Source organism: Rhododendron vialii, chromosome 10a (assembly GCF_030253575.1).
Source record: "Rhododendron vialii isolate Sample 1 chromosome 10a, ASM3025357v1".
NCBI lineage: Eukaryota > Viridiplantae > Streptophyta > Magnoliopsida > Ericales > Ericaceae > Rhododendron > Rhododendron vialii.
The window spans coordinates 6,633,743-6,689,728 of NC_080566.1; the positions used below are offsets into that span (position 1 = coordinate 6,633,743).

Here is a 55,986-nt window from a genome sequence, read left to right on the forward strand (position 1 = left end):
TGGACTCTTGTAAATGTTAAAGTACCTGTCACACACTTGACACTTGAGTAAGGGTGTGGGAGATGCGTCAAAGTTTTTAGATGGACATTCGCACAAATACCATACTTTAGTTATTCTCACTTCATCGTGGCCCATGCATAAAACTCAAATACTAGGCTTAAAATGATCAATGGCACCTTGTAAACAACTTAATAAATCAAGGAAAGATAAAGGAGTATGAATATTTGCAGTACCTCCAGTCCTTGACATGGAATTAGATGAATCTGACACTTAAGTTACATATTCGCACACGATATGAGTAGACGAGTCCATGTAACATATGATTGCAAAATAGATAAAAGGAGACAGATATTGACCTGTTTAATATCTTAGTCGCAAGTTCTTGCACCTCCTGTCGGAATGTTAAGGCGTGAAAAGCGACTCTACATCTCAGCCTCTGGTACTCTTCAAGATTGGGGGGAAGAAGAGTCTAGTAAAATCAAGTAAACAAGAGTATTAGTCATATTGTAAACTCAAGCTTTCAGAAGTCAACCACAGGTATGACTATGCTTTAAATGCATTTTCAACATAATCATGGTGATGTACAACAAATCACTTGGAAAATCACAGTTGCACGCTTGGAAGTTGGAACTTTTTATTATTGTTTTATGGAAAACACATATAAACGCTGACACTACCTGCAAGCATCCACCATCAGAGATCACTAACTCAACCACCGAATGTTTGTTTAATACTGGAAGAACATTGTGCAGATAAAAATAAGGAGAAGCAGACCAAGACACTCTAAACATAGGGATTTTCTTAGTTCTTCTAGCCCCTTTGAGGTTCTTCGGGAGGGTTTTCACTATTGTGACGTCCTTTGCCAAAGCTGCAATGAATTGATCCTCGTTATAGAGGTAGGCAAAACTCTTGAACTCAGAGCTGCATTGAACGCACCATAAAATAGATTAGTCATAATGATTACCTAAAACAAGACTTAGACATTGATGGAACGTTGATAATGCTTCGTAATTTAAGAAAAAGAGAAAATAAAAAGTTGAAGAAACCTAATTCCCTTGCTGCTTGTGGTTGATAGGATCTCAGGAATGACCAAGGTAGCATTAAGAAGCCGAGCGATTACAACAACATCACATATCTGCAAGGTGAAAAGTTTTTTCAGTAGATCCCTTACTTATATTCAAATACTGAGATAGCTGGCAATTCAAGCATAGTGACCTCACCGAGTTTCTGATCTCATGAAACCCTCCTCTTATCCTTACAAAAACAAAGCCAGTTGTCTGCAAAATGGGAGCTGTGGACAGCAAATTAAGTTAGCGAGTCAATACTGCTGATTCAAAAAGAACTAAGTAAACCACTTCAATAAGAATAGGTAGCTGTGTCAATCTTTCTTACCATATATCAAATCATGAATCTCCGTCTTAAATTTAACAAAGATAAAACATAAACTCAAGCTAACATTGGCTTTCACAAGGGCATATGCATCGGGGGATGTGGTATCGGTAACACAGAATTATTATTCTCGCAGGATTACATGCACTCATTATCAGTCCACCCAACCAAACAGGGCCAAAGGGAACTAGTTCAGGATGATACAAATGGAGTACATATCCTTGCAAAGAACGAAAATAATATCAGTTTCTGGAAGCTATATAGAACCACACCAAAACCTCTTGCAATAAGCTTTGATAAGGACCCATAATCTAGTTCCTATAGAAGTACACCAACTATTCTAGTGTCACAAGATGCCTAATTCACAACATAATTCTAAAAGAGACCATCCCAGCAGTGGCGGAGCCACCTTATTCCCACTGGGGGCACCTGCCCCCCACTGCACCTCTTTTTTTTCTTTTTTTTTTTTTGAAATTGGTAGTTTGAGTTTACCAAATATTTAAAGCAAGACACATGTTATTAGATTAAATACTTGTTAAAATACGAATGACTTGTTTGAATTGTTACACAAATAAGCTCCACAAAATCAATGTCTACAATCATATCAAAGTAAAGATTCGGTGAATTTATTGAAGAGTAATACGCACATGTTCACCTAGTGTTTAAGTGCATGGGTGAACAAAATAGTACTACAAAACTTGAAAACTCTCCTTTGTAACATGATGTAACAATCAACACGAAAATCACGCCGCATCACTAACGACCATCAAGTCATGGGTCAGTGGGATGTTGTCGGGAGTTGGCTATCGTCGGAGATTTTGTTTTTATAATGCCCCCACTGATGTATATTCCTGGCTACGCCACTGCATCCCAGTATTATTAGATCAGAAAATAACAGCAATCTGAGAATTACATGACAGAGCCATGGAAGTCATGCAAGGTACCACTTAGCCTCACTTCGTGGTTCCTAATATAATGTCAACCATTTGCATGAATTTTGTATGGCTCACGAAAGCACAACTTGAACTCTGGGCAATTCTGTCAAAGTTAAGCTTCATCCGAAAAGAATACACCTAAATCAATCAATAATCTCCAATGTTCTAAAAATCAGCTAGTTGGGCAGAAAAGGACCGCCTAGCACCTAGGATGGGACTAGGTGCCGAGTCTGCCGACTAGTCGGCTTCCAAATCTAGGCGTTGAACCACCACCTAGCGCCTAGGCAGGGACTAGTTGGCCTAGGCGGCCGACTTTTAGAACACTGATAATCTTCAACAGAGAAATCTGTAAGTGTAGATCTATCTCTCATCAATTTGTTGTCCAATACCAAAAGGGGACCAAAGAGAAAGGCTTTCATTCCCTTTCAGTTGTCCAATAGAAAAGGGTTAAATAAATCAAAATACTCCAAAGAAGATGAACATTGACACTTCAGAGCATCACCAGCCTTTACCCTTTTTCTTGACTCAAAATAAAAAAATTTGAATAAAAAACACCTAAATTCATCTCCAATTCTTTTGCTGAAACTAATACCGAAATGAGTTATTTTAACCATTTCCTCACCCAATCAAGAAAGAACCTTTTTATTCACTCAAATCCTATCCAAACCAAACATGACGTGTATCGTCCTCTATCCAAATTTGCTACTTCTACCATTTATCTTCCACATAAAAGTCGACACATGTCAATTCAACACAAATTTAAGTTTGTCCACTGGAATGACTTGTTCAAATGGATATTTTAGTAAAATAGCTCACTGGCTGAACATGTTATGGCAGTTAGGAGCCCCTCTTCCCTGAGGGGTTGCAACTCTGGTCTCTCCCTCCCAACCTTTCTCACTTAGCAAAAAAAAATCCAAAATTGGGGATAAATATACCCAATCAAGAGGACAGAGATTGTCGTACAAGTAACAACTACCAGTATAAAAGAATAATCAGTTGAGCTACCAACTGAGCTTAACATAGGTGTAACTTGCACGAGAATCTAACCTGCATAATCTCCCCCAGGGTTTGCCTGTGGGTGTAGAAACTGAAGCTGCCTAACAGGACCCCATAGTCTTCTATATAGTGGACTCTGAAATAAGGAAACCACAGAGTCAATAGTCCTACATTTTGCACAAAAATTAAGGGAAGAATGAACAAATTCTGAGTTTTGTTAACATGACGATAAAAATGGCTGCACTTTCATAAAAATGTAGGTAATAAAAAAATATACAGATTTCTTAAGCTTTGCTAACCAATTAACAAGATCCAATAAACATTATTCACAACCAAAAGTGCTTCAAAAATGCATATGTTTCAGAAAACACATTCACCAAAGCACAAAGCAAAAACAGCTTCAAAAGTTTATTTTGGGTAAAGAAACAAAGAAACCCATCTGGGTCTCATCCAAAGAAAGAAAACAGAAAACAAAACCACAAAGAAACAAATAAGAAAGAAAATAAGCATAGAAAGAAAACAAATAGAAATCTGGAGTCATAATTGAATCTTAAAGCACATGAATTGCAAAACCCAAAACCTTGTTGGAAAGGGGGAACCCAGATTTCCAATGTACTACTTAATAAAACTGTAAAAATCAAGCAATTAAAAGAAAAAGTGCAAGAAGTGCATGAGATGAGTTCGAGGAGGGTTACATTTGGGGAAAGATCTGAATTTTCAAAGATGGGTCTCCAGGAGAAGATTGTGATTGAAGCCTGGTACTGAGAAACACCTCCCTCGGTGTATCTGGCCAAGAGAAAGTGAATGAAGAGAGAGAAAACAGAGAGGAAAATCCCAAGCAATCCAACCCACTTCATCTTAGACTTGAAAAACACCATTTTTCCTTCCCCCTTCATTGCCACCCACCTCTCCCACCCCCTCTCTCTTTCTCAAAACAACCCCACAAACAGACTCTCTCGCTCTCTCTATCTCTCTATCTAGATAAACATTTAATCTGGGGTAGAGAAGCAGAGAGAAGGTGAGCGGTCAGGTCCAGTGGGTAGTCAAGGCACAACAGAGGTCGTGACACGTACACGTCATGTTCTGTGCAGAGATTATACGGTGGAGTCCTTCTACTACCACACTCATTCACACACCCAATCACACACCCACACTCACAACAAGGGTGGAGCCCGCACACACTACACATTCAGTGTGTGTGGGCCCCACCATTATTGTGAGTGTGGGTGTGTGATTGAGTGTGTAAATGGATGTGGTGTTAGAATTATTGTACACGGTGCTCGAGGAGCATTGCTTTGTTGGTTTGTTTTTTCCAAGACTGTTCTTACTATCGGGCGGAATGGGCGGGTCGGAATCAATTGGTTTTATAGTCCCCATCGTCGCCCCGTTACAGGTTGTAACTTTCTCTTACTTTTTTTTTATTACAAGTTATTAATTAATTATTCTAATCAGGGCACATTCAAGTAAAATAAGGCGGGAACGTAAATACTATCCGTGCTCCATTTTCTTATTGAACCGGGGACTGATCGGAGGCAGGGATAGACCAGAGTAAATTGTCATTCCTACATTATACAACTAATTTGAACACATAATCGCATGCACATAAGTTGCTAAACATTAACAAGTCTAGGATCACCATACCGTTTCTGTTGCTCTCTTTCACCGCTCATTGTGGAGCCCAGAGTTGGCCTCATAAAAATACAAAAAAATATCCATAAATTTTAAAATACTTTTTATGGGATTCTGTAAAAAAATCAGCTCAATCGCATATCAGTAGGTATATTTTTTGAATTCGTATAAGGGAAACTGCTCAATTTTCCCTATACAAATTCAGAAAACATACCTACCGATATGCGATTGAGCTGATTTTTTATAGAATTCCATAAAAATATTTTAAATTTTATGGGTAATTTTGTGGAGTCCGAAGGAAGCAATGGAAAAGAGCCATGTAAATGATGCGGTGATGTTGACTCTCTCTCTCTCTCTCTCTCTCTCTCTCTCTCTCTCTCTCTCTCTCTCTCTCTCTCTCTCTCTCTCTCTCTCTCTCTCTCTCTCTATATATATATATATATATATATATATATATAAACTTTTCTCCGCCACTCCTCACCTTCACCTCCCGGCCCCCTTCCTCCAATCTCCCTCTTCTTCACCTCCTAGCATTGTCATGCTCCATTTGCGCCTCCCCTCCCCCTCCACCCTCCGTCTCCTTCCTCTGTTTGCTTATTCGACCTTGCTAGGGCTGATCTGGTGAAGATTTGAAGATGAGATGACTTGGTTTTGCTCATCGGCGAATAAGCCAATGGATCCAATCCGGCGACTTCTGGCGACAACATTCTCGATCGGGTTTTTCTTGTCTCTTTTTGGTTTCGTTTGTTTTAGGTTTTGTTAGTTTGGTTATCTTCCTATAATGGGAGTTTTCTCTCCTCATGTGTGGGGTTTCTGGTGTTCTTTTGGTTATCTTTATCGCAGTCGAGGATTTGTGTTATTTTCTCTATTTGAAGGTCTGTCATGGCAGATTAGCTGGCAAAGTCTGATTGCGAGGGTCTAGTGGGTGATCTTGGATAATTAGGCATTTTGTTTGATTATTTACTCCCCTTGGAACGACATTCAACTTCAATGTATTCAACTATTTTATGATATAAAATACAACTCCTACCATTTTGACAAAAGAATAAAAATAATGCGGTGATCTAGCACTTCTTATTTCCTACAGTATTTCTAAAACAGTAATGCTATCCACACAGATTTTGTGCACAGATTTTTTGTGAGGCCCACTACGGGTCCCACACAAATAATCCGAGCCGTTCATTAAATGTAAAACATTTTTTCAAGGGCCCCCGCAAAAAATCAACTCAATCCGATACTCATAGATGTTTGATTCAATCATTTAACTTTTCATTCGAATTTCAGGATAATGAAAAGTTAAATGATTGAATCAAACACTTATAGATATCGGATTGAGCTGATTTTTTGCGGAGGCCCTTGAAAAAATGTTTTACATTTAATGAACGGCTCGAATTATTTGTGTGGGACCCGTAGTGGGCCCCACAAAAAATCTGTGCACAAAATCTATGTGGGTAGCATTACTGTTTCTAAAAGATACTCCAGTAGCTAGGTTCCAAACCGTCCTCTCTAGGACCCAGAAGCACTGAATCTAATCTCCCTTTCTGTACACTGATGAGTTGGGAGCAGAAAGTCTGAGCATCCCGACCGAATACCCGACGCCGCGTCGGACCCACTCCGGCTACTGGTCGGCTGATCGGAGCCGACCAAAAATTCTAAAAAAAAATTGAGCGGGTCCTCGCGAGAATCAACGGCATCCGATGTGTGTAGGTGGCCGATCCACCAAAAAAATGGAGTGTTTGGATCGGCCACCTACACACATCGGATGCGGTTGATTCTCGCGAGGATCTTCTCCAATTTTTTTTTTAAGAATTTTTGGTCGGCTTTGATTAGCCATCCGGTGGCCGGAGTGGGCCCAACGCGGCATCGGGAATTCGATCGGTAATCCCCTGTCGGAAACCGTAGTCTCACTCGGTTGGGAGCTACAGAGTGGTGGCGGACATGCGACTATTTTATACGGAGTATAACTAAACTATAACGTGGTCATTCCAGCGCGTGATATACACTTCCACTTCAAAAGGGGAAAGTTAAGTCCTTAAAGAAATGGCGCGTGCATATTTGCTTATAAAAATGATACTCACACAACAATTCAAACACAATAACTTATACAACTCTCATATACATGTAGAGTCCACACATAATAGTATGTGTAGAGCCCACATATATGTAAGAAATTGTGTAAATTATTGTGTTTGAATTATTGCATAAGTAGCATTTTGATTTGCTTACAGCATATAATTACAGGGACTAGTCACGTGAGGTTGTACTTTTTGTCATGTGATGTTGACCAATTTGGGCCAATAGACTTGTAGCCCAACAGAACTTCTTCACTTCTTCCACGAGGAGTGCTAGGTGCAAAGAAAATTAGCAAAGAAATGACCCTTAAAGTGTACATGCACGGCTCAGATTCATTGCACATTGACCCTTAAAGTGTACATGCACGGCTCAGATTCACTGCACACTGTGTAGTGAATCTGAGCCGTGTATGTACACTTTAAGGGTCATTTCTTTGTCAATCTTCTTTGCACCTAGCATTTCTCCTTCTTCCACATGAAAGGTGACACGAGTGCTTTTTTTTTGGGTCAAGCGAAAAATCAAACACGAGTTCTTCGTGTGGTGATTAATGCCACTTGAATTTGGCCCCCCCTTATGCTGTTTAGTGGTACCCCTTCGTCATCTCCTTGGGAGTACGCTAGAGACATCTATCAGAGGTGTAAAAAGAATGTTGACCAATTTGGGTCTCTATCTTCTTCTGGATCCTAACTAATGGGTATGGGTTTGGGAAAATAACCCATAATGGAAAAAGATGTGTAGTGGGCCAAATAATTGAATATTCAGTTTTTAATGCTCCATAAAGAGTAGCAGAAAATCAGAAATGGCAAAATATTTTTTGGACTGTTGTTTGTTTTTGGCAAGGCAGGTGTGAATGAAAAGTAAATGCATTTAATTAAGAGTTGGTGGAACATTAATTAACATATTGCATGGTTTGGGGGATTACAGGCCACAGGGAGGACTTATTAGAAGCCGTTCCACTAACTTAAAAAAAAAACTTTAAGAAAAAGGAGGTAATTTTAAGGTCAAAAATTATGTGTTTACACAAATAATTTTTTTATCAATATGGATCTTATTTGATAGATCTCATTGAGATCTTTTAAACGGTGCAAAAAAAAATTAAAAAATTATTTTTCATTTTTGTTATATTTGAGTTTGAAATTACTTGTTTTTGAAAAAGAAGGTTTTGAAATAGAGCGGAACGGGGCCTAAAGTAAAGGTTATCACTTGGACCGCGAATCCGAACCCCCCCCACAAAATTCGCCCGGCCCAAGCCCGTCAAGTGGGCGGGTTAGCCCAACCCGAATAGTTTATTGGCCCTACTTGACCTTAGTGATTGAAGTCCGGTCCACCCGTAAGAGCATCCTCATCTCTCTCTTTATTCGACTTCTGCCACTACAGTAGCGAGCAAACTACTCAAATTTGAGATGCACCAGTCTCGTGGAATTCTTTGTTACTTTGCAAATTCTGTAGTTTTGCTACAGTTGCTTGTTATATGGAGCGAGGAACTTTTCGCAAACTACTATCTTCAATCATTACTCTATTTCTTTCTCCACCCACTACCAAAACTAAACTAAACTAAACTCTCAACCAAACACAACCTTAATATTTTATTGATTTATTTGTGAACTTTTGCTCACTTTTTTTTTTCTCTCTCTTTCCATCTTTGAATAAATGTCTGGCCCCCAAACCTAAATCTTTAAAAAGTTGCATTTTTTCGTTAAAAAATTCAACTTTTTTCACAACTTGAAAAAACTCATTAATATCTATTACTTTGTGAAAAAAATTAATTTTTAAACAAAAAAAGCATCTTTTTATAAACCTAGGTTTGCGGTGCAGACATTTATTTTGGGACTGATGGAGTATTATTCTTTTATTTGAAGAAGAAGGAAATAATATATTATTAGACCATAAGTTAGAATAGAGAGTCTGATACAATAAACATTATAAAAATGTGACTTGTTAAAGTAAAAAAAGTGATTTTTAGGGACTAATTTGTCCTAAAATTTAGAGAGTTTGGTGCAGATGCTCTAAATTCGGCCCACAAGCTCGCTAAATTACCCGGCTCACAATGCTACATATGTCAGTAATGGAAAAAAGAGGATGTAGTAGTGGGCCAGTAAATTGAAATTAACTGATATAAAGAGAGCCCTAAAGCTAAAAATTAATTACGACCATTTAGGATGAAATAATCAGAAAAATAAGATCTTTGCACCAATTCAAACATATTGAAAATTGAAATAATTAATTTTTTAATTATATTTTTAAATATATAAACCACTAAGAGAACCATAAAACAAAAGAAAAATTAAGTATTTCAATTCGTTTAAATCAGTGCAAAGATCTTATTTTTCTGATCATTTTATCCTAAAGGGTCATAATTAATTTTTAGCTCTAGAACTCTCTTTGAAGAGCCCTAAAAGAACCATAAAACCAAATGAAAAAAATTAAGTGTTCCAATTTTCAATCTGTTTGAACCAGTGAAAAGATTTTATTTTTTTGATCATTTTATCCTAAAGAGTCATAATTAATTTTTAGCTCACGAGAGCCCTAATAAAAATCATAAAACCAAATGTTTCAACACAAAAAAAAACCACCCAAACGTCGTCATATGCTGTTCGGTTGGAGTTCACCGACTCCCAAGGTCGGTGGGCGTAATGTTTTCGATAAAGAGAAGCGGAAAATCAGGAATGGAAAAATATTCTTTGGATTAGGTTTTCTTTTTTTTGGCAAGACAGAGATGTGAATGAAAAGTAAATGCATTTATTTAAGAGTTGGTGGATCATTTAATGCATTGCTTGGTTCGGGGATTACAGGAAACATTTAATAAATGACTAAATTTTAAAAAATAATTTTTGCAATCTACTTTTTTATGCACTCTAATTTCGTCTTCTAAATTTCTAAGAGATAGAAATTAAGAACTTAAACCATGCCAAGTTTTTTTTTTTTTGTCATTTGTTAATCCCAATCTATTCTAGGGAACTTAGGGAGGGAGATGGGTGCTTACGGGAATCAAACTCTGCCTATGTCCATGGGAGCATAAGGGAGGCAACAACTGCACCCTACTCCACTTACCATACCAAGGTTAATTAGCCGAAGTCATATGGGAAAACGATTAAGGCAACATTAATTTTGGTTCATTTAATTTTTTGGTGCAAATAGGGTATGGCTAACGTGATACCCGGCACGCACATTCGGGCCATTCAAAAATACAACCGACAGTCCGAATTGAAAGACACTTTTTCTTTTCTTTTTTAAAATCCGTTCGGTACTTTCAATCTAGACCGTTGGTTGCATGTTTGGACAGTCCGGACGTGTGTGTCGGGTACCAATAAATTTTTTTATTTAAAAATCTCTCCACTCATCATCTTTTAATTATCCATTTAAGAAATTGCTAAGGTTAACAATGTCTATGTCCAGAATGACATAATCAAAATTAAATAATCAAAACTTGTCACATCACCTTTTCAATCTATAAAAATTTAAAATTGTCACCACATAAAATAATTATTTTAAAACAGTTTTTAAACTAATAAAAATAGGTTATTAGAAATTAAAAATAATTTTTTAAAAACTGTTTTTTGGAAAAAAAAAAAAACACTTTCGGGAAAAAGGTTAAAAGATAGTTTTTTGAAAAAAAGACATTTTTTTAAATAACAATTTTTGAAAAACAGTTTTACTGTTTTTGCATAAAAACAAAAACTTCTTTTAAAAATATGAGAGAGAGAGGGGGGAGGAATGGAAGAGAGAGAGAAGGTTTGGTTATTGGCAAAAAATTGCTAGTTTTGATTATCCAATGATCAAAATTTGATGAGTTGCTAAGAGATTGTTAAGTTTAATTATGCCACTGTGAACACTTTTTTGAGAAAATATTGTTAACTTTAACAACCGTGTGGTTTTGGTCATTTCACTATAGATGCTCTATAAGAGCATCCATAGTGGACTAATCAAAATTGGATAATCAAAAGTTGCCACATCACCTTTTGATTATCCATTTAAGGGTTGCTAAGGTTAGCAACGTAAATGATAGTAGCATAATCAACATTGAATAATCAAAATTTGTCACATCAACTTTTCAACTTGTAAAAATCTAAAAATTGTCACCACATAAAATAATTTTTTTTAAATAGTTTTCAAACTAATAAAAACAGGTTATTAAAAATAGAAAATTATTTTTTAAAAACTTTTATTTTGAAAAACACTTTTCAGAAAAGTTTTAAAAAATATAGTTTTGAAAAAAAGACGGGTTTTTTTAAATAACAGTTTTCGAAAAATAGTTTAACTATTTTTTAGAAAAAACTTATTTTAAAAATATTTTTCTTAGAAATATTGTTGAGAGAGAGAGAGAGAAGGTTTTGGTTATTGGCAAAAAATTGTTAGTTTTGATTATCCAATGGCCAAAATTTGATGTGTTGCTAAGAGGTTGTTAAGTTTGGTTATGCCACTGTGAACACTTTTTTAAGGGAATTTTGCTAACTTTAGCAACCTTATGGTTTTGGTTATTCCGGTGTGGATGCTCTAAATTTCTAAGAGTTAGAAATTAAGATAATAACTTAAGACATTTTATTAAAGACCAAAATAATCCAACAACACTATATATGTTTTTAGCAAACTTTTAGTGTTTCGATTCATTTTTTTTTTTTACTTTAAAATATTCTCCAATTGAGACGAATTAATAGTTTTATCAAATGTGGTACAAAGGCAACCAAAATTTATGTAAAAGGAAAATGTGAATATTGAAAACAAGTACTAATTAATAATTAAGAAGACCCATACCAAGGTTAATTAGCCGAAGTCATATGGGATCAAAAACGATTAAGGCAACGTTAATTCCGGTTCGTTTAATTTTTGGGTGCTAGGGTATGGTTGGCGTGGTACCCGGCGCGTACATTCGGATCGTCTAAAAATGCATTCGACGGTCCGGATTAAAAGACACTTTTCCTTTTTTTTTTAAAATCCGTTCAGTACTTTCAATCTGAACCGTCGGTTGCATGTTTGGACTGTCCGGATAGCTTATGGTTTCCTTCTTTTCCTTTTCTAGTTAGGCTGCCTGTGTTTTAGGCACATCAACGAAAAGCAAGCAAGCAAGCGCACTCTCTCTCTCTCTCTCTCTCTCTCTCTCTCTCTCTCTCTCTCTCTCTCAACTAAGTTGTACTCCAAGCATGGCAGACATGAGCTCGCCTCATTCGACAGGAACTATCATCGCCGTCACTTACGACAACGGTGTCGTCCTCGGCGCCAATTCTTGCACCATCACCGGCACGCACGTGGCGAACAGGGCATCCGACAAGATCACGCAGCTGACCGATAACGTCTACCTCTGCCGCTCCGGCTTGGCCGCCGATTCGCAAGCTGTTTCGGATCAAGTGCGCTGCCATCTCCATCGGCACACGATGAGCCTTGGGCGGCCAGCTACGGTGAAGGAAGTCGCAAACATCGTCAGGCAAATATCATACAACCACAAGAGCATGCTACGAGCGGACATGATCGTGGCAGGATGGGACGAGCGCGGAGGAGGTCAAGTATACGGGGTGCCTCTCGGAGGAACAGTGAATTTCATTAGAAAATATAAGGATGAAATTTACAAGGTCGAAATTGAAACTTGATGCATTTTGTAAGGACCAAAATAGTAGATAAGCCGTATATATATTTAATGTACTTACAAGTTGAGAGTCAATGGCCTCTTTAAATATTAATGTTTCTTTGACCTTCGCAGACTGGGGGTTTTTTTTTTTTTTTAAAAAAAAAAAAAAAAACTCAACTTGCCCTATTATAATTATAATTATCATGTATAAATATACTCCATTTTGTTATGGTGTACTTTGAACAGTCATTGAGGAGAGAAAAAGCTAAACTAAAACAGTCTAGAACTATTTCTACTTCTTTTGCAGTGCTTTTTGGAGCTTTCATGACTGCTATCGCGCAAAGTCTTACTTTGTAGAAGCATATGATCAATGCTTCATTTCTCTATATTTCGCATAATCGACAGTCAAAAAAAGGTAGGGCGAGGATACAAATGGTGTCATCCAGTAATCGGCATATTTTTCACTGCCATTTTACTCAACTCCACTTGTTGAAGGCCAATTCGGGTAACCATCTGGGATATATCCTCTCCTGCAAAAGACATGGTAACTTCTTTCGCAAGGCGCTTTTGTTTTATCTTGAAAATTGCCTGTGAAACTTCTCCAATCGAAGGTCGTTTTCTGGGTGTTTTGTGCAAGCATTTCTGAGCAATGAGAGCTAGGCTCCTCGCTTCTACAACAAGCTTACTTTCTCCAACGAGTCGCTTGTCAAGAATATCATCCACGCCATCTGGGCTCATAGCCGCCTTAGGAACAAGAAGAAAGAAGTTCTAATAACACTTTAAGGAGTCATGGAAGGAGGAATTCGGATGTGAAGAACAAAGAACTTACAAGATTGATGTAGTCCATTAAGTTTTGGTGCGGGGGGATGGCTACAATGAGTTCAAACAGGATTACACCGAAACTGAAGATGTCACTCTTTGTCGTGAACTGGCTTGTGGAGATATATGCAGGGTCCATGTAGCCATATGTCCCTCTAAGGCTTGACTTGCGGCCATCATAGGTCTGCTCCTTCGACAGTCCGAAATCAGCTACCTATTTAGAGGTATTGAAGATTATAACAAATGTAACTGCCAACGAACGGCTTTAGGAAAAAGGGAAATGTTCATGTTAAGACAATTCCAGCATGCACAGAACCATGTGGATTTTCATTTCACTGACACTGGATTACCATTGTTTAGAATTAAACAGACGATAAGTTCGAAGCAGTGGCACTTAAAAAAGGGCATGGCATGCCTAGCAAATCATGGCATTATATTAGTTCGTCTTCATTTGATAATTTACTCCTATACCATTGGATATGAAATGATTAGTCATTAGTGTTCTTCAAGGACCAGGCTTACCTTAGCTCTCATTGACCTGTCTAGCAATATGTTCGCGGACTTCAAGTCCCTATGAATGATAGGTGGCACTGCCTGTTCCATGAATTTTTACATGAGAGAAAGAACGGAACAATGGTTTTTACCGGGTAAAAAATTAAGAGAAAAACTGACATACCCCATCATGAAGATACTCAATTCCATGTGAGATATCAAGAGCAATTTGTAGCCGTTCATCCCAACTCAACACTCGTTCCTCTGGACCTAATCGAATGTTGTCGCATTGTGATTTATAATTTGATTTGATATTAGAGTAAACAAAGCGAAAGCCATAGTGCTGCACTCCCATATTATTAGGACGGTATGAAATTCAGTAACTCATTCGTTGAGACATGCTCCTTTGTTACTCTGCCTAAAGGCACATTTCATAGGCTCAACGCAACCAACAGTCATGGAAAAAAGTCCAAATCAAGTGTTAGTTCCAGCATTGGAATGCTCTTTTGTCCATGTTACAGCACCAGATGATAGAAAGAGTAAGCAGCATTGAATGGACAATCCCTACTTATGCCAATGTGAAGGAACCTCAAATACAACGGTAATGTCTAACACTAACTCATAAATGGCATGTTCTTTACATGTGTTCTGATATGACACCATGGTCAGATGAATGGGGGGAAAAGGACTCACGAACTTACCATACAGAAGGCTCGCCAGGCTTCCGTTAGTCATGAACTCATAGATTAACATGCGCTGGCCTTTATCAACACAGTATCCAACCAAATTCACCAGATTACGGTGATGAAGCCTACCTAGTAGCGATACCTGCAAAAAGAATTTATGAGAATTACGAATCTAATAAATTATGAGAAAAAGTCATGGATACGAGAAAGACTGTAATGCATCACCTAATGAATCCCTACGCAACCGTCTTTTTTATCATCCTTACGCAACCATGTCATGTTTTCCAAATTTGAAGGTCATCTTCTAAGATATCCATTCACAAATGTATATTTGGACACCTCAAGACACTGATAACTCAAGTACTCGACGGTTGATAGTTTTTTAAGAAAATAGAAGTTCATGGTTAGAAAACAATGGGTGATGTTTCAATGGTTCTCTACACTTGTCGAACCTGGCAAGATGTATCAGGAGGGAGTTCTAACTAAAGAGCTTTCCGTCCTCCTAAACATCATACAGGTTTTCAGTTATTACCTCTGTTTGAAACTCTCTTTCCCCCTGTTGAGAATCAGAAGCAAGAACCTTCACTGCAACCACTCCACCTGTTGCCATGGTAGCTTTATACACTGAACCAAAAGCTCCATGTCCCAAAGTAGTTGTGAAGTTTTGTGTAGCTTTCTGAATGTCCCTGGGAACACACAAGGGATTAGATCTACCACGCCCTAGTTCCTAGTATGCCTATCAAATCTAATATAAAAATTACAGTGAATACTTTCTGTAGAACATTTATGAACAGACGATAACAGCTACCTTCGTAAATTTGAGGGATATTGGTGTTCCGTAGGACCAGATTACCATCTCCACCAATGTATATCTATGTTACCTTAACTATCTATGACTACATACATTGTACAAGTACAAGTAAATTTCAGATGTCAGGGTAGTTTTCAGGAGTCATTCTGAGGTCAATTTGTCCGCAACAAGTTACACAACGATGGTATTTAAAAGAGTACGGTACCACCAGAATAATAATTGTTAAGCTATCCACCAAATCCATGGAACCTAGGGATATACATCTGCACAACAAAACGATTTAAAAGGATTTGGACCATTTGGTGGCATGTTTCCCTTCGGTAACCATCTGATGCTTTCCACCTACAGTAGGTGCAACTGCTCCAAAGAATAACTACTTCTTATGAAGAATTTATTGAATTTCCTAAGCTAAATGTGTAATTGTCCTTTAGTAAGTTCGCATGTGATGCTCAACTATTCCAAACCTTTTAAAAGAATAAGAGGAGGGAATTAGGAATAACATGCTTGAGATCATAATTTAGCAGCTCAGGCTTTATTGTATTCTTCAGTAATTCTGCTCCTAATGTGCTCTACAGTAAATAAGTTAAAAAACTTGTAAAGCAAACATGTTACAATTTAGGTAACATTTGCTGATATGTGAGAAAGCTGAGAGCATCCTTGTTTATAGCAGTCACATTATTTCACGTTCATCCTAAGTACGAAAATTGTCCAATGGATTGATGATCAAGAGGAGGAAGGTTTTAGAAGTGCAAAAAATAGTAGTCCACCATAGCCTAAAAAAGATGAGAAGTGTTGAAAATGGCATACTTGTGGGAGTATCTAAGAATGCCAGAAGCCGAACCAAACCGATATTTACTACGGATTCTCCACCAAGAAAGCTGAGAATTTTTGGCAAGATCATCTAATCCCTTAACTGATACAGAATCTGTGGTATCTGAACAGACTGAACTAGAGTCGATGCCTGAAGCAAGGCCATTTGAGTGTATTGGAAGAGTAGATGTACTATTCTCAGTTGCGCATCGCCGGAGATGAGAACATTTTTTGTACCATCGTATGCCATAAAACACTAGAGATGCTACAAAAATGCCAATAGTGAGACCAACGGAGATGCCAATAACAACGAAATCACCTTTATGAACCATTCTCCAGTCGATTTTGAGAATTAGGCAGTGAGAGCATCTTGGAGGAAAATGCTGAAGGCAAAATGATGTCACAAAATGAGCACAGACAATACATCAACTTGAAGAATACTTAACTAAGGAAATGACGAACCAAGAAATACAGACTCCATATAATTGAATGCATTTCGAAACAAACAAACAAGTCACTATGAGGATTCCAATCAAGACTAAGTATCTCAGAGCTTTGCAGCAATATTTTGTGTTTGTATCACTGTATATTCACATCTAAAGCTACAAAAAATGCCTTTATGAAGGATCACCCAACTCACACGCTTACTCCTTATAGATGGATTAACGCGAAGAGAACTCTTGGGCAACTTCTTTAGTGTATGTGTAGAATTTCAAACACCCTTCACAGACTAAAAAATTTAATCGCAGCAGTTAATAATATATGAAGGCATTCTCCCATCAAAAAGAGATTCATGTAGTCAACGATGGGACTTAAGGTTTGGTTTGGTTTATGTTTCCCACCAAAACACAATGATCAATGTAGCAACCAAGCAAATACGAAGGGTCCACATACCAAAATAGACTTTTTCATCATCAGTAGTCCCAAAACAAAACCAAAAAAATCAACAATACAATAAAGCCGAGAATAATCAAAATTTATAATGAGAAAATAGGCACGAACCTCAATCAGTACCAAACTTATACGATCAACAGAGCCAGACCCACCAAAAGAACAAGAAGAAACCAAGAACCAGCATTCAAAAGCCCCCAAAAAAAATCATATTTAAACACAAATTTTCCAAAACCAATTGGGTTTGTGAAGTCTAATTTGGACTTGATTTGCCACTTCACTTACTATTACGGTAATTGATGATTTTAAACTTAGGATAACTATTCTGTATATGGAGCCGATATAATCCATACACCACTTCATTTGACATAAAGTGGAACTCGCAGGAGCCGTGGCTGTACCCAATTACCACGTCAGAAATCTTTATACTAGCATACATTTTCTGTTTGTTGCTTGATTATTCTTAGTGCGAGTGTCTGTTGCTTTGGGTCAAAGCGCAACAAAACCAACTACCACCCATGGACAATCAGCTCAATAAGCGAGTCTAAAAAAGAGCTCACCTCGCTGGCTTCCGGTAAATTACATCATCCATTTCATCCCGCTGATTAATAAACAACTTCAGGGCCCGTGGAAATGAGGTCACAGATTCTATTTCCACGGAAGCCAAACATTTCAAACCTTGGCGCTAGTGTGAGTTATGCCCGATCATTACTTTAGGGACCCGGAATTTAGTCGAGGTGCGCACAAGCTGGCCAAACATCCGATTATCAAAAAGTAAAACTTTACCAACAAGCACCACTCATGTGTAAACCTAAAACAAACGCCTAGACAACATCATACAGTAAAACCCAACTTTTTGAAAACAAAAACAAAAATTTCCTGAAAACTAACAAGTACCCATGAATTCTGATCGGAAGCCCATACCTCGAACGACTTGATAGGTAAATTCTGCACATATCAGGTCTGTTGGGTTGTGCTTGACCAGTTAAAGAAAAGAAAGCTGACTCTGAAGAAAAATGCCTTTGAACTGTCGATTCTAGGAAAGTTCCTTTGAACAGAATAAAGGCAGGCCGAGTTGGACCCTTCGCTGGAATAGAGAGGAGTAGGAAAAAGCACACGGCATTTGGATTTGGCGAAGGAAAAGTAGTGGAGTAGGAATGAATAGGATTTGCATAGAAGCAGGGCCCCATTGGCAAAAGCCGGCCGTGCAGGCAAAGGGAATTTATTTTTGGACGTATGCACCTTTTGTTGGAATCAGGATAATAATAATAATCATGTTTTAAAAAAAATTATGAAATAAACTGGAAGATCATATGGATACTGGATAGGTACATGATAGGCCCTTCTTGGTTGAAGTCGTCCAATAAGTCCGTCAGGAAAGCCGAGCAGATGACAAGCTATAGAGGGACGAAATCACTCTTTCCGGCGGAATCGACCCTTCTTCCCCGGTCCCTGGAAGTCCTAACGGGGGCTTAGCCCTCTTTCTCAACTCGAGTCTTTAAGTTCAGCGGCTTTCATCCACCTGCGCTAATAAGGCATAGAAACTAAGAGTCTATGCTACTTCAAGTATTCATTTCGTGAGTCTCGATATGCTTATTGTCCATCCCAAGAATTGAGTTGATGGAATGTTTGTTAAGGCTCGGTCGAATTAGATTTGTCTGAAAAGTAAAGAAACAAACGGTCTGCACACTACTCTGGTGACAAGTATGATTTGTTCATCCGCGGATTCTGACACGCCATACACTTGAACTTTTGCATGGATGACAAATACATCGAAACTTACAAAATAATCACCACACTCCCATGGACAATCAGCTAATAATAGTCAATAAGCAAAATTTTAAAAAGAGCTTATCTCGCAGGTTCCCGATAAACTACACCAGTCTGTCGATTAACAAGTTCACCCAAAAGCTACATTCATGTAAACCGAAAGCAAACGTTCAAGCAACATCATAATGCAAACCCAAAGATCACCCACCAAAAAACCAAACTTTATCAAAAATTTCTGAAAACTAACAAAGACCCATGAATCTTGATCGGAAGCCCATACCTTGAACGACTTGATAGGTGAATTCTGCACATATCAGGTCTGTTTCGTTGTGCTTGGCCGGTTAATGGACAGAAAGGTGGCTCTGAAGAAAAGTGCCTTTGAGTTGGGGGTAGAGAATGAAGGCAGGCCAAGTTGGACCTTTTGCTGGAATAGAGAAGAGTAGGAATTGAATAAAATCATTAAGGAAAAAGCAGAGGAGCTCCATATGGCTAAAAGTAAAACCGGCCGCTGCAGGCAGGGGATCAGTCTAGAAGATCATAGGGATGGTACAAGATAGGCCCTTAATTCTTGGTTGAAGTCGTCAACAAGCCCATCCGGAAAGCGACGAGCCGTGGATGTGATATCACAAATAAACGTAGATTGTTGAAGTCAGGTCAACTCAAGCTATGATGAGACCGGTGGCGACTGTTGAGCAATTCCCGAGTTCAGCTGTTAAGTTTTTTTATCGGCAAAAGTAACATTTTATTAAGGGTCGGAGAAAAGGGGAATCCAACCAAGGATTGGAAAGTACAGATGAGACAAATCCTAAAGGGAAAATGACTCAGGACGTGTTTTGATAATTAATACTCTCCAAGAACATGCTAAGAACAATTGTTAATGCTGAAAATGTCATTGGCGGGTATTAATTATTAAAACATGTGCTTAGCCGTCATTTTCCCAATCCCAAATACACGTAGGGGCAAAGTCCATTACACCAAATGGTCTAAAAAACCCAGATGATACAAATAAAGCCCGAAAATCTGATGTCCAAAAGCCCAGAAATTACAATTAAGCACAAAGAAAAATCTAACCCACCGAAGTCCCCAAGAAACCCCAGAACAAGCTCATTGGTTAGTTAAGTTTAAGAACAAGCTCGATCCATAATACCAAGTTCGATTGGTAAATTAGCCGAGTCGAGCTTTGAGCTCGAGCAACCCAAAGCTCGACTCGGCTTGGTAAAAAAACAGTAATGTTCCAAAGTAGAAGTCTAGAAGATCATAGGGATGGTACATGATAGGCCCGTTCGTGGTTGAACTCGTCAACAAGCCCATCAGGAAAGAGGCAAGCCGTGGATGTGAGATCACAAACAAACGTAGATTGTTGAAGTCGGGTAAACTCAAGCCATGAAGAGACCAAAATCTTTCTTTCCGCCCAAAAGAACGAAAAGAAAGATGCGATCGTCTCATGTAACACACAATAAGACCCACTATGGTCGTATTTGACGATTTGAACTATTCATTTTGTAAGTCTTGATGTGTTTATTGTGCATGCGGAAAATCAAGATGATCAGATGTTGGTTAAGGCTTGGTTGAATCAGATTTGTTTGAAAAGAAGTGAATGGTCCGAGTCTGATTGCACGTTACTCTTGCAATAAATCTGATTTGTTCGTATGGATTCTGACAGCCAATCAACTTGAACTTTTGCATGGATGATCACATATACATAGAAACTTACAAATAATCCGGTCGGATTATCAAACAGGACCATAGTGGTTCTCATTTACATCACGTCACATGAGGAATACATGAGAGGATCTTGATTCCAAAATAAGACTCTACCATGGTCTTACTTCATGATCTAAACTGTCTGTTTTGTAAGTCTCGTGTAGTTATCCTCCCTGCGAAACTCAAGTAGATCGGACAACGTCACAACGGGATCCATTTGAATGGAACATATTTTTCAGAAGAAGAGTAATGTGCGGTCAAATTCTGACGACTTTACTTCTCTTCACAAACTTGGTTCAGCCTATCATCTTGATTTTTAACATGCATGACAAACCATACGATGGATCGTCACATGAATTCTCTCTTTTTTGTTGTGACTTGTGAATTCGCATTGTTGTTTGGCTGGTTTTTTTGCAAGATATTGGTCCTCTCTTGTGCGAAATGGAAACCCTCCTATGATTCTTCGTGTGATGCAAAATGGAATCCATCAGGATCTTATGTCCTTTCTTTTCTTTGTTTCTAAAAGATAGGCTCTGTATTCCACTTTTGAGTTACAATATGGGCCAGTTCCACATTTGAATCATATATTTGTAGATGCCAGTAGTAAACGATGAATCAGGAACTAAATTTAATTGGACTCTCTGCTAGTCGACGATGAAAATGGTCCATGATCGGTCGTTCTACTGGGCCGGAAACTTGAGTTATCAAAAAACGTTACTTTCTTCAAAGCGGTGTTCTTCACAATGAAAGAAAGCATTTTCAGTACTGCAAACAAAAAGATGCTCACAACTTAGTACCTTATGGTTTAGATGGTCCGTTTCACATGAGAACGTCCTCATTTCTCCCAATTTTTTGATAGAATTTCGATGATCTAAGCCGCTCAATGTTATCAGAACGTGATTTTAAGAATATAGGCGAGAAATCAGCAAAAAATTGACCCGGAAGGGCTTCATCTGGATATTTTTTATTGAACGGTTCAATAAAAACCTGCTCAAATCAAACCCTTCCCAGTCATTTTTTTTCTTGATTTTCTACGAGTATCCTTAAAATCATGTTTTGAACGCATTGAGCAGGTCGGATCATCGAATTCGATTGAAAAATGGGAGTCTGCATTTTAAGAGGTCCTCATTTGAAACTTTGTGATGGTTTGGATACATAACAACAACTTTGTTTTAAACTCTTAATATCAATAAGCTAACACAAAACAAACAGCACCCTATTTATATATATATGCTCATTGTCTTTATAACCCATCAAAAAACAAACCAAAACTAGTAACAAAAACTGTTAGGAGACTTCACTTCTATAGGGGGGGTGGGGGGGCAAAATTGTGAGCCTAAACCTAACTACAGGCCATGAACTGGACAGATGTTCTTTAATCATTAGGCTCGCGGTTGTTGCTTGGTGGGCTGCCGTGAATATTACCGTAGTCTTTTCGCATCAGATTCGCTATCTCAGCAATCGCCCGGTCATCAAAAAGTGTTCGTGATTCATCTTGTCGCGCTCGAGCGGATTCAGTTGAAATTGCCTTGGAATCTTGAAAGTGGTAGTAGTGTGGCTTGATACTTGGAAAATGGACTGGCTCCCTCATTGTATTTGCCTTCAGGGTGGGGCTATTATTGACCTGTCATTGAACAACATTTAAATTAATATTGTGATCTTCATGTGGGAAATTTTGATGTGTGTGTGTGTGAGAGAGAGAGAGAGAGAGAGAGAGAGACCTTATTATTGAAGTGATCTTGTGATCTTGCAGCTCTCTTTGAAGCATTTGGATCCTTTCCTGCATTCAAAAGAGACCAAATATATGAAACCAAATCGTAAATTACCAAAATAACCTTCTCCCAGAGCTCAGCTCCAATAACTGATTGTTTCACAATATCAACCTCAATACATGGTGAAATAAAATTATGCAGACCACAAGCAACCTTGGCACCATGTTGAACACGAAAATGATTTACGAACCAAAGTTTTTCACATATTCATTCTGTATGCATCAAAACTGCCTACAAAATCTTTGTTTGTATAGCAAAATAGCATTACAGAGAGAAAGAGAAGTCATTCGTTTATACATCAAGACCTTTTGCGCGCACACGAAAAAAGTTTGAAAAATTTCACTATGTACCCATGAGAAGTACAAGAGGGGGGATCTTAAGACATGAAGTGGTGCATTTTTTCTCATGATCAGTTATTCCTAGGAGGGTGGATCCTGGGATGACCAGGGTAATCAGTACTAAAAGCTACAAAACCAGCAGTTTGACCCCTAAGTACACGATATTTTGCATTCAAGCCCTTCTTTCCATGACACTTTCTGGCAGAATGGGTTGCACTTGCACCTGAAATTTTCGAAGTCCCTCCATTCGTCTCTTCCTCTTTCTCAATCTCCCTCCTTGGCACTTCCTCCGCCAACATTTTCCTTCCTTCAAGCTTCATTTTCCTGGCGGGAGTAGCCGGAACATCATCAACCACCATTAGCCTGTTTCCTTGCATTCCACTTCCTGTAAAAAGATTTTATAAGAAGTAGAGGTTATTCATCTCAATCCTTCATGGTTTGCTGATCTTCCCTCCAATAATCAACAAACACAATGCCATACTAGTTTATGGCGGCAGCTAGCACACCTACTATATTGTCGTTCTAAAAGTATCGCTAACGCATCATTCCATAATAGTTTCTTGTATGAAAATTATGGTTGTAAATTGTTAAGCAACCGAACGAGGAAAAGAAAGAGAAGAAAGGAATATAATGGAGAAGGGAACTGTCTACCTTCATGGCCACAAGCAGAAGAACCTCTCAGGACATGCAAAAGATAAATAAGACCAAGTACCAAACTTGCAAACCTCATTAGCACCATTTTTAGTTCCTTTTTTTTCTTTTCTCTCTAGGGTATGTTTCTTGTTCAACAATGGGAAGAGAAGCGCTTTAAGAAACACAATGTGGTTTTTATAGAGTTCAAGTTAACCCAAGTCAAACCTAGGGTTAGCCTATATATATATTAAGGTTTGACTCCTGGGTATGTGCAAAGACTTTGGGAAACTTAAAATAACCAAATTAAAAAATAACTAGTTGTGTCATTATTTTAAATGGGAGAAAGAAAACTATGACTTGCCATGATTTCAAAAGTTTGAATGGGGTTTTCATCAGTTAGTCTGAGGTAGAAAGCATCTCAACAAAGCAAATGTTATTGTTAAAATAAACAGCTAAAGGCTACGTCTTAAAAAATGAACAACTTTGATCATCAAGGAAGACCTGATGCAGGACCCAACTCGATCACACACAAAAAGAGATATTATTCATTTCATTACTAACTTTTTGAATGGGTGAGCGAAATTGCACTACTCGGAGCTTTGGCAACCACCGTAGGATGGAAAAGTAGCTAATGTTTTCCACACTGTTTCTCTCTTGCTTACTTTCATTAGTTTTCGATTTCTTTTAAGTTTCAAACCAAGACATGAGAGCATCTCCAACAGGCTCTCTATTCAAAGTCTGTTAGGCAAAACGCCTCGTCAAATACACTTTTTCAACAGGCTCTTTAAAAGATGGCTAGGCAACTTCATTTACCCAATGAAAAAGTGCGACATCATTAGCCATCTCACTAACCGTATGAAGATGTTTGCACTTAAACGCTTTGATTAGGCCAAAGGGCCGTTTGAGCTGCTGCGACACACACAAAATAGTTTTGATCTATTTTGAGGAAGCAAAATGCCTATTAGCTAGTAGTGTTGGAGAGGATCTAAGGTTTCTTGTGTTTAGAAGCTTAGTTTCCAAACTCTAATACTTTAAAATAAGAAACCTTCATTAGGTCAATCATCCCAAAAGTCTGTGATCAGTCAGAGATTCGGTTGCATAAGTATAGCTGAAGAATCTGATAAAACAATTAAAGAAACTCATCAATCTCTTGGATACCCCTAGAGGGTACTTAAGAGCTGGCTAGGCATCTTATTTTATATAGTGTGACAGTAGAAATCTTTCATTTTTCTGAAGTTAAATTAGTAGAGAACTGTGTGGACAGTTATGGTATAAACACTTTCTGAATAATCTGAACAGCTTTCTTTGAGGTGTGGTCACAAAGGAGGCTTTCAGGAAAAGTTCTGATTAACTACTTGTGGGGAGCTGTTTGGACTACATTCATAATATGAGGTCCGGAACAAGCTAACAGCCCTTTGGCTACTTAGGTAAGAAAAGAAAAGAAAGGGGTGTGGTTTTGTTTGCTCATGAGAAAAGAAAAGAAAAAATTAGGCTTTCTGATCATCATCTTATTTGGATACTTCCCCTTTCTCTTTCTCTCCAAATCTCATCACTTTTGGTGAGAAACAAAAATGGCTCATTAAGGGGTTCCTAATTCTCACAGTACTCTTTCTCGCCTCTTTGGGCATCTAAACATGGGAGAGAATGCTCTCTCTCAATTTCTTTTTTTTTTCTCTTGAAAACCCCTCATCCAAAGGGGTTGTAAATGGTCAAGATCAATACAGAACAAGTTCTATTCCTCTTGAATATATATAAGAAAAAAAAAAGAATGTTGATGCTAAAATTGGGGGTGCAAATTAAAATCATGATTACTCTTGATTAAGTATGAATAGGAATGTGATGTCATTTTCTTATGATCACTATGTCTAGAACAGGCGGGGTAGGAATGTGATTTCCGATGACACATTTGTCCAAGAATTAGGCACATTTCCAAACTATATATATAAGAATCTATCCCTCTTATCCCCTATACTAACCCAATCCAGGTTAATTCTATTGAAAAAAGGAAATGTTCACTCTGCTTAATTTTCTAAATAACTAATATATTTCCCCGAAAAAAGATTAACGAACCAATCCAAATGGTGGAATGAAATTACCTCGTGTGTCGAATTATCAGGAATACTGATTCCAAGTTATCTATTTGATCTCATTCGTATTCAAGATTACGCGTCATCCAAACATAGCCCTTAATTAACTAGCGATGCTCAACGGGTGGCGATTAGCAAGGGGATGTTGGTTCCCAAGAGGAGGCACTCAATCATCAAATGAAGAGCTTTGAAGGACAATAGCAGGTGATTTTAAACTCATAGAACTACTAAACCTGCCAGTGATTGTTTACCATAAAATACTAATAATACACACATAAAAATGTGAAGATTGGTGTGGTGAGGAGGGCTTGTTTGTCCACCATTTACCTTGATCGATGCTTGTGGGTTTTTTTCTCTTCTTGATAAGTGTGTGAAGAACAACACGTCGGTTCTATGTGTTTGGTGTTTGCTGGGTATGGGAATCTCCAAAAAGAACAAAACACAATTAATGGATTTGCTCAAGATTTCATTTAGCATTAGCTTAGTAGCAAGTGGAGTGCCGGCGCACGTGGTGGTGGCCTTAAAACTCTCTCATGCATGCCGGTGTGGTTGGTTCGAATCCCACCCTCCTCATTCTGTTTGTCCTTCTAACTCACCAACCGATTTCCAAGACGACCCCCACCCCCCCCCCCCCCCCCCCCCCCCCCCAAAAAAAAAAAAAAAAAAAACAGACCACTTAGTAGTTAAGTGGAAAGGTTTTAAACATCGGCCTTTACGTATGTAGCATATCGCTCGAGACGTAATGGTAATTACGGTTCATATGCCTTACATTTTCGTTACACCCTGATATACATGCAGGGTGAGACGGCAAATTGCATGCGTATCGGCTACATATCAATCCGTTTCTGATTCATGGACCGGTGGATGAACTTTATGGGTGGTGATTCAGGCATTTCAAATAAGTGTGTGCACAATTTGTTGAACTCATAAAAAATATGTGCAGGAAAACTGTTCTCGGAAAAGTTTTAGTGAAGTGAAGTAAAAAGAAGAAAAAAAATTCATATCGGTCTATATATTTCATGCGTATCGGCCAGTTCCTAGTACATATCGGTCTATATATTTCTGATTCATGGACCGGTGGACAACCGTTACAGGTGATTCAGGCATTTCAAATAAGTGTGTGCACAATTTGTTGAACTCAAAAAAATGTGCAGGAAAATTACTCTCGGAAAAGTTTTAGTGAAGTGAAGTAAAAAGAAAAAAGAGTATTTTCATACATATGTTCATTTGATAAGAAAAGAAATTTGTGGAAATATTAAAAGCCAATGGTATAATTCTATAGGAAACTTGTAAAAAAAAATAGGATTCCTGCAAAATTCAGGATGAGTTTTTGCTTCTCGTCGCAACCTAACCTCTTAGAAAGGTTTACACCCCAAGCGTAGGGCTAGGTCGTTGAAAGCATAATAACCGGTAAGACCGGAATCGTTCCCACAGAGAAATCTTCTTTAGCGAATTTGGAATAGAAGTTGCTTATAGATTGCGGCATTCAAGCGGCCAACTTTGGAGTTTTGATTCGATTGACGAAATTAAACTTGGAAATAAACTAGGTTAAGATGGTCGAGTCAAAGGGATTGATTTACCCACGACTTAGCCATCAAACGGTTCCTTCATCTAACTCATGAGTGAACCGAAACCGTCCGGATTCCACTAGAAGAATTAAAAGCTGAAGACTACTTATAACTTAATTCAAAGCTCTAATTCAAATTGAACTCATTTAACGCAAGTGAGAGACGAAAAAAGATCGTTCGCACGCGTAGGATTATCAAGCTCGTAGCACAAGGCGATAGACTTCATTGATCAAAGAAGCCACCAATCCCCATGATCAAAGCTAGAAATCATGGGTTTAATTCATTCAAAACCTTGAGATTAAGCTAAAGTTAAGAGAAACCATTTAATGGACTAATCCATAGGGTGAACCTCACCCCATGACCGAACCGATTAACTACTCACTCATAATAAAAAGACTAGAAAGCATGCTAAGAAAGGTAAACGTAATTAACCGATAAAAACGAAAATAAACTTGATTTATAAGAAGATCCATACAATAGCTACAACATTAATAAACGAGAATTTAACATAAGACAATTACCTTAAGGAGTTCTTGAAGGAAACACAAACAAAAGCTTGAAAGACTAACAATGGAGTCCTAGGAAGAAAGAAAAGACTTAGGCCTAAAAAAACTAACTAATGGCCTTTTCTCTTCCATAAATGGCATACAAGACTATTTATAGGCCTTACAAAATCAGCCTTACAATGGACAAAAAGGCCCCCAAAATATCCCAAAAACATACTAGAAGTAGAAACTTTCTATTTATGGAAGGTTGAAATATTCAGCAAAAAAGGTGCTGGCCGAAGGGCATTGGTACCAATACCTAAAAAATAAGGTATTGGTACCAATCCAACTGTCTTCTAATTCGGCATGATGGTACCAATACCTAAAAAATGAGGTATTGGTACCTCTGTGTGAAAACAGCAGAACAGGGTCAGCTTGGGCCATCATGCCTTGTCGTGCCCCGACGGCCTTCCGATGCTTCATTACATGATCAACGGGACTTGGCGGAGGTATGCCTTATGGCCTTGTACTCTTGGATGCCCTCGAGGACTATCTTCGATGCATTAGGCTCGCTTGAAACACTTTGGCACGTTCCTTGCCAGCCTTGACCTCCGGCCAATCTCCGAGGCTTCTTGTGACACCGTTAGGCTTTAGTGACAATGAGATGAGTACCGGCGGGCATTTGGACACTTGGTTCATCCCGGAACGTTTATTGGCATCAAAACTGCCTTATTAGCACGTTTTACCTGAAATACACAAAAACGTACCTTACGTGCAATATCGCATAAAAACGACAATATATATGTACAAACACAACATACTAGAGGACTTAAGCACCAAGAATATGCATTATTGGGTGCTTATCACACCCCCCAACTTGAACTTTGCTAGTCCCTAGCAAACTAAAACAAAATGTATTTAACTAAACTATGCAATCTTCCCGAGATTCAAGATACAAAAACTATGCTCAATAACTACAACTAGGCAAGAGTCCAAAGCACCCCTTCAAATCTGACCATATGCAATCCACGCACAAACATGCCATGAACTAGGACGAACAAGCTATGCCATATTAAAGTAGTCAAGCATGCATGCACCACAATGAGTTTCAACTCCAAAACTCACAAGGATAACGCTCTTATTCGACTTTTCACACAGTGAGATACAAGATACATCCCATGACAAGCGCTAGCAAGTAAATGCCATAGCCAGAGACAAAAAGCTACGCATGCTATCGAAGGAGCGCTAAGAATGAAAGGAAAGCTAATTATTGACAAGTATGGAAAGACTAGGAATATCACAACTTAAGTAATAATAGATATCGACTATGCATCAAACGGAGTTAATTAGCGTACAAAAGATCAACGGAGGACTTTATTAGCTTATAACGACCTTGGATACAAAGAAAAAGGGACTACAAAAATGTAGTGGCCATATACTTGCATGATTCATCTACCCTTGGCCACTACCAACCCTAAACTACCCAAGGCATGGCCACATATCGGCCAAACACCAAACAAAGTTACGAAAAAGAAATAAAGAAAAACTACTACCACCACCGACTCCACAACACATAGTCGTCATCCTTATCCGACTCCTCATGGTATTGAGCCTCGAGCTCCCCCTTTCCATTGGACTCTTCCTCATCCAGAATGTAAGCTAACCCGGAGGTCACACCAATCCTCTCATCATAGTATTCAACCCTCTTTCGAATATGATTTTACTCTTTAATAGCATTTCTTTGATTTTTCTTTGAGGAATAGGGTCATTTGAAATGAAATTTGTAGTGAGAGAGATTGAGGAGCCAATTTTGAGGGCTTTGGAGAAGGAGATGAAAATTTGGGATTTTACCTTTTGTAATGGGAAAGGAGAGAAAAGGAATCACGTACAACTTCTCCGCCTTTTTGTACCCCAACCACTTCTATCATATTCACACCACTCCAAACCTCCTTGAATCATTGAAAACTATAAACACAAAATCCTCCAAACATCCGGTTACCTAGGTTTGAACAATGGAAGAGACTCGGACTGTGGTTCAAAACAAGGACGATGAGACTCTTATGTGGTTTAATCAAACAAAAATGCCTTGAATCATTTCCTAAGTACGCTAGCAACTCCAATAAGATGCATGAAAGATATAAACACTACTTAAGCATGAACAAATGGTATTATTTACGCAAGTGCGGAAAATGAAAGCAAAAAGCATGGGATGCTTAATAAACGAATCTCTACTCTAGTGATGCATAACACTTGACTTGACTTTTAGGCTCAACTTGTTCATCAACGTTCATGTATATGCATGTGACATGAATTCAAACATATAACCAAATTCTACGGGATACACGACTCTTGCCATATTGACACAATTGAGCATATTTAAAGTATCTAACATACGAAATCACTACTAACAAGGGAAGATTGCACAAAAAATTTGAAAATTTTACCAAAAATAGAAAAATGAGACAAGTCTCATGAACATATATATAACATATATATATCTCCCCCCAACTTAAACGATGCTATGTCCTCATAGCATGGAGAACAACAGTATTGAGAGAGAAAGAACAAAAGATTGTACCTCCGGAGGGAATGTCAACCCCCATATACCTCGACCAAGTTGGAGGCTTTCTTGTCATAGCTTCCCTTCATCATTGGAACTGCTTCCAAGGCTCACTCTTTCGGCTCCTCCATCGGAACCATAGCTAGTCACACAAGGTCATCGCTGGGGCTTTCTTGGTCTTACAACCGCGACACGTAATCGCACCCATGCTTAGGGCTCCTGAATGCCTCACTCACCATAGCTTTTAGACCTAAACCACCAAGGCTGGTGTGGTAGCATGCTTACCCTGCAAAAGACTTAAGAACCAACTACCTAATAAGAAGCAAATGACATTAGAACTACCCGGCTCATGGTATCCGGGCTCAAAAACTGACAAGTAAAATTAAATCCACCAAATCGTCACGTGATTGAACGGGTACTACTTTTCTCCCCATTTCTCACTCAAAGCATCGTAGAGTAAGTCATGCAACAACTTTAAGCTAGAGATGGGTGGCTATACCGGACCATCAAAAGAGCAAAAGAAAAGAGATAAAGAGAGGGAGAGAAAGAAAGAGTGTTCAGCCACACGTGGGCTTCGAACATATATCACATCATCAAAAGTTATCACAATGAACATACCACCCAACTCTAAACTCTTTGTCAAGAATTGAATTCGACCATGCCACAAAAATAAATACTTTGAGTACCGCAATTGCCGAATTTGCTTAAGACATTTAAGTTCAACCAAGTGCGCATTCCAAACTAGATTGATTTTCAACGAGTTGACAAAATCCACAATATAAGGATGGTAAACGAAATCAAATTTATCAACACCTACAAAATCAATCAATTCGACTTTTAAAAGCTCTTGCACTGGTGGAGACTCGATAGGAGAGGTGGCATCGTCTAGAGCTGAGAGTATTGGATGATTCAAAATTTCTATGGAAGGTATCTCCTCAAAGGAAGGAGACAAACTCTCAGGTCTAGACACATTCTTCCCATCCTGCTCATTCAGCAGAGCATTCAAGAAGTCTACCTCCGCATTCGTTTCCTCAAAAATGAGAAATTTCTCCCCCGAATTGTCATACAAAGGGGGATCAACAGGGGGAGAACACTGGATATCAGGCTCATCAGCAGGCACATCACTCCATGCTGACTCTGCAGAGCTTTCATAAGCTAAACTAACATTTTCAACAAAGATATGTGGCTCTATTTTCTTTTCCCCAACATTTAAGGTGGCATCTTCAACATTGACATCATAAAGACAAGATTCTGAATTTTCAGCTAATTTATCAAAGTAATCCCAACTCTCATTAGCGGTTCTATCCAAAAAGGCACCATCAAACATCCTTTCTACAAGCTGACGCGTTGTAGAATTTAAACTCTTATAGAAAATGAGCATAAGGTGTCTTGTTTCATAGCTATGTTGCGACCAATAAAGCATGAGAGATCTAAAGCGCCACCAACAACATGCAAAAGACTCTTCATCAAATTGATAAAAATTTACGATTTCACATAGTAGCATATGAGTCTCATACATTGGGGAAAACTCTTTGAAAAATTGTTCTTCCATATCTTGCCATGTAAGTATTGATCTTGAGTTCAAGGAATAAAACCAACTTTTAGCCATGTCTTTCAAAGATGATGGAAATATCTTTAATAAGACCTCTTTATCGTTCATGCAAAGCTCCTCGAGTTCTATGATGTGTGCACATGGATTGTCAGAGGCTAAGCCATGAAAATGGGGTAACACTTGAAGAATGCCCGACTTAACATTTAAAACATTGGCAGAAGGGGTGACTATGCAAGAGGGTGTAAAAATTTGATTGGGATAAAGGTACTCCCGCATAGTCTTGGGGACTATTTCCTCATTTGCCGCCGCCATTCTATTAGATAGATAAGACATAAAGTAAACAGACTAGAGGGGCTATGCCGCCACCTCTTTCTCAAAACAGTTCCGTGGGGTTAAGCCACCGCCACATATATACACAACAAAAGAAAAGGCAATTGATGCTCAATCTAGCTTCGTTACACCTCAAGTCGAATTGGTGGCTCGGTTAGAGGTATCCGCTAAATCAAGTTCAAAATGCACAAAGGAAAAATAAACGGAGTACTTACAGTGGTTTGTCGAACCTCCAAATAAGCTATAATAAGACTTCCCCGGCAACGGCACCAAAAATTGCTTCTTCGCAACCTAACCTCTTAGAAAGGTTCACACCCCAAGCGTAGGGCTAGGTCGTTGAAAGCATAATAACCGGTAAGACCGGAATCGTTCCCACAGAGAAATCTTCTTTAGCGAATTTGGAATAGAAGTTGCTTATAGATTGCGGCATTCAAGCGGCCAACTTTGGAGTTTTGATTCGATTGACGAAATTAAACTTGGAAATAAACTAGGTTAAGATGGTCGAGTCAAAGGGATTGATTTACCCACGACTTAGCCATCAAACGGTTCCTTCATCTAACTCATGAGTGAACCGAAACCGTCCGGATTCCACTAGAAGAATTAAAAGCTGAAGACTACTTATAACTTAATTCAAAGCTCTAATTCAAATTGAACTCATTTAACGCAAGTGAGAGACGAAAAAAGATCGTTCGCACGCGTAGGATTATCAAGCTCGTAGCACAAGGCGATAGACTTCATTGATCAAAGAAGCCACCAATCCCCATGATCAAAGCTAGAAATCATGGGTTTAATTCATTCAAAACCTTGAGATTAAGCTAAAGTTAAGAGAAACCATTTAATGGACTAATCCATAGGGTGAACCTCACCCCATGACCGAACCGATTAACTACTCACTCATAATAAAAAGACTAGAAAGCATGCTAAGAAAGGTAAACGTAATTAACCGATAAAAACGAAAATAAACTTGATTTATAAGAAGATCCATACAATAGCTACAACATTAATAAACGAGAATTTAACATAAGACAATTACCTTAAGGAGTTCTTGAAGGAAACACAAACAAAAGCTTGAAAGACTAACAATGGAGTCCTAGGAAGAAAGAAAAGACTTAGGCCTAAAAAAACTAACTAATGGCCTTTTCTCTTCCATAAATGGCATACAAGACTATTTATAGGCCTTACAAAATCAGCCTTACAATGGACAAAAAGGCCCCCAAAATATCCCAAAAACATACTAGAAGTAGAAACTTTCTATTTATGGAAGGTTGAAATATTCAGCAAAAAAGGTGCTGGCCGAAGGGCATTGGTACCAATACCTAAAAAATAAGGTATTGGTACCAATCCAACTGTCTTCTAATTCGGCATGATGGTACCAATACCTAAAAAATGAGGTATTGGTACCTCTGTGTGAAAACAGCAGAACAGGGTCAGCTTGGGCCATCATGCCTTGTCGTGCCCCGACGGCCTTCCGATGCTTCATTACATGATCAACGGGACTTGGCGGAGGTATGCCTTATGGCCTTGTACTCTTGGATGCCCTCGAGGACTATCTTCGATGCATTAGGCTCGCTTGAAACACTTTGGCACGTTCCTTGCCAGCCTTGACCTCCGGCCAATCTCCGAGGCTTCTTGTGACACCGTTAGGCTTTAGTGACAATGAGATGAGTACCGGCGGGCATTTGGACACTTGGTTCATCCCGGAACGTTTATTGGCATCAAAACTGCCTTATTAGCACGTTTTACCTGAAATACACAAAAACGTACCTTACGTGCAATATCGCATAAAAACGACAATATATATGTACAAACACAACATACTAGAGGACTTAAGCACCAAGAATATGCATTATTGGGTGCTTATCAGTTTTGATCAGGAAGAAAGTTTGAGATATAAGTCCCACAACTAATTTCTTGCTAACTGAACATGAAATTTCAAGGCGGGGTGGTTACAAGTTTTCAACGCATATATAAGAATTTTACAGGGGTGTTCTCCCACCAAATAGACCCCTGGAAGGGAAATTCCATTAAAGTTTTCTAAAACTAACCTTAAAAACTAATTTAGCTGGTGGGAATATTTGGAGTTGTATAGGGTTCGGAGCACCCCCGCCCCTACGTCCGCCCCAGCACCATGACAAGGTCTTTTAAATTACAGGGACAAAGAGCAAAGCTCCCTTTCCAACGTACACAAAGTATTTTTTGAGTTTATTGGCTTATGTTGTTCTACATGTATGAACCCATAAACACACTTGCTAGTATACTTAATTGGATGAAAATTTCGAGAAAAAAAATAAACTGGAAAATGGCTCCGGGAATTGAGTTCAGAGGTGACAAAAACGTATAGAACGGTTCTGTTATGCAATAACTCTATATAAACTGAAGTTTTTTATTTTGGTTAGAAATATATAGGGGCTTGGTTTATTTTCTTTTGTTGAGCCATACTTTCTTATTATTCACAAATTTAAGTGGATTTTATTCATTCTGACTTTGTACTACTGATCCAGTGTTGACAATATCAAAGAAAAACCAAATTACATATTGAAAGAAATAGATATTTAACACATTTTCTGAATCGAAGAAAAAGGGCTTGATTGAACCCCTCAATTGATGGCGGAACCGCCCATGAAAATAAAAGTTGTACGTTGGTGGAGGTTTTGAGGTTGTCTAGAAATGCATGCCTGGAGATTCTAATTGAGAGCTTTTGGGTTGTGTTTGGATTGTCAATGAAGACGGTCGTCTTGTTTTTGGGAATTTGAAGTTGAAATTTTGAGAAATCAAAAGTTTGTTTGCCTTTAGAGGACATTACACATGCATGCCACTCAATGGTATATTGTGGCCACCTTAATTTCACTTAGAAAATCTTAGTACTCCCTCCGTCCCATTTTATTTGTCCTTTTTTTATTTTCGTTTCAGTTTTCAATCACTTATATCTTCCAATTTGAATCTCCAAAAATATGCAATTTTATTTAATAGTTCTCAATTAGGTCTATAATACAAAGTTTTCAAAATTACGAAAAACATTACAAATTGGGACACATAAGCGTTTAAAGAACAGCACGAATAACAAAAATGGACAAACAAAATGGAACGGAGAGAGTAGTAAGTTTGGGATTCGATGCACAATCAGAATCTATTTGATTGTATCCCCTCCAATGTCTTTTTTAATAACCAGATGTCCAGGGCAGATTGTCTGCACCTCGACCAATTCAGGGACCCTGAAGTTAAAGACCATACAAACACTCCGGTAGTCCCAAAGTTTGGAACGTGTGACCTCTATAAGATTCGAACATGCGACCTCATGAAAGATAAATACTTACTATTTTCTCATACCCATTTGGCCAAACGCCTTGGGTTAATATCCCCTCACAAGTTACAGCCTCTAACATATCAAGAAAAAGATAAAAAGAGTTCATCTAGATAGCCTTTTTGCTTCTACATCCTTTTTCTTCTTCACCACTAATAGCAAGTTTTTAAATTGGCTGCCAATTAAATCTACATCCAAAAATGAGACGTATTAAATCCAATGCTCTTGATCTGAGATGGTACTAAATGACCCCAAATTGGTGCATCAATAGTTTTATTTTATTTAGTTTTTAACCCTGTAGCAAGTTAAAAAAAAATGATTGGCAAATAACTTGACAAAAATGAATCAACTTGCTCTAAGAGCATCTTCATTGGTTGGGCCAAACTTTTGTTATTGTTAGATTTAAGTATGAGGGGCCAAAAGCATGCTCCATTCATTAGGCAAAACTCATGGCAAAATTTGCAACAATCAATTCTTGAGTCAAATTCGGAAATAAGTTTGACTTTGACAAATTTATCATGTCATCATTGATCTTTAAGATCTTCAATGCGTTTTATCTAACAAAGATAAATTTATCATGTCATCGTTGATCTTTAAGATCTTCAATGTGTCTTATCTGACAGTATAAAATTGATAGTTGAGCTAAAATAACTCTGCATTATTGGAGCAATATTCTGCCCTCTCTCTTTTGGACACTTTATTAAAAGAAGCTCAAACCTAAGATTTATGAAGGCAAACTTCACTTACAACCCATGTAGTTCGTTCGATGTGCAAATGGAACCCCTGAACTTCATTGCACATAACTCCCCTGTGATTTTTCACCATCAATGCACCACTAACATCCGTCGACGACTCCTGTAAAATGATGTTATTGTCCTCATATTCTCCCATTAAAAAGAGGGCAAATTTAAAATTATGTTTCTCCAATTCAAAAATACTTTCCAATATTAAACCCCAAACCAAAATTAAGCCCCAATCCAAAATTTTCCAGCAGAAATCAAGCCTATCGTATTTGTAATTTGTTTGCGGATGAAGTGAAGGTTAGGAAGGTTTGCTTGTTTGCTCCAACTGTGGGTGAAGTCCATGTGCAAAATCCAAAAATCAAGGTAAAAACAGACCCATTTGGACGTTTCAAAGGGGAAGAAATTGCTTCTACAATTTGGGTGGTGGAATGAGTTCCTTTAATTGCTTCAATCCATCATGTGTACATGGTTCAACATGTTCCGACAAACCCAAATTCAAAAGCCAATTGGAAGCCAAACCATTTCAACAAATACCAATTCGATCCGCCTAACAAATTGAGATAGAAAGTGAAACCCAATTATAAATCAATCCTTTTCTTTTAAAAAAATTGAATTAAATCCCAATTGAAAAACCACAATGGGATAATGAATAGGTCTCTGAAACAAAAATATTACTGCTAAAGTGCATTTGTTTAAGACATGAGGTCTAAGGTGTGGGATCCCCCCATGAAATGTAGTGATGAGAAGGAGGTTATGGACTAGAGAGAGATATGAGAGATAATAATGAATATGAGGTTATTTCAGTCTAAAAAAACATAGATTACCATCAACATAGACGCGTGAAATTCATTTCCCGTTAGTTGGATTTAAATGTCAACGGTGACAAAGCACAAGGGAGTTATGTGCTACAAAATGAAATTTAGGGGGTCCATCAGCACATCGACCAAACTGCAAGGGGGTGTAAATGAAGTTTCCCCGTATATGAACTGAACAACAATTTCGTCACATTGTTCCACCAAACATTTCTCGTCTTACCAATATCCCCCAAGCTATAACCATTCAGGCTGTTTTGGGGCTCATGATAAGGAGGGACTGGATTTGAACTCGCAACGTATCGTGTATTCTGCGTGTTTTTTCACGTTCTATATTTTTCTGTCAATCGAGCCTATTCAATAGACTGCATGACATTAACGTCAGAAATAAAAAAAAAAAGTTACTAACACATTCGTTTGTACATTTATATGTGCATTCTCTGCCACAAGTGATGTGAAATCCACCACCTAGTGATGGTGAGATTTGGCAGTACTTGTGGGAGCTTGTGTATTACGGAATTTAAATATGGGCGAGTTAGTAGCATTGCTCTTTGGAAACAGTCATATCAATTTTGCAATACTACCAACCAATCCCTACCCTCAAAATTTCCCTCAACATCCAAATATTAGGCCTAATATCGCAAAAGAAATAGTCTTCTTTACGGTCCGAGGTCGGACTACGGAGAGCAGTTCTTGTTATCCCGGCCATCCAAATTACTAGTGTTTAATGGTTAAAATATGTTGAAAGAATCTTCTCGAGCGCAATAGATTCTTACTAAAAAAAACCCTTTGTGAAATCTAAACCATTGATTACCGATCAAGATGGACGCCCGAGATTCAACTGATGAGAAGCCTCTGCAGTCCAACTGATGAGAAGCTAGTCCTTCGCAAAATTTGAACTCGCCCAAAATCCAAAACTTGAAGAACCAACTCATCTATTTTTGGTAAAGCTCTTCTCTGATTTTCCTGGTTGATTTTACCTGCAAAGTGGTGGGATGGGCCCAAGGAAGAGGGCCGTTTGTCTATCAACAGACAGATTCACCGCCAAGATTAGAAACAGTAATGATATGAATACTGCAAAGGCTGTCCAGCAGCCGCACATAGATCGATTTTGCGCCCATCTCGGGTCCCACAAAGATGATCGGAGCTTCTCATTTTGCTCAAAATATTTTATGCCTGAATTCTAAAGCAAAGTTGGATAATTCTTAAATGCCCTTACCGATATCAGATTATGATCATTTTTTGCAGGGACCCTAAAAAAATTTGAACAAAATGAGCGGCTCCAATCATCTCTGTGAGAGACGAGACGAACGCAAAATCGATCTGTGCGCGACTGCTGTACAGCCTTTGCTATACCTGTAGCACGACTGGATTAGAAACAACAAAATTTCTGTAGACAAAACAAGTGCCAATATAATCAAAGGTTCTAGCGAAGTTGTAAAGGAAAAAAGGAAGCATTCCACCACCCAAAACAATCAATGAAAGTAAAATTCTTGGGTTTACCATAAAGCAGGAGAAAGAAGCCCTAGGCCAATCGGAATAGAAAACACCAAGTGAAACTAGGGATGAAATTAAGAGCTCTCTCTGAAATATAGATCCACAAACCAGCTGAGTCGAGTTTTAGAATGATTAGGTTAATAAAGTCAAGTTTTAGAATGTTTAGGTTTGTTTATTAAGTTCTTAGCAAACTTGAACTTAAGTTCGAGCCCAATGAAAATTTGACAAGCCAAACTTGAGCCAAGCTAACCTAGGTTTGAGTCGAACTCAAGCTTGTTCACAAGTTTTAACGAACCATAGATATTCATATATTTATGAACACGTACAAGAACTACAAATAGAATTTGTATTATATGTACATAAATAAGGTCATACATAAACAAAATCACAGAAAATATACACATATAGCTTTATAGTACATGTAAATTTTATATAATTACCAAAAAAAATTATACTTATAAAATCTTCCTTGTGCACATATATAAGCTTATACATACACAAATAACATACACTCTAGGTTAAGCCTTATTAAACCGAATACTATAAGATGCATGTTCATCTCATTTATTAACCGAGCCTAAATTGATGCTCAAGTTTTCTTTTTGAACCGCGATCTACCGCAGGCAGATGCCCAAACAATGACCCAAGATGCCGTTTACTGCATTCATCCTGTGAAAGCACGTGTGCAGAAGTTTAGACACAGGTCAAAACTCCCCGGAGAACTCAATCAATTGCTATCATTCAACGGATGCAAAACCTAGTATCTCCGGCAGCACCAGTCCGTGAGTAACAAACTAACCTTGACCGCCCACACTCATGTCTAATACAAACTCATGTGTAGAACTCACCCTTGAAAACCAACTTACAGGTAAAGGGAGCCCAAGAGCTTATATACACAAGGCCAAGCCCATACTTTGTCGATGTGGGACATTAAAATCATAACAATTTCCGTTGTGATAGTAATCAAAATTCCCCTCAAAGCATGGTTGCAACGGTCTAAAATACTGCAGGAAATAAGTTATACTAGGAAGGAACAAATTAAAGCTTCCAGCTGAGAAAGCATTGCCGCTTTCCAGAAGAGAGTCTCTCCTTCGGTGCAATCACCACATTCAATCATGTAAGTGGCACCACCGACAAAAGCAAAAGCCCAAAACTAAACACTCAAGAAGATGGCCACTCTTCACAATGGACTCCATAAAAAACCAGTCCTGCTTGACAAGGACAAACTTTGCGACAGACTTATGGGAAGGAACTAGATTCAAGCATCACAAATACGTTAAACATGTTGCAACTGAATGACACTGTAAGGTGATGTCTAAAACTGAATAATCTTGCAGCTGAATTCCACACCTGCTACTAGCCAAAGCACCAAACCTAATACTAATAGGTCTCATAACAGCAGAAGTAAACCACAAGCAATGAAAAATATTAACAGTACTGAGAGTAGCATCAACCTCTACAAAGAAATGCAAGCTCTAACATGGAAGTGAACAATCACGAGGAAGAAGGCATTGAAATCACATGTATGCATTATATTCCACAGATGATGCACTCATAAAGGCAATGAATAGGTAAGCACAAAAGTATTCGACACTTGAGAGAAGGCACCTTGAATGTTCTATATGATTTCAGCCGATGTACATGAATGGACAAAAAGATTATCTTACAATTATTCCCAATGCCATGATCAATGGAGCATCACCGCATTTGTCCAATTGCAAGAACATTACAAGCCCTAGAGGCGTATAGGGTCCCAAATAAGGAAGATAAAAGATTCAGATACAGAGCCAACCCTCCGTTGCAAGAGTCTTCCTGTCACATTTAGTGCTCCAGGCTGCCCACACAATGCTGTTCCCGCAGAAAAATCCCAAGAACTACCCAGGCAAAGGAAGGGCAGCAGACCAGCCCAATTCCAAGATTTCACCCATGGACTAGATTTACATACAGAGGGGATTAAGAGGAAGGAGAAAATACAGAACAAATGTTGTGAATCCTTAGTAACCTCTCGGAAAAATGAAACTAAAATTCCCTGCTTAATGGATTGAAGCATCAAATCTTGGCTCATAGAAACAAGCTTGGCTGTTGCAGGACTGAAGAGCACAGCCAGCAATCCAAGACCAAACCTTCTTATCCACATCATAAAGGAGGGCTTTCCCTTGGTTCCAGGATGTGAAGCATATCAAGTTATCCTGCCCAAAGCACTCAAATCTCTCAGCCGCCAACCTCAATAGAGACCGAAAGTACCTAGGTGGCATCCTACTTATTTCAACCCACAAAACCTTTGCATGATCCAATTCCCAAATCCTCATACTTTGAAGAGTACAATAAAGACCAATCCTCCCAACTAGAAACAGTCGTTTCTGAGTGCCAGCAACCAGATACCCATCCAGCATAGACCTTGGGAATTTGGCTGGAATGTGTTCCCAGTATCCTGTATCGAGCCGATACATCATTAAACCAAGTGGCGAAAGAGTCTCCAGATACAACCTTGAGTCGCAAAATGCCATCTTTGAGGAACAAAGATTCACAGCAGGCATGATCTGGTGAAGTGACCAACAGTCAAGCTTCGAATCGTATACTTCAGTTGGCAATGTCTTGTCACCATAGATATCACTAGTGGCTATAATTTTAAACGACCGATCCAACCTTTCAACAACCAACATCAACTGCCTTTGCTGATTATAATGCATACTTGGCAATGTTCTCCAAGTTTGTGTAAGGGGGTTACACACTAGAGTTTTGAAAGTCGAACCATCAACTCCTGAGAAGCTGACAAGACCTCCTGAGGAACCAACTAACCAGAAAGCCCAGTGTGGTAAAAATGTGAATGGGATTCGATACCACTGTTTTAACGGCAAGCTAAAGACTGAGCATTGTAGGGTCTGTGAATTTTTCCAAAACGTAAGAAGACAAGGACCGTGAGACGGAACTTGTGAATGAAACTTAAGAAAGCCATTATCCTGTAAAATCGAATTCCACCGTTTGCAAACGGATCTGAGCCGGAAAATCATGAATGGAGGAACCCTAGCTAAGATTTCATTCAAAAGGTCTTCCGGTAACATTGCCCATATATTATCTTCCATTTGTACATCTGGGTGGATGGCCTTACTAAATGTAGCGACAGTCTCCTCATCCAAACCCCGTGGCTTAGTCTTAACCACCTTTTGCCTAGAAGGACTAGTATTCCTCGACCCTACACGGCCAATTGGGCTCGTGTTCCTGGACCCACCCCCAAAATGAGCAACTTGCCTGTGAGAACTATCCTCATCACGAAAGGACCCCGTGTTTACTACCCGGGAACTCGATTCTCCGGCAAATCTAGTTTCAGATGTTTCCCCAACTCCAGCCATGGCACCAATACCCGAAAAATCCGAACCCTAGTTCGTATACAAAGAGTGAAACATACAGAATTCCCAGTCCAAGATCCACAGACAACCCACTTCCACCATGATGTCAGTACCAAAAACCCTAGTACCCCAAAATTCAATGCTGGTTCACTCACCACATGTAGTAAAACCTAATTCAACCATCCAAATTTCAAATATATTCAAATTCTCCAACCTAATTGTGATAATCAGCTATCAAAACAAGAAAACCCTAAATCCAGACACTCCAATTTACAAAACCCAGATCATAAAAACATCAGTTCTTTTTTTTCTCCTTAGGGATTCAAGATGGAATCTTTTTGCAAAGAAACTGAAGTGATTCAAATGCAAAGATTGAATCTTGGTGCATGTGAATAGATCAGTAAGAGAGCGCAAAGATTGAAACTTTGTTGACTGACCTTTTTGCGAATTGGATCGTCTGGATTCTGTGGAAGGGAAATGTAAGCAGAAGAACCCTAGCCTTGAACGCTGTCTCTCTCTCTCTCTCTCTCTCTCTCTCTCTCTTGCAGGTTCTGTTGCGCTGACGGGGTTTTGATTGTATTTGTCCCTATGGCGAAAAACAAAAAAGGGTGCATTTCGAAAGCAATTTTGGAGGAATTTACTTGCTGCGAATAAGACGGACCAATTCAACATAACCAATCGATAGCAGCCACGTAACCATCTGATTACTATTAAAGGACAAATCCCTCCCGTTGTACTTGTCCCTTGTCAAAAAATAAAAAATCTGTGTACGATATGTACTCTATTCATATATGTGCTCCGATCGTTTTTGTGCAATTCGAAGTGGGTCCCACAGAAAATCTGAATGGAATATGTACTCTATTTATATGTGTGTGCAGATTTTTAAAAAATGCTAAGGACACATATATTTGTACATATATCTTTCACATACACTTTTATGGAGCCCACTTCGGGTTCCACCAATATGATCCGAACCGCTTATTATTTTTAAAATAATGTTTTAGGAGTTTCTGTAAAAAATCAACTCGATAGAATATCGGTAAGGGCTTTTTCAGAAATCGCAGTGTGAATCAGACTGTTTCACTCTATGATTTCTGAAAAAGCCCTTACAGATATCCTATCGAGTTGATTTTTTACAAGAACTCTTAAAAAAATATTTTAAAAATAATGAGTTGTTCGGATCATATTGATGAGACCCGAGATGGGGCCTATAAAAATGTATATACAAGATATGGGTAAAAGTGTATGTCCAAGTAGTATGACTGAAGACTTTTTGTGTCCCAACAAATCAACCCCGCATGCATTCTCTCTGTACAAAGCTGGTATGAGTACATATTCTTGAGTACATTCTCCGCGTACATAAGGCTTTGGGACTCATATCGAGTCTCGTAAAGATGATCGGAATTGATCATTTTTTAAAAATATTTTGCTTACGATTTTTGCAAAAAATCAGCTCAATCGAATGTCGGTAAAGACGTTTACGAAATATCTAACTTTGCTTTAGATTTCAGATCTAAATTCTGGGACAAAGTTAGATATTTTGTAAGTGCTCTTAACGATATCCAATTAAGCATATTTTTTACGAGGACCCTAAAGAGATTATTTTGAACAAAATGAACGATTTCGATCATTTTTGTGAAATCCAATACCCAAAGCCATATGTATGCGGGGGGTATGTACACAAGAATATGTACTCATATTCGTTTTTCTTTTTTTTGATCCGGTACTCATATTCTTTTCGTTTTGGTATTTTTAGACTCTTTTTTCCTTCTGAAAGTCTTACTGCACAGCAATTGTGCATAGATCATAGTGTGAGGTTCACTATGGATCTCATACAAATAATTTAAGTCGTTCATTAAATATAAAATATTTTTTCGCGGACCTTCACGAAAAATCAGAACAATTCGATGTATATAGTTACTCGATCCAATTTTCTGTGTTTGGATTGTGTTTTGAAAAGTTTTTTTAAAAATAGTAGGGATAATAAGTGGAGAGAGATAGAGAGAAAAATAGTGGAAGTAGGGAGAATCTAGGGGGAATTTTTTGAAAAATTCTTTTTGAGAAGAGAAGAGAACAAAAATCTAAACAACTAGCTATTTGGTATTTTTCTTGTCTTTACTGAACCATTTTTTGCTTTTAGTCATAATTTTTTTTTATTTTTATTTTTAGACTCATCTCGTCAAGATGAATATTTAATTTTCAAAATAATAATTTGAATCTAAAAAATTCAGAATCGAACAAAATACCAAAATATAATTTTAGCAAGAATGGGACAATAATTTAGCAAGAATAACGGGTACTTTGAAATACAAAAATAAGAGAGAGAGAGAGAGAGAGAGAGAGAGAGAATACACATACATTCATAATGTCACTTGACCCCGACGTACCCAAATGACTGAAAATTAGAGCACTTAACTTTTTAACTATATTTTTAATATATAAACAATTTAAAAAAATTAAGCACTCCAATTTTCATTCTTTTTGAACCAATGCGAAGATCTTATTATTTTGATAATATTATTTTAAAAAGTCATAATTAATTCTTATCTCTAGGACTCTCATAATCAGGTTTCTGCTTTATAAAGTTCCAAACAAAAGAGCATATACTTAATTATGAGAACCTTAGAGATAAAACTTAATTATGTTCCTTTAGAATAATATGATCAGAATAATAAAATTTTCGCACTGATTCAAATGGATTAAAAATTGGAGTACTTAATTTTTGTCGACTATTTCTATATTAAAAAATATGGCTAAAAAGTTAAGTGCTTCAATTTTCAATCCATTTAAACCGGTACAAAGATCTTGTCATTCTGATCATATTATTCTAAAGTGTCATAGTTAAATTTTGTCTCTAAAGCTCTCTCATAATCGAGTTTCTGCTCTATAGGATCCTAAATGGAAAAAAAAATTGCCGGCTGTCCTTGCAAAACTGAGAAAAGCTGAGTTGTTTACTTTTAATTGGTTGGGCGGATTCTCCCGTGTACACGGAGGGTCCGTGTAAAATTTATTCTCATATTGAAAATCGTTAAATTAAACCCGTCTCATTTGCTTATACGGATAAGTAATAGTTCGAATGACGAAACATGTTTGATGAAATCTAAGTTGTTGTCACATCTAGCATAAAAATGACTTGGTCTTTTTTTTTACAATAATTTCAATAGGTATGGAATTGTTTTTAACAATATAATTAACTCATGATTTTTTACAACGTTCGGCTAAATAAGCTAAGTGGCTTATTTTTTTGTCCTTATTTAAATTTTTTTGGCATTTGTTAGTTTTTTGTCAATTTTTTAGGAATTATTGATTCGTCATGACGTAAGGAATCTAAAAAGTAAAAAATTACGATCGAAACTTAATTTTTTTGAATAAAGACAAAAATAAGTCAATAAGTCAATTTTTTCGTCTTTATTCAAAAAAAATTGAATTTCAATCGTAATTTTTTACTTTTTAGATTCCTCTTATCATGAAGAAGCAATAATCTCCCCAAAATTGATTAAAAAAACTAACAAATACAAAAAAAATTTAAATAGTAATAAAAAAAAAGCCGAATGACTTATTTAGCCGAACTGCATATGTTCCAAATGGCTGATTTGATTGTTCTCTCATAGACTATATTTTTTTCTAGACAGCCCTTGACCTGATTTTCAGCAGCGGCTAATTTGCTGTGTATACAAACAAAAAGAGACACAATTATTCATCATGGCCGTTCATCTGGGGTCCACTATAATACCTCTTATGCTGGCCTGGCCCCCCTCTGTCTCCCTCCCCCACCAAGATTCAATGCTTTGTTCGGATTGCTATTTGAAAAAAAATTTCATCTTAAAAAACACTCATTACTCCTATTTTCAATTATTATTTATTTTTATTTTTAATTACTATTCTTTTTTTTTTTTCTATTTCTCTCCAATCATTACCTCTACTTCCAATCATTACTTTCATTTCTCTTTTCACTCATAACCCTACAAAATTTCTCAAAAATTTATCCAAACACAGCACACATGATTCACATAATCACATCTAATATTTCTAATGTTCAGTCCGGTCCAGTTTGGGTCTTTGTGCATCCTATTTGGCCACAACAATAATCAGAATCATTCATTTTATAGAGCTCGTTGAGTGAAATATACACCCTATTGAGTAACTTTGCTCATATACCGATAACTATATGAATCAAATAGATTTGTACGTGCAAGGAAAAAAACACCGGCGAAATATAGTTTGATACGTATTTCTCCATTTTTTTTCTTGCACAAATCTGTTTTGTTGATATAGTTATCCATGCTTGATTAACTTGATTTATGACGTTCGTATTCCTCTCAATGAGTTTTACAAAATGAACGATTCCGATCGTTATTGTGGACAAACAAAAGGCCCACAAAGCCTTAAACCGGGCCGCACCGGATATTAGTAAAACTGGCTGTTATCTTGCTCCCTCTATCTTGTGGTTGTGGAAGCCCTAAACAGCTGGCCAGTGGCTGGGTTAATTAAGTTGTGGCTATATTCCTTCCTTGTATTGCTCTCTCTCCTCTTCGTCCTCTTAACAGAAAATGCCACAAAAGATTGGCTTTAACTTCGCCTATGTTTGGGGGACAAGAACAAGGAGGTCACGACTGCTCTTTGTTACTTTTAGATATGGTAAATTTAGGTCGATCATAATGGCACGACACAATTTGTTAATGGAAGTGAATCCTCTCCGATCCAAGGTCTGGATTGGAGCTGACAGTCGAGATTTTAACCATTCAATTAATGGTTTGAATCTGCTCAAAAACTCTTTACAAGAAGAAATTAAATTCTTCTCTCGAAGAGTTTGTGAGAAAATTTGAAACCGTTAATTTTTCCAATGTGCGGCTCATATTAGGAGAGGATCTGAACGCTTTGTTAATTCCAATGAATGTCATTGCCACTGAAAGAAGTATCATGCGCGATTCGAGTCTTCCATATCGGCAATCACTGGTTCAAATGTCATTTCGGCTCTTGCATATTTGAGCCCTCCACTGCCGAGATAAAATCTGAAACATTAATTGCCGAGACGGACGACGCAGATCGCACATTTCCACCCCTATAGTGCGACCTACGCTACAGGGTCCGTGATTTCGGTTGTTGGAACTAAATTGTTAAAATGGTATTGGGACTTGAGGCCTGGAAAGAAATTTACAAAAAAGGAAAATAAAAAAAAATAAGACAGACGTTTACAATGCATTATCAATGGTTCGGCTCATTCAAAGCTTATACACTACGAGTTTCTTAGTTATTACAATAAATAATTCAAACGAGAACTTGTTTTTATACTCCGAGAAAATATCATAATTACATTGACTTTATATCAATTTTACTTCTTTGTAACTTATGACTTTTTGTCAATTTTTCTTGTCATGTCATTGAGAGAAATGAAGCAAAATCTAATTTGCTCCACTTTTCTTTCAAATCAAGTTCAAAATTTGAGTTTAATGAGGGGTAAAATGGTAATATGGGCATTCAAAATTGGAAAGTTTTGAAACAAGCACATTATTTTGCAATATTCCAAAAAAGAATAAGGGCACAACAAAGTGGGACAAAGGGAGTAATTTATTAAGTCTTCAAATTAAGCTCGACAAATTCCCTAGTCATGTTGAGAAACTTATAGACAAGGTAAAATTACTTCTTAAAGTTTGTCTAAGACTCAACTAATTAGTCACGGACGAGATTCTTTATGCCGACATTTAATGTAGGTTTGCTTTTGTCAGATGTTCTAGAGTCATAGATGTTGTTTTCGCAGTGGCTCGTGTCTTATATTCAGTAGTTTTGGTTCATTCCTACTATTGTGATGTAATCTTTTGCCTCCAAGTATTGAAATGAATTGCTTGATTGTTCTTCAAATAAAAAAAAAACTAATTAACAAACCAATCTTATACGATGCTGTTGATATTTGATCATTTATTTTTAATTTTTTTTGACATAAAGGATTAAACTCGACGTTCCAATGAATATCCGAAGTAAGCCCAATTTGAAATCACACCACGGCCCATCTTCCCGAATGATTATTGGTCCCACCCCTAAATGGGCCCATTGGTTTGCAGGTTCCAGAACATTTCACTGGCCCAGCTCGAGAAAGTATAATTATTGGGCTAATTATACAACCCCAATGGGTTATTCGGGTGGTCAAAACTTGAAACATAGGGGTATATTCCCTCTTAGTTATCAGGTTCAAAACCCATTAGGCGCCGTCAACTATTATGGTGTCCATTCATACGGGATTTTGCCCCGACTTCAATTCGTCCTCACTAGTGAACAGTGGAGTTGGTCTCTTAGAAATTAGTTGATATCGAAAGGTCGAGAAGGCTTATTACACCTAGCCAGCACGAAGCAAGACACTGGCGAATAATTATAAGTCCATTTATAAGTGACATTCATTTTGTATCACTAGCAAGGCAAATATGTAATGATGCTATATATAAGCTTTTACGCCCCAGGCAATTGTTGGTGTGATATACATAAAGTAGCAGCAAAAAGGAAAAAAAAATGGTGGCATTAGGTGTTTTTTAAATTTTACTGGGTCAAAGCAGTAGTTTAGTTAATTTTAAAAAAAAAATTCACTGGATGATGTACGGGCCAACTTGTGTGTACTTTGACAAATTTAGGGATATCCTGAAGTAAACGCCCGGGCAAATCCTCCGGTGGCCCTAAACAGTTGGTTCTTTATTGAAGAATAAATAAACTATTGCATTTCTCTAGGTCAAAAAGCATAGTTGTTAGCCAAAGTGCTTGTATCTTTTTCTTGTGGGAGGCCAGTGTTCGAGTTTTTGGTTCAGGGCTATGGACTACCTTTGGATCCACTATAGGCTAACTACCCCCTAACCCTCGCTGATGTATACCGCTTGGTAAAAAAATAAAAACAAAGCATAGTGGTTACGGGGAGATGACATACCTAAGATATATTGTGGAAAATAACTATGCAATCAATGATTCAATATAGATAGGTAAGAATAAAAGCATCCCTAAAATCAAGCATAGGTTCCATCTTGCTATAGTTAATTATGATACTATCTAATTTTAGTTTCATGAGTTATGTTTTTAGGTAGAAGTCTCAGAAAAGTTCAAAAAAACAAAACTGTGCAAAAAAAAAAAAAAAAAAATTCCAATAATGCAATATTGTAGTGAACGAGTGTTGAACTTAAACCATCTCCAACAAATATGTCAGATTTGACATGAAATGCTAAGTGGAAGAATTGGCATTTGAAGCAACTCCAACCCAATGGCTTCAAATTGAAGATGCTAGATTTTGTTGAACGCTTATGTTGCATTTCGGCATCTTAAAATTTAACATCATCAAACCCCATCTCCAACGTTGGAAAGTAAATACGAATTAGTTAATAGCTCAACTAAACGAGATAAATCAAGCCCCTATTAACCCATTGTGATAACTGCAAAAGTCTACACACTCAAATTTAAAATCACCTAAAATTCAAAACTACTTATTAACAAATTATTTGAGCACTTGGAACAATGGAAAGTGTTATGCTATAATATCTTATCTTGATGACAAACACTAGATATCAAGACAAGGACACTTTTCCACATGATGAAAGCTTCTTTTTAGTGGAAGAGAGCTAGGGAAAAGGTAGAGGTCACCAATTTCAAAAGGGAAAAAAGTAGCACATGAGAATATGAGATTATAGGCGTTTGAGGAGGAGGGGCCAAGAAACCTACCTACACGTAGGGATGACTTTCTACCACTTTCTTGTTGTACTTAACGGATTCATAGGTGGAGCCCCACCCTTGACGAATTATAAGAAGCTCGCGGCCTGTTTGTTAGATTGGAAGATGCTGTTAAGTGAGAGTGAAGTGCTTGACAGGCTGACAGCGGTGTCGGACGCCCGATTTTTCAAGAGAAAAAGAAAGGGGGATAAGAGTTTGATAGGTTAATCCGTGCCCACCCTTATCCGGCGTTTGGTTCCCTCTTGCACTTGGATTGCTAAAACCCCTGCAGGAGTCTTAGCTCATGCCACTACACCCCAGGATAAGCTTATTCGAGTGGGTTTAATGACCCGATTGCCTCTCCAAACTCTCTTTGTACTTTTACTACAAGGGATAATTAAGTAAGTTCTCATCACATTACTAAGTTTCTTACCATGTTGACACCAAAAAAAAACCATGGAATTACTTCACCAAATCGAACATTAATACTACTAAAAGAGCCTAGTAGGCTTTTGTTAAGGCTGAAAATGCGCATTAAAATGTATGAAAAAATGGATGAAAATGTTTGAAAGTGTATCAAAAAGTATAAAAAAATGTATTGGATATTGTGGGTTTTTGTCATTTTTTTTAGCCTAATGAAAACCCAGTGAGCTTTCGATAGTAGGACCCTTGTCAAATTGATGTCAAAGATGGTGATACGAAAGTCTGAAACCCGTGTTGAATCTGTCCAGACCCCAGACATCATTATTTCTACTGTTATACAATCTATTCTGAACCCTTTTTTTTTATTTTTTTTTATACCAGCTGAAATCAGTGTTGTTAGAAAAATTAGATTAACACCACACCTTAGAAAAGGAATCCAACCCTGATCAAATTATCCTGCCACCTAAATACACCTCTGAGCTTTGAGAGGAAAAAAAAAAAAAAACCTCTTAAGATTAACAAATCAGGTCCAATGAAGGGCTCACAAATGACGTAACAGGTCATTTTTAATGACTGAAGAGGATTTTTTTTTTGCAGGGTTGTTACAATTCCCAAACAACCCTCCAAAAAAAGTCTTGGAGGCTCCCCAATACACTCTCTCACCACTCAAATCTCCTTAAAAAATAACAATCCATTTAGGGCACCTCCAATACAATAATCTCTATTCCTCCATTTTGAAGGATCAAAATATAATTTTATATTAAAAAAGTGATTTTGAAGGATTTTACTATTTCTATTAACTCCAATCCACACATCTTTATTCCTCCAATCCTTCAACTTGAAAAAAAAAAAAGAAAAAAAAGAAAAAAAAGAGAAGAGATTTGGAGTTGAGGACCAAACTCGCCTCTCCAATCCAATATATTCTATTTTTGCCTCTATTCCTCCATTCCTCCATAAATTTTTGACCCTCCAAATATGGAGGATCAAAAGATTCAAAACCAGTCCTCCAAATGGAGATAAATATGGAGGATGGGTTAGATTGATTAATTTCTCCAAAATAGAAGAATAGAGAGAGATTTGGAGATACAGAGTATGTATTGGAAATGCCCTTAACGACTATATTTGGATATTTTACCATTGGTCGGGCAACTTGACTATGGAATGGTAATTAAATATGAGATAACTCATATACTTGCACTGAGATATGACAGAAAAATCATAGAGGAGAAAAAAAAAATCCAACTTTTAACAATTCAATACAACTAAGATAAGATCAAACGGTTTGCTAATTTGTTGGCCCTTCTCGAGCCCACTTTCATGATTGAAACCGTTAATAGTTTAGAGCTCGTTGAAGCCCTAAATTAGTTGGTTGGGTATCCATTATTGTAATTACAGAACACCTCTTTTCTTGAATAAAAATTCTTTGCCACATTGAATCCATTCATTCGTATCAAAATAACTGAACACGATCTAATAGATGAAATAATCGTGATGTATACTTTATTCTCAAAATTCTCGTAGATTATATGGTACCTACTATCAAAATAATAAGTGAGAACGGAATTTTGGTCTCTATCATTTAATAGGTTATCGGTGTCAACGGTGACAATAGCAATCTCACAGTATCCCGTTATATAAATCCACTATCTACCAACGGGACCCTAATTGAAGCTAGATGGGAGTTTTAGTCACCATCTTCTTCAACTGGTGTTCAACGCTTATTCACGGATTGTTGTGACTTTGAACATGTGTGGAATTTTTCGGTGCTGAGTGGGTACCACCTGAAAAAATCTATCGGTGATCCCAACCGTCCAAACGTGTTTTGGATGGCCCAAATTTATTCTCTCTCTTCCCTCACCCCACCACTTCCTCTCCTCTTTTTCTATTTCTAAAATCTAGACCGTTCAAAACACATTTGAATGGTTAAAATTGTCGACATGTATCATGTGTATAGTATCCAGCCAGCGCCCAAAAACTTCTCCTTTCTTCTCTATAGGTTTTCAGTAAGCAAGATATACAACACCGTAAGAGACACGTCATAAACAAATTCCACATCGCAATGTATTCAACAAATTATCCGCCTTGTTGGACGTAGGGTCCAAAATATTTTTTCTAAGCCTCCGTTGAGTTGTCGGGATTATTGTGTTGAAAATTGATTTTCAAAAAAAATGAAGTGAAGTAAGGAAAACATAAAATTTATTTTTCTATATTTGTTTTCTTGACGAGATATCTTGCAGGAATCTAAAATTTCTTTTTTTTTTTATTTTTTGGCAAAACTCATTTTGCAAAAAAGTGTTTTCCAAGTAAAAGTTAAAGTTATGGGTCCTATAACTTCCAACAACTAAACACACAGAAAGTTAGAGAATTTGCTTTTGTTTGCATCATTTCCGTGCAACTAAACGGAGCCTTAGGAACAAGATCTCTCGACACCCGAGGAGAGGAACATTCTTTGCGAGCATGGAGCTGGTCAAACATTATCTGGCCATGCGTCACATTCTTTTACTCTCCCTTGGAACCTTCTCGATCGGGACAGATAGATGTCTTGAAAGCAATTGGAATTAATCAACTAGTTGACCTAACAGTTAGCCTTCACATTGAACAGATATACTATATCGGATTGATAACACTACGACCAATGGTGGGCAAAAGATATTGGGAATCTATAATGCCACTCCCTAAAAATATAATGTCACTCCCGAAAGGGATTGCGGTTATCAAATTTGGGGAGTGGCATTATCAATCCCTATATGGAATCGATTTTGCAGAGTGACATTATAAATATGGACAGTGACCTTATCAATGCCCAAGATATTGAATTGGGGGATAGTGTTGTGCAGGAGAGTGACATTATCAATGCCCAAGATATTGATTGTCGAGATGAGATCCGAGCCGTCGGATGCACGATCCGACGGCTCAAAAGTGCGCAACATGTTGTTGTGCACCTTAATGCATAGCACCAACCCGAAGTCCTAAGATATTACCCTATTTGTTACATTATATTACAACCTCTATATTATTAATCATGAGATAATTCCCTACCTTGTAGTCTTATTAGTTTATGAAAAGATGTGTGTGTCCCATAATTTGATGCGGATGTTATTAAACTTGGGAGTTGTGACTCGCCCACAAGTAATTATTCAATAGTTTAGGAGTACTGCCACGTGGTACTCTGGACCACTTTTTACGATCACTCATGTTTGTGGGGTCCGTACACTTAGTGGTAGATTTCATATGAATGTGTGATTATTGAGTGATCCGGAGTATCACGTGACAGTACTCCCAAGCTATTATATAATTTCACCTCGCCCGTGGGGACTCATATCATGAAACTACAAGTACACGGTCCATATGCCTAAACAAAACTAAAAGGACTAAATAAAAATATACAAAGCCCTAACAAGAAAAATAAAAAGATCTAAACTTGTACAAAGACACAATCTTCATTTATCAACACCATCTCCATTTGTTGCCGTCATTGTCGTGTTATTTTCATCTTAAAAATTGCGAAGATCTGTCACGGCGGCTGAATCTCGGTCATTTTACTGATTAGCTTGTGCATATGAGATATTGGAAGGATTGGTCTATGTATTTAGTATTATGAATATGGAGTATAGTTAATCGAAAAAATGATAACTACTAGGGTAATTGCGTGGCTTAATTGGATTACTGCATAAATAACAATGACATAGTGTAGGATTAGACGCAGGCGCTCTCAGTCCTATCCTTGGCTCTGCGCCTAATCTGCATATCAAACAAGCCCTCAAGGGCTCGTTTGGATGCAGTCTTGTGAAGGGATATAATTTATCAAATATTTTACAATCACACCCAAAATTACACATTCAAATACACATTATCTCACAAAACAACATAAGAATCCCACACACTACACAAGGGTCACAAAACACAAGGTTGTAGCATCTCTCATAACTTGTCTCCCCTGTAAGACCGTGGGCCCCTCCTTATTCCCTGATTTGGGAACCCAAAAACGAAGGGATCTTCGTTTATCCCCTCTTTCGTAAGACCGGCCAATACCCCCTGGGGGGATAATTTATGGGTGGATTTTATGGTGTTATTAGTTAATATTCTCGGATAAGATCGAAATAATACCTCCTCTTCCTCTATTTCAACTACGAAACAATATTATCTCCTCATTTCATCCCCCGTAATGATTCACACACATATGTTTTTGCACATATCTTACATATACATTTTTGTGGGGTCCATATCGGAGTCCCACAAAATGATCTGAACCGCTCATCTTTTTTTAAATACTTTTTGAAGGTTTCTTGTAAAAAATCAGCTCCAACGGATATCGGTAAGGGCTTTCTCAGAAATTGTAGCACGGATCATTCTGTTTTGTCCTACGAATTCTAAAAAAGCTCTTACCGATATCCGTTAGAGCTGATTTTTTACAGAAACCCTCCGAAAAGTATTTTAAAAAAGATGAGTGATTCAGATCATTTTATGGGACCCCGATATGGATCCCACAAAAATATATATGCAAGATATGTGCAAAAAACATATGTGCAAGTAGCATGGTTGTTTCTTCTCTCATTTGAGCCCGACATTTTATTTGTAATTACGTAGAAAATGACCTTTATGATATTTATTTAACAATCCTTTTGATATTAATATTATGAAAAACTACTGATCTGATATTATTTTCTTGCAGTGTAATATCATATTAGTATAAAATATATTAGTTATATCAGTTTAATTTATCTGGTAGATTGAGTTGGTTTTAAATGTTTTGAAACAACTTTGCGACCTTCCAAACCTCATTTTTGACACCCGGACTATTTTTTCTAAACTTTTCACACCTCAAAGATTATACCTTGTTAATATCATATTTTATTTATTTATTTATTAATTATTTATTCGTTATCTTTCAAGATTTTACAAACGAAAAATCTTTACAACCTTCCGAAGAACGTCTACTTTTATTCCCCCATTTTTAATACCTCATCCAAACCAACTACTATTTAATCATTTTTTATAAACATCACATTAATGTGGATCATTCATTATTAACTAATATCCCTTACTATTTTATCCTCCATTCATAAATAATACCATCAATCCTTATCCCGTATCCAAACGAGCCCTATAGTCTAAAATGGAGTAATTCTCAGGACAAACGATTACTAGTAGTTCTCTTATCTAATTCGAAACGCTATGTACACAAACGCCAGCACATGGCTTCCAATAGACCCTACACCGTACACATAAAAATTCACAAATATCAAATGATTTTAGACACATCTGCGTAAGTCCCCGAGAACCACATTCTTCCCCAAATTTGAGTTTACACAAACATCTTTTTTCTTAGGCTAAATTCAGCCAAGTTTTATGGACTTTTTATTCTTATTTAATTTTTTTTGAGTTTATTAGTTTTGCGTCTAATATTTGTAGATTATTAATTCTTCTCATCAAGACAAATTGAAAAAGTAAAATTTTTTTTGACTTGTACCCAAATATTTTTGAAAATATCTAAGATAAAATCCAAAAAGTCAATTTTCAAATATTTTTAAAAATATCAAAGATAAAATTCAAAAAGCCGATTTCTAGACTTTTTCTTAGATATTTTCAAATATTATTTTTTCAAGAGAAATTAATAATACATAAAAATTAGTCGCAAAACTAATAAATATACGAAAATTTTGAATAAGGACAAAATATAAAAAAAAAGAGGCTTGGCGGAAAGCTTATAGTACGAATTTCGAATCCAGGAAAGGCAACAAACAGGCCCCTATCCCGACACGCGTCTTTGAGAACACAAAACAGCGCATCGTCCTTCCGCTTCCAACCTCGAGCCTCACTCAAAATTCCCACCTTCCTTATTTAACGCACGTGCCCTTCTCCTTTTTAACGCCGGAATCCCCTCCCCCCTCTCTCTCTCTCTCTCTCTCTCTCTCCTCGCCCTCTCTCTCCAAACATTTCCTCATCAAAACCCCTACCAGCAAAGTTTCCATTGTGCCCGTTTCCATTGGTGTTATATATATATGTAAATGCAGAGTGGTGTTGGGTTGTAGCGTCTGATCGGGCGAAAAGGGATGGGGGCGGTGACGTCGTCGATGGCGGCGAGGTTCGCCTTCTTCCCGCCGAGCCCGCCGTCTTACAGCGTGGCGGCGGACGAATCCGGCGGGAAGCTGAGGATCACCGACGTCGCCGAGAGGGAGAACGTCGACGTGCTGAAGCTGGCGACCAAGAGGGGGACGCAGATCGTGGCGGTGTACATGCGGAACCCGGCGGCGTCGCTGACGGTGCTGTACTCGCACGGCAACGCGGCCGATCTG

General features: G+C 37.7%; 6 protein-coding genes across 12 annotated transcripts in view; 2 read left to right on the forward strand and 4 right to left on the reverse strand.

The window, feature by feature from the left end:
* LOC131304544 (O-fucosyltransferase 27) overlaps positions 1 to 4,380 on the reverse strand; it is a 7,361-nt gene extending 2,981 nt beyond the window's left edge. Inside the window, exons 1-6 of the mRNA XM_058331795.1 lie at positions 4,016 to 4,380; positions 3,372 to 3,456; positions 1,221 to 1,291; positions 1,047 to 1,135; positions 678 to 921; positions 357 to 469 (exon numbers count right to left, since the gene is read on the reverse strand). Of these exons, the coding sequence (XP_058187778.1) occupies positions 357 to 469; positions 678 to 921; positions 1,047 to 1,135; positions 1,221 to 1,291; positions 3,372 to 3,456; positions 4,016 to 4,216 (803 nt within the window). The 5' untranslated portion in view covers positions 4,217 to 4,380. The remainder of the gene's footprint in view (positions 1 to 356; positions 470 to 677; positions 922 to 1,046; positions 1,136 to 1,220; positions 1,292 to 3,371; positions 3,457 to 4,015) is intronic.
* Positions 4,381 to 12,137: 7,757 nt separating this feature from the next.
* LOC131304546 (proteasome subunit beta type-6-like) lies at positions 12,138 to 12,667 on the forward strand. The gene has a single exon (XM_058331804.1). It carries the CDS (start codon positions 12,161 to 12,163, stop codon positions 12,602 to 12,604), a length of 444 nt encoding a protein of 147 aa, XP_058187787.1. The 5' UTR covers positions 12,138 to 12,160; the 3' UTR covers positions 12,605 to 12,667.
* A 164-nt stretch (positions 12,668 to 12,831) lies between these two features.
* On the reverse strand, positions 12,832 to 19,347 carry LOC131304545 (calcium/calmodulin-regulated receptor-like kinase 2). Of its 7 annotated transcripts, none has more exons than XM_058331800.1 (9): positions 19,142 to 19,336; positions 16,520 to 16,583; positions 16,198 to 16,324; positions 15,112 to 15,265; positions 14,595 to 14,721; positions 14,078 to 14,163; positions 13,924 to 13,995; positions 13,412 to 13,615; positions 12,832 to 13,326 (listed from the first exon to the last, which is right to left on the reverse strand). In XM_058331800.1, exons 2-9 carry the CDS (start codon positions 16,530 to 16,532, stop codon positions 13,021 to 13,023), a joined length of 1,089 nt encoding a protein of 362 aa, XP_058187783.1. In that variant the 5' UTR covers positions 16,533 to 16,583; positions 19,142 to 19,336; the 3' UTR covers positions 12,832 to 13,020. The 7 variants fall into 7 exon arrangements, with proteins under 7 accessions (XP_058187783.1, XP_058187784.1, XP_058187785.1 ...); XM_058331801.1 differs by lacking the exon at positions 19,142 to 19,336 and adding an exon at positions 18,016 to 18,299; XM_058331802.1 differs by lacking the exon at positions 19,142 to 19,336 and adding an exon at positions 17,652 to 17,843.
* A 2,456-nt stretch (positions 19,348 to 21,803) lies between these two features.
* Positions 21,804 to 23,468, reverse strand: LOC131304547 (uncharacterized). Its single transcript, XM_058331805.1, has 4 exons — positions 23,327 to 23,468; positions 22,899 to 23,060; positions 22,287 to 22,345; positions 21,804 to 22,189 (listed from the first exon to the last, which is right to left on the reverse strand). Exons 1-4 carry the CDS (start codon positions 23,412 to 23,414, stop codon positions 21,941 to 21,943), a joined length of 558 nt encoding a protein of 185 aa, XP_058187788.1. The 5' UTR covers positions 23,415 to 23,468; the 3' UTR covers positions 21,804 to 21,940.
* A 16,372-nt stretch (positions 23,469 to 39,840) lies between these two features.
* LOC131304548 (F-box/kelch-repeat protein At5g15710) lies at positions 39,841 to 42,188 on the reverse strand. The gene is made up of 2 exons (XM_058331806.1): positions 42,028 to 42,188; positions 39,841 to 41,760 (listed from the first exon to the last, which is right to left on the reverse strand). Exon 2 carries the CDS (start codon positions 41,591 to 41,593, stop codon positions 40,277 to 40,279), a length of 1,317 nt encoding a protein of 438 aa, XP_058187789.1. The 5' UTR covers positions 41,594 to 41,760; positions 42,028 to 42,188; the 3' UTR covers positions 39,841 to 40,276.
* A 13,312-nt stretch (positions 42,189 to 55,500) lies between these two features.
* LOC131304549 (uncharacterized) overlaps positions 55,501 to 55,986 on the forward strand; it is a 5,701-nt gene continuing 5,215 nt past the window's right edge. Inside the window, exon 1 of the mRNA XM_058331808.1 lies at positions 55,501 to 55,986. This exon is cut by the window's right edge and continues 59 nt beyond it. Within this exon, the coding sequence (XP_058187791.1) occupies positions 55,744 to 55,986 (243 nt within the window). The 5' untranslated portion in view covers positions 55,501 to 55,743.

Excerpts from the sequence above, each read along its gene's own strand:
- LOC131304546 (XM_058331804.1), top strand. The coding sequence starts at position 12,161 with ATGGCAGACATGAGCTCGCCTCATTCGACAGGAACTATCATCGCCGTC.
- LOC131304545 (XM_058331796.1), bottom strand. The coding sequence starts at position 16,532 with ATGGTTCATAAAGGTGATTTCGTTGTTATTGGCATCTCCGTTGGTCTC. Across the intron at positions 15,266-16,197 it reads ATTCTTAGATACTCCCACAA|GGACATTCAGAAAGCTACAC; the intron begins GTATGCCATTTT and ends GTGTGTTCCCAG. Across the intron at positions 14,722-15,111 it reads AAAGAGAGTTTCAAACAGAG|GTATCGCTACTAGGTAGGCT; the intron begins GTAATAACTGAA and ends TTCTTTTTGCAG.
- LOC131304547 (XM_058331805.1), bottom strand. The coding sequence starts at position 23,414 with ATGGTGCTAATGAGGTTTGCAAGTTTGGTACTTGGTCTTATTTATCTT. Across the intron at positions 23,061-23,326 it reads TTCTGCTTGTGGCCATGAAG|GAAGTGGAATGCAAGGAAAC; the intron begins GTAGACAGTTCC and ends ATCTTTTTACAG. Across the intron at positions 22,190-22,286 it reads AAGATCACTTCAATAATAAG|GTCAATAATAGCCCCACCCT; the intron begins GTCTCTCTCTCT and ends GTTCAATGACAG.
- LOC131304548 (XM_058331806.1), bottom strand. The coding sequence starts at position 41,593 with ATGGCTGGAGTTGGGGAAACATCTGAAACTAGATTTGCCGGAGAATCG.